The following is a 54,468-nucleotide window of genomic DNA, read 5'->3' on the forward strand; positions in this document are numbered from 1 at the left end:
TATAACATTGGAAATTCCAGTTTTGCCTTTCCATAACGAGGCTTATGGATTGGTAATCCGTATTATTAGCTCAACGCATTAATCAACTGAACTAACAGGTTAATTATGTTATAAAATAATTAATGTCGTTATATATAACATTAAAATTTTTAATGTATATTTAATGCACATGTAAATTTATATAAATAATTTTGTAACAATTATTTTTTATCTAATAATTAATTTGTTTACATATATAAATTTTTATGAAACCTATGATTTTTATTTAAAATTTATATATGTAAAAAAATACATTATTGAATCAAAATTAACTGTAATAAGATCAAAAAATATATTAATAGATTTATGTTAATAATATAACTTTTTACATATATAAATTTTATTAAATCTATGATTTTTATTTACAGAAGGACAAAACTGGAATTTCACATGCTATGCTGGTGTACCAGCAATTTGCATGTGCCCAAAGAAAAACTCGATTGGTTGGCTTAGTCAGCCCGCAAATAGGGCCAGGCTGGGCTCTAAGACAGAAGTGGGCCTTTTTGGCCCGGCTTGCATATACATGCATCATCATACATATGAATTACACATTCTGAAACTTGTGGTTTTTATGAGTGTGAAACCCATCATTGTTTACATTTGCTAGATTTAGTTTAAAATCTGTTTTGTAAATTGAACTTATTTCTATTCAATTCTCGTAAGATTTTCATGATTGTGATAAATAGGGAGTGGAGGATTTTAGGCTGTTACTTTTGTTCACGTCCTTCTAAATTTGATCCCCAACAGTTAAAAAATTGCAGTTTAATCTGTTTAATAAAAAAATTATAAATTCAATTTACCAACTATGAATTGACCGGAAACATTTTCTATAGCCGCAGAAAATGGCAACGAAGTCGGAGCTCGAAGAATTCTTCTCTGCCACAGAGAAAGAAATTCAAAATGCTTCTCAGACAAGATAATACTGATACATTTTCATTTCAAACGTGAAATTAAAACTGAAATTTAAACCGCATTTATTAAATTCAATCTTAAAAGAATAAATACTAAATTCAAACATTTTTAAAAAATGTGTCAAAAATCAAATCATTTTTTTTTTACTTTCATTTTTTAGATTTAGAATCATTATTATTTTATTTTTGGACTAATTTGGCCCGACATATGGTCAAATTAGACCTAAAAAAAGATACAGCTTGCAAGAATATGGACGACTCCGAAGTGTCACAAAGTCTCTTTTATGGGAATTACTTGAATCAAATTTCACTTTGGCCACTTTGATTGAATTTCATCCTACCTTCCCTGCAATAAGGATTAAAATTTGGAAGTGAGATGTATATCTTTTAGAGAGAAAAATAGAGTATATACTTTAACAAGCTCATATTTTTCATCTATGTACATATGATTTATCATGGTTTAAACCATCGATCTCTTCCATTTTTTCAATTTCAACTGTTATAACTCTGTCTTTTTATCATAAAGTGATTTTCTTATTTCACCTCAGCCAAATGTAACCCCCCAAAAAAAAGTAAAGGAAAATTTTCTTTTTTTTGTAGAAATATCAAGTAAAGATGGTTGGGTTCTGTGCTTCCCATTATGTTCCCTATTTGCAAAAGAAGTAGCATGCATCTATTTGAGGCGAAAAGCTGAATGAACAATATTCAACCTCCTTTGCCTTACTATATATGTCTATGCCTCACACTCATACAAGTTTCAGTCTAGACGAGTGTTTCAGACTCAGTTTTTGAAAACTGGATTAGACCAATTGGTTTAACTGGTTGAACTTGAAACCGATTAAGTGTCTGTTTGGTCAGGTGTTGCGAGTGTGATTTTCGGACAGTCAAGAAGCTGTCCATTGTAGCTTACATGTTATTGATCAATTAGGCATGATTTCTCTTCATTCATAAGGTGTGTTCAAATACACTCTTAAGTCATTGATTCAAACAAGTACCAAACCAGTGTGAACCAATTTTTAAAAAAAGAATAATTTCTCTCTTTCTTTATAAATAAATAAATAAAAGCTGGTATATATGAGATGTACAAACCAACTGTTATTATTCAACTATGCATTATGAAATTTTATATTATTTTTAAACATGTAATATATTTTTATGTTAATTATATAATATTAAAATATATATTTAATTATTACTGGCTCAACTTTAATTTCATCTCTAGTTGAGCCACTTGAATCACTCATTTTGGTCTTCAAACCATTGATTTCTGTCCTTTTTTATAATATTGGATGAACTGGTGCTCTCCATATGGGAAATTCCATCGTACATATAATTTTTAAAAAAATCTTCAGACAATATGCATAATAATTAAAACAAAATTTCCCCTCCATACATGTGCAATGTGCCTGAACAAATCTAAACATGCACATGTGAGATTCTCAAGCTGCAGTCCTAACCATTCTTTACATAGAAAAATGAACCTAATTAAACTTTGCATTACTACTACTCAAATGTACCAATTTATTAAGGGTATCCATGGAAAAGGGTAGATACCAATGCTAGTAAGCATATGACCGACAGAGTTTAACCACAGAAGTTCTGTGCTTCTGTTTATGTACACTTATTTGAAATTTTCATTGTGCTAATTATAAAAACCTTGATGACTCACTCATTCAACATGCCCACCTGAATATGACAATTAGACCTGGAATCCTACGTCGACATCAATCAATTGATGCCATCTATCAGGTGGAAAGTGCTAATGGTACTTATTATGCGATATGTTATGAGGGTTTTTTTTATTTAGAAGAAGAAGAAGATTTTATGTGGGGGTTAAGAACTCTAATAATTGTACCATTTGATGATGAGCTTATGTTTGAGGATTTTGTAATTGTCTTTTTGATGTTTTGTATGTAAATTTTGTCAATTTAATAGTGGCGTTGATCATTTATACAGTTGAGAAATTGATATTTGAGCCGAGTCTTAAAGTAAATTAATAACCATAAACCATGTATGCAGATGATAATTTTAAGCTTTTTAGGATTGGTTCAGTTTTCTTTTGATTTCAAATATATTTTGGAAAATACTGGATAGTACGAAACGAATTGCACGAAGCTTATGTAGTAATTATTTTATTTCCATCGACCTTTCCTTCTTTTCTATTCTTTAATTAAACATTCTTATTTATCTCAAATTCACAATAACTAGGAGAGACAAAGAGAATAAATTATTATTAAAAGGTTAAAATGAAAGTCTAATTTTATTCACTAAACATGTAACTGGGCTTCCTCATGGGTCTTCTCCCGTTAAACCTGGATTGTGCGCTAAGTGAGATTATGCACTAAGTGCTTAGCCTGAACTTGGCCGTTAAACAAGAATGCGCTAGCTTTCAAATCCTTCTTTTTTTTCAGATTTTTTTTTCAATTTTCTCTAAAGTGCTTGAAATCTAATTTTCTTCTTTTGATTTCTGCTAATAAAAAATTATAAAGATATTAATTTTTTCGTTATTTCATTAAAATTGATAATAAGGTGAAGAAATTATTATCATTATTAATCAAAATTGACTATCAAATTAACTCAAATTTCAGTTATCAATTATCTATATTAAATATATTGAAGTATGAATTATGCAAATTATCTTGAATAAAATCTCGTTCTAGACTTCTAGTCCTTAAAATTGTAACTACAGAACACTTCTAGTCATTTTTTTGTTTATTCATTATTCATAGTCATTTTTTTGTTTATTCATTATTCATAGTCATTTTTTTTCATTCCTTTAAATTAAACGGGCCTTTAAGTTAAATTAAGTTTAAAAAATTAGTTCATATATAATTTGACTTTAGTTAATAAAAAAATCTAACATTAACCATTAATATTTTGCTGATAAAAAAATGTTTATTCTCCACTCCACTTATTTCTTCCTTTTTGGCGGATATAGTTATTTGAGCATCGACCTTTTTTTCTGTATAATTTTTGTTGCTCACTACTTGGTGTACAATACCATATGTCAAACGGTCTTATTCACATGTCCAGTTAGTGTGTATAAATTAAATTAGTATATATGAGCATGATCTCTTCTATTCTTTTTATTGGTTGGGTCCACTATTTATCTTTGCAAATTATGGTAGGTATCTTTCAAGCTTAAATTCGTGGTAGGTACATATGGCCAAAATCAAGATAGCACTGCTCAAGATGGTGACTGGACTAGGCAATGCATGTGTGGTATAAAATGTTGGGAAAGGACACTCTCAACGACTGATTAGTGATTACTTAATTAACAAAAAAGAAAACACCATACTATGAATATGAAGAACTATGGAGACAAGCAAAGATGTCACTGAATTTATCATTTCACATGATGGCATGTCGTAGATTGGTGCCCACCCCAGTTTGTAACTTGAGATCCCATCATATGCAAAACAATTATTCGAGAAAATTTTGGTTACTAGCTATTAATTATTAGTATTTATCAGATCTCTGATCATATAATTACAAGAGAAACGTACAGCTCTACTATCTTAGAGATAATTAAAACAAATTAAGCTGTGATTTTCTCTGTAGAAACCGTTGGCATGGTTGTTGGTTGTTGGCTGTGGTGGTCCGCAATAGTAATACATATGATTTGGACTATGAAAACACCAAAACTATATATCCCAATAGCAATTTGTAAATTAGAGGGGAGAAAAACAAAAGTAAATAAATGTAATAATAAGTCATCAACTCATAATGTTGCAACCAATAAATTAGTTCTTGATGAGAGAAAGTGAGAAAACATTGCAGGGAGGTTGAGAAAAAAATGAGAAAGTGTTTGACGAAAGAAATTTGAACATAGGATTGATATGTAATTAATCGAACAACAATGACAGGCGACATCTACATCTGTCTTCGTTATTATAATAATAAATAAAAGAACATAAAATATAAATAATTAAAAAAATAGAATACCAATATATTTAGAATCAAATACACTATCGGAAGAGAAATAGAAATATATTTGTCCACCATATGACATACTTCCCCCACCTTATCCACCGTCAATCTGAGTGAATAACAATACTAATCAACCCATGTTAATTATAACAAACTATGTTTGACTAACTAGTATACCAACGGAGGTTGGACCTAGTGGAAAGAAATTAATCTTTCATGACATAATGAATTAAAATTGAAGAGATATTTAAATATAATAGATATGTGGAAAACCAAAGAAATTATGCGGACTAGTCACCTACAGTACTTAGACATGTTAATGAATCCATTTCTTTAACGTAAAGAGAAACATAAAGTTAACCAAATTTTCCAACTCTATTTATTAGTTCCTTAATTTCTTTCTGAGTAATAAAGAAGAAACCGATGGTTGGGATTTGACTGCCTGGGCGGTGGCTGAGTATTTCTTGATGGGAGAACATTATAATCTTCATAAAAACCTCAGAACACTTTAGGATTGATCTCAATTTAAAGCAAAAGCAATTTACCAATAATAGATATTGAAAAATACTGAGTAGAAATTAATATAAACGTAGCAGCAAAAACAACTTATCAATAGATTGGAAAATAGTGAAACAGAACGAATTTTAAAACGTGATTGCAATCTCATGCATGTAACATTATTTATTGCTTACTAATCCACGATGTATAGATACTACTTACTAGCAAGCTTACGAATTGATTAGTGATTCAAACATTTGCTTATGTGCATCTGCTCAAATATTAATATTACAAATAATTTTAATTTGCAAACCTGTTTAGTTACAAGGCACTGAAGCGAATAGAATAATAATAGGATAATACTGCAATAATACATATGAGAGAAACTGAAAAAAGATAGTTGTATCTGAAAAAGAACCTACACTCAAACCTCATAGAAAAGTCCTTCGTAAAAACTTTAAACACGCGTTTTGTTTTTTTTTTTTTGGACGACTGTCATTAGTGTGTGTTTAAATCTGCTTCAAGTTTTCAAATCACGTTAAATTGTTACAGCAGGACAATCGTTAAATTGTTCAAATCACCACTAATTTTAGTCCTTTGAAGATTTTTTTATTTATTTTAGTTTTTACTGTCAAAGTTATAAAGTGATAATGTAATAATTATGTGTAAATTTTTTCATAAACTTTAATTTTAAGTATTCATATGTTCAAAAATAGTTGATCTATTCTAAGATTTAGAACACCTAAATAATAAAGCAACATGCTCATAAACTGTGCATACTTCTTAATTGAGACATCCTTTAGAGTAATCAATCACCTTGATCTTGCAAAACCACTTGATATTTCCTCTTTTACAAATAGATTATTTAACGGAGTAATGAGTCGTCGAAGAAAACATAAACTGAGAATCATATCATTTTTTAATAGACATGTAACTTAATATCCAATCATCATGAATACTAGATCCATTATGGGTTACACACAAAAACACAATTATCTTTTGGATTGACCCAGTAAATATATAACCACATGATGATTTTCAAAGCCCAAAATTAAATCATTTAATCAAATTGGGCTCCAGAGTCCCAGGAAACAATATATTACGTCGTCATTCATTCAGCCCATATTTTAATAAAACAAAATACACTAAATGAATAGAAGAACAAATAAAAACACATATTACAAAAAAAAACATTTAACTACAAAAATTCTTATTAGATTCATTCATAATGTGATAAGTTAATAAACTCTTAACGTTATTATTACGTTAATTAACGTTTCTTGTTTAACTACAAAGATTAAAATAAAAAACAACCTATTTTACATAGTGACTAAAAAATCATTTAGATCTCGTGTAATTTTACTTTTACACGTGCAATTATATTATTTCATTTGTAGAAAAAAAAAGTAAATTAAACTTTTCTTCCCTAATAAATATGAATATTATACTAATCTCCCCTGCAACATCCAAATATACAGTAGTTCATTTAATTTCACCCACCATCCACACCACAGGGTAATGTTGCATGCATGATGCGTCATCTGGGCATATAGGTCGCATCTCTTAACGAATAAATTCTTACTGTACGTATAAATCGGTGCCTGCGCTCAACAATTTAAAAAAAAAACAGTAAAAGGTAACATATTTGAGTACACTATGAAATTTAGTTTGCTTAGAAATTTGTTTATTTCTTTTTTAAAAATGAATCTAAACAGCATTCTGCAAAAATATGATCTTCCTTCTTTATTTTACGTCAATTGTATGCATTAAGTATTTAAGTTAATGAAATATTGATATCCTATCATTCTAATAAATAGTTATTTTGTATTTAAATAGTTTTAAATAATTCGTTGTTTAATTAACCAACCAATATAAAAATAACGAGCCTGCGAGAAGAAAATAATGCATGTCCTGAATTCTGACTCATGAAGCCACTTGCAGACTTACGCCAAACTTGCACGTTCTCTCCTTTCTATTTCTCAGCACTCAGCAAGTGTATGTTTGGGTGAATGTGAAAAAAATGATTTTGAAACGAATTAATTTTACACAATTTATTTTAATTAAAATTAAATTTAAAATGATATGATTTATATTAAAGAGTTTAATTTAATTGATTAAAAGAGATATGTAAATATTTTAAAAGTTATTTTAACTTAAAATTACAACTATGAATCTAGAATCAATTTTATATTATTTTCTAATAAGAAATTGATTTTCAATTTTCAATTAATTCTTTCACGTTAAATTAAATACACAGTAGTTGAGTTTGAAATTTACTGTCACTCCCACATTTGTTAATTAGTTACTAACTAGAGAATATAGTTATTTGTGATTTTTTTCCCTCTAAACTCAGTTTTATGATATGTTTGATAATTTTAAAAAGTATGTTTGTACATTAAATTTTTACTTAAAAATTCATTTTTTTAGAAATTAAATTAGACTTTTTTTTGTAAATTTAGTTTGTAAACTAGAGTTTAATACAAATTAAGTCTACAAAGTTTAATTCAAATATGAACTATAGTTGCTGGAATATAAAAGGAAAACGGTGTGCGGAACGATGATTGAAATACTTGGATAAAATGATTCATTTATACTATTGATTGACAACTGAAATAATAGACACAAACTCAACAAGTGTGACTCATTTAGCAAAGTAGGAGATGACTTAATTTTGATTTCTGTAAAATATGTTTCTAGAAATAAACGATAAATTTTAATTAAGGGTGACTAAGTTTTTGATTGAAAATTAATATAATTAAATAAAAAACAAATCTCGTTAAGATAACTTGAAATTCCATAAAAAAAGTTAATTATCCTAATTATGGTGATAACAACTTAATTTATTTTGATAAATGGTGAGATAAATATTAAAAACTCGTAAATATTCTATTAAATTATTAATATAATTATCTTTTAATTGTTAATTTGATATACGGCTTAAAAATTCATACTAAACTCTATTAAAACTTTTTTTTGGTACAGAATTAAAACACAATATAATTACCTTTTTATTTGTTTTAAGAAAGAAAACGAAAGCTGTAAAAAAAGAAAGAAAATAGTAAAATTAAAAATTAAAAAAGTATTAACTATACATTCCATTTCCCCTTTTTCATTAGGTTATTGAGAGAATTAAAAATATCTTACAATAATAACTATTCTTTTATCTACCTATTATGAGGTAAGTAATCTCTTGTTTACTAAAAAGAAAAAGGCTCTGGAGTCTGGTGCATCATAGAGATGGCCAGATTTTTATTTTTTATTTTTTGTGAACAGATAGATGGAGCCAATGATATATAAATATAGTGATGTGTAAACTAAACAATTAATTATAGTTAATACGCACATGTATACAACAGTATTTGGATACTACTAATATTAAAAAAATCTATTATTACTACCATTATTATTATTATTATTTTTAATTGGTTTATCTTAAAATAAATAAATGTGTTTGTGTCTAGTCTAGTCTGTGTGGGTAGGTGGGTGTCATACATGAAACAACAATAAAACTTACTGTTACTTATATTTATAAATTAATTGAGGAATAATAATGTTGTTTTCTTTCTATCATCTTTTGTTGGCAAATATTCTACGCAAATACAATGAAAAAAAGGAACAATTATACAGTGGAATTTCGATCATGTATTGACAAAATTAAAAACATTAATAAATAAAAAGCAATCATACCTACAGACCAACTAAAAGTTATTTTATATATCCTGCAGTCGGGAAAGTTGACTATTGGATAAATGAATTTTTTCTTAGTAATTTTTGAGACGATAATTGAAGTTAACCTTTTTTTAAACATTAGTTTTTAGTTTTTAATTTTTTTTTATTTTTAAAATATTTATTCAAATTTCTTATCTTTTTTTAAACATATTATTTATCACATTTTATATTTTCAACTATTTCTATAACTAATTTTATACAACACTTATATTTTAATAAATTAACTTTAAAACTTCAAATTATCAATTTTAACTTTCACTTATATCTTCTTAGTTTTTAGTTATCTTTTCAGTTGTTTTTTTTTTAACATAACCAAAGTATAAATACAAAAACATAGGATTGAAATTGAATTATAAAATATTTACTATTTTTTAGCATGAAAATATATATTATAATATTTCCATAATTCATAATTATATTTAAAATCTAAATTAAATTTTGATAATTTTTTATTTAAAATATTTTCACAAATTTAATTTTTATATAAATCTAAGCTATCATTCGCTACAATTATACAAGTAATAAAAGTAATTGAACCACATTTCTGTGTCGAACTACAAAATAAATAAATAGAAAAATTACTTATAACTAATTAATTTTTTATTGAATGTTAGTCACGATAGTTATTATTTAAATACTTGGGAGTTAAGTCAATAAAAGTAATTGAACCACATTTCAGTCTTGCTAGCCAATGCCATTAAAATATTAATTAAGAATTTAAAAGGATAAAATATTTATTATAAAAAATATAATTCTGCACATCCCAACAAAAACATTTTTTTCTTTTATTAATATCATAATAACATTGATTAACCTTTGTCATTATATAATTTCATAATATATTATTTATCTCTTTAATTAATTACTCCCATTAAAAATACTCCATTGGAAAAAATATTAATGCTTCATTAGTTTTTAAAGCAACAATTAATTTATATTTTTTTGTTGTTTTTAAAATGTCACATAAAGTGAAACAAATTAAATAATATATAATTTAAGTCTTAAAAATATGATTGCCTTAAATTTAATAGTTTTATTAATTAATGATGTTATTTGCTTCAAATCTATATTAAGGTCAGTCAGCTTAAACATAAATATGCTTATTCATTTATTTTATTGTGTATAAAAATATGTCAAATAATAACTGAATATTAATTATGTTAAGATTTCTGTAAAACAAAATCTTTTAAGATATAGAGACGGTAGATATGAATGTTGTCTTTTTTATAACACACACACACACACACATATATATATATATATATATATATATATATATTATAGGTTGAAAAATAAGTATTTAAAATAATGTTTTTTTAATAATCAGATATGATATACTTCTCAAAAAAATAAACAGAAAATAATTTGTTTTAAGAAAAAAAAAAGTTTAAATAGACCCACTAAAAAATAAAAAAATTACTGATTTTATTAAAATAAGTACTTTTTTTAAAAAATGAGTTTAAACAAACTCATTCATTATTCCTTATTTCGATTTACTAATTTTTGTATGCTGTAATGATGCTAATGTTAACTATGTTAATTTAATTGTTTTATTTAATTATGATAATTAGGATACTTAATTATTTGATTATAAATTTTTTTATTTGAGATCTAATCGTACTTAAAACTCATGTTTGTCTAAAGAAATTATTTATTTTTATTTAGAAATAACAATTTCCTGACACGCGGGACCAAAATCATATTGATTGTTTTGGATGCAGATAATTATATTCGTAATGGTGAGCTCTTCCGTGACTATCACAAATTAAATTAAAAACTGACCATCGAAGTCCTAACTTGTTAGTTACAGCCACACTCATACCCTACAAGGATTTTTGTCTCATATGTGCCTTCCCAACATTTCTGTCGCATGCATGATGCAATTAAGGCATGGTTTAATACCAGAAAAAAATTAATTAATTAATAAAGGCAGTGTTTCATTTTATGTACTTGCTGCATTAATAATTATAAAAACAAATGCCTTTTTTTCATTTTTTATTATTATTTAACATACCGAAAAATACATATCAACTAAAAAATTAAAAACAAATCAAAACACTTTCAAGTTTCCCTTTATACACACTATTTGTGATTTTGTGTTGCATGTAATTAAGGTATTTATTTAATTTAGATAGATTAATTCATAAACAATAAATATCAGTAATAAAAAAACACAGAAGACTCAACCTGGCGTTTTGCACAGAACCGATAATGAGTGTATATACTATGGATCCAAAACAACGTTCCCGTGTGAGAGAGTCGGCAATCCAGGATGGTCCATACACGTGTCCATTTCATCCACCGTCAGATTGATTAAATCGGCGCTATAAAAGGAAAAGGAAGGAAACCTTGTGCCGCTAAGAGTTGAGGAATGCAGAGAAATGAGAATTGGGCATTGGCTCAGTCCTTCTGAGGCAGGTGGCGCTGCCAAACGCAGAACCTCCGGCAGAAATTGCCACCGCAAACACGTGGAAGACGGGTAGTAGTACTCCATCTCCCATTCTCTCATATTCCCTTTACTAATTAAAGATCATGAACAGCGAGAGACAGTCGACGACGACGACGTTGCTGCACGGCAAGTACGAGCTAGGTCGTGTGCTGGGGCACGGAAGCTTCGCCAAGGTCTACCACGCGCGGAACCTGAAGACGGGGCAGCACGTGGCTATGAAGGTCGTTGGAAAAGAAAAGGTGATCAAGGTCGGAATGATGGAGCAGGTCAAGAGGGAGATCTCGGTCATGAAGATGGTCAAGCACCCCAACATCGTCGAGCTCCACGAAGTCATGGCCAGTAAGTCCAAGATCTACATCTCCATCGAACTCGTCCGCGGCGGAGAGCTCTTCAACAAGGTCTCCAAGGGACGCTTGAAGGAGGACCTGGCCAGACTCTACTTCCAGCAGTTAATCTCTGCCGTCGATTTCTGCCACAGCCGCGGCGTCTACCACCGTGACCTCAAGCCGGAGAATCTCCTCCTGGACGAACACGGCAACCTCAAGGTCTCCGACTTCGGACTCACCGCCTTCTCCGACCACCTTAAAGAGGACGGGCTGTTACACACCACGTGCGGCACGCCTGCGTACGTGTCACCGGAAGTTATTGCAAAGAAAGGCTATGACGGTGCCAAGGCTGATATATGGTCATGCGGAGTAATCCTCTACGTTCTCCTAGCTGGGTTTTTACCCTTTCAGGATGATAATTTGGTTGCCATGTATAAAAAAATCCATAGAGGGGACTTCAAGTGCCCACCGTGGTTCTCTCTCGATGCGAGAAAGCTTGTTACGAAACTGCTTGATCCGAATCCGAATACGAGGATTTGTATTTCTAAAGTGATGGAGTCTTCTTGGTTTAAGAAACAGGTGCCGAGGAAGGTGGAGGAGGTGGTTGAGAAGGTCGATTTGGAGGAGAAGATTGAGAATCAGGAGACGATGAATGCTTTCCACATAATCTCCTTGTCGGAGGGGTTCAATTTGTCGCCGTTGTTCGAGGAGAAGAGGAAGGAGGAGATGAGGTTCGCCACCGCGGGGACGCCGAGCAGCGTCATTTCGCGCCTGGAGGAGGTGGCCAAGGCGGGGAAGTTTGACGTGAAGAGTAGCGAGACGAAAGTGAGGCTTCAGGGACAGGAGCGTGGGAGGAAGGGGAAGCTAGCGATTGCGGCGGATATCTACGCCGTGACGCCGTCGTTTATGGTGGTGGAGGTCAAGAAGGACAATGGGGATACGTTGGAGTATAACCAGTTCTGCAGCAAACAACTTCGTCCTGCGCTTAAGGATATCTTCTGGAATTCTGCACCTGCCAGTGCTTGAATGGTATATTATATATATGATGTCTGATTATTGTTTTACAACACCATTTGTCGACCTTGTTATTTTATTTTGTTTTTGTTTAGGAACTTTGAGTTTTGTTGATAAGATCTGTTTGTGTTTTGTTGTTTAAATTGTTAGTTTGGTACTTGGGGACTGGTTAGTGGGTACTTACTCTCTCTGTCGCCCAGAATTGTTGTTAAGAGATGCACACGTTGTGGATGATTCTGTCATGTTTGTGTTTCAATTATGAGTGTGTAATTTGGAGTACTTGTGGGGCTTACTGCGACTTTGTTCAAAGTTACTTTTTACCTTTTTCTTTTCTTTATTTTATTCCTTCTAGATTATGTCCTCTGTGTTCACGGGTCACGCCTGTACCTAATACAGTAGGAATTCGACTTTTTGTGGCGTTTCGTTTTTGTTGAGAACCCCGTGCATCTGATTGAGGAATTTACCTTTGGGTATTTGGTTGCATCACCATCCCACCCTTTGAACTTTGAAGAATTAGTTGAACATCGATGATAGTTTCGTTTGGTTTGCGCCAAAAAGGTTTCTCAAAAAGGAGCTTATAAACTTTAAAGGATAAATCATCGACTTAATCATTAATAATATATATATATATATATATATATATATTTTTTTTATAGGTAAGAATCAAACAAAAATCGTTTTAATTATTAAAGATATGTTAATGTTATAATTGAAGTCACATTTTTTTAAAAATTTTAGATTAATAGCCATGGGGTTGCGTTAAATTGTGCCTTGTCATGGGTTTGTGACTAGTAACGACCTTTACTTACATCCAGACAAACACAAGTAGATTTTTGCCTCAAACCATCATCATTAAGTATCCAACAATAATATATAAACATCCTTTAATTTTAAATATTTTATTAATATTTTTTTATTTTTCTTTATCTTTTTTAACTATATATATTTGTAAATTTATATTAATTTATTTAAGTAAATTATACTGACATTCTTTATACATTACACCGACTTTCTTAATTGTTCAATAAACATTATATCATGTATTCCTTTAAGGAAGTTTCTTGGTGGTGTTCCAGAACTAGAACTGAGTAAGCGGATACTGAGTTTTAAAACACAACCAATGGAGTTACTCTTTCAGCCTTATAGAGAAATCGAAATGAAGTAGTTTTCTCCTACAGTCATCAAACAACTCAACATATTTATCATATGATAGCTAAAAAGGCGATGCATATTGTTCTGGCTGAAAGAATGTTTAAATGTCTAAATGGTCAATGCAGGGTCCAAAATGATATATGATCGACTTATCAGTTGGTCACCTCCACTAGTGAGCAGATTCAAAGTTGAATTGTGATGGGCCATGAAATGATTGTGTTGTTGTTATCTTCTCCTTCTCGAATAACCTTGGCATCTGCACCATCACAAATGCATAATTATGGGCAATTGCGATTGGTCTCAATATTGAGTGAACATATGGAGGTGAAAATACTTGTCAAAAAACCTGATTAAGAATACTGCATTCCAAACCAGTAGGAATAAAAAAAATACTCAATTAAAACCTACAAAGGTAACTATACTATATTTAGAGATAATTAAGTCTTTGCGAATTGTTTTTATAGTGATATATGAAAAAACCCAATTAAAAAACAAATAGAAATTAATTCAAACACTCAATTGAAAAAAAAAATAGTAAATTCATATATCACTATGAAAGAACTATGTATATAGTTCTTGGTGAAAAAAAAATAGTTAATTTCTATTTATAGTGATATATGAAAAACCCAATTAAAAAACAAATAGTAAAATCTACAAAGGTAACTATACTATATTTAGAGATATATTCATATTGCTTTAAATTAACCTGCGTACCAATAACTGGACAAAGTAAATTCATTTTTAAATATCTTAACAATTAAAATTATTGAAAATAAAATATTAAATAAAACACAATATTTATTATTTGAATTAAAAAACTGTTTAAATTTAAAATATCAATATTCTTCTTAAAATGAATTTATCATTTTTCAAATATTTTATTTCAATAAAACACTTCGTTCTAGTAACCTTTTCCATACACAATGAAATGATTGATCCTTCACACCAAAATGAATTGCTTTCAATTGTTTTATAAACGAAAATAACAGTAGTCTTTTTCACAGCTCTCCTCTCTTGCTTCCTTATTTGAAATGGAAATTTCACTATATACATAGTTCTTTCAATTCAGCCATCATTTCAAAAGATTGAAGACTTCAAACTGTAACTTTCTCTGTTTCAACCGAACAGGTATGATTCCTTGTGTCTTTGAGTGCTCTCTTGTTTTTTTCCCTTTACTATTAAGCATCTTTTTTTCGCAGGTGACGGTCTCCTAAGACCACCAATATCAAGAAAGTTTTGCATCTATATATAGAGTATGGTAAATTGATATTGCTATCACATTTCATAATTAAATATAGCTAGTTCAACCAAAAAAATATATAGCTAGCAATCCTCTAAAGTATGGTTGCACAGTTGTACCCCTTATGTAAAACAACATGGAAGATCGTATATAAAGCAACAGAATAGAGAGGAAAAAATCCATTTAATTAAGAATACGCCCAGAAGTGTATTTTCCCACTTTCTACAAGAGCACTGGATTATCACTACTAGAAGTAGAAGGTGTCGAACGCATCCTTGTTATGCCTTGGTGATTGCAATTCAGAATATTCATAATGGTCAAGGGAATTTGATGTGGATGCATATCTTTTGGAAGGCTAACCAAGTTGCAAACTTAACATGGCTTGACAATGGATTCCCGAATGAGCTTTAACAAGGTTCTCATGTCGGCAGCCGAAGTGGAATTCATATCCTTGTGGGTCCTGGGATCTGAATCTGTTCCTTAATTACCAACTAGGCCAACCTTCATTAGTTATCATCATATGTTAGTGTTACTTTCATTTTGTTGGTTATCATCTGTTACTTTTTCATCTTGCTGAACTGACTTATGAAGTATCTTAATAGAACAAAACTATATCGCGCCTTAATAACCATTCATTGTACGGTTATTAAAACTACTCCAATTTTGGTACAAAAACAAAATACAACACCTAAGTATTATCTATCTTAACAAGGGATTGAAATAACCTATTTCAGTATTTCTTTGGTATGCCCCTTGGCCATCTCTTAATAAGACATGAATTAGGAAAGCGATAGGTGGCTTATGAAGGATAAGGCTATTAACATATTTATTACATTGAAATCAAGTCTGAAATATCGTCGACTAATTTGGCTCAATTTTCAATGGTTTTGACAACGGGGAACGATAATCGTAATGAACCCAATGATGGTATAAATCTGAGGTCTCCATTATCTGAGCAAATCAGAAAATACTGTAATGATCAAGAGGGAAGATAAACACAACCATCACAATTTATTCAGTAATTTGACTCCCAGTTTCCACCACTTGTGTCCAAAGCATGCATATGTGTGTGCTTGTCTGAGTACCTGTGGTAAATTCCCTTTCTATCGAACGTCACATATAGGTGAGCAAGACCCACCCCTTGTCTCGTTAGTCCAATCTATTCTAAGGTTATTTTAGATGGATTTGAATTTTTAAATTAGACCGTATATATTTTTAGAACAAGTTTGAGTTTTGTTTTGAATCTAGTTTGCATCCGTCTTTACATTTTAAATCGACTATATTAACATCTTTGTCATGTATTTCATATCATCCAAATTGATATATCAGAATTTGTTTTAAACAATCTATTGATATATTTACATAGATGATATGAGAAGCAAATTGACAATTTGTTTGATTAGTATTTAGCACAAATAATAATGACAAAGGTTAAAATTGCTTATTAAAACCAAACAAAACATAAATAAATAAATAAATAAAATATATGCTTATAAATTTTAGATGTGATCATGTGATTTTATTTCATAAAAATTTCTATAAAAAAAACGCTGAATAACCTATGCAAGACATTTTTGGTTCTGTAGAATGTTTAGATGGATTCTCTTACAATGTGGTATGTATCTCTGTTTCACAATTTTTATGTTATTCTTTTGACATTAACACTTCTCTAGCGCCAAAAATTGGGTTTCGGGATTTCTTTAGGTCTACCCTGCTGCAAAGTTCCGAATCACCTTTCGAGGACTTATTTAATTCACAATTTTAGAATAGTCTTGTGGTAGAAGGAAGAAAAAAACTCCATAGCATGTTTCATACACCACATGAAACTCTGCTGCTGCATTATTGCATTAAAATTAATTACCATGCGACTGTATCAAGAAAGTTGATCCGATTTTTCTCTTTCTAATTTCAATATTGCGTATGCCTACTTGCATACATATTGTGACAAAAATATACATCAATCATTAATCAGTAAGTCATATAATAGTCAGGGATTGGAACGTGGAGTTACCAAGCACTTTGACACGGTTTAACACTAATTACCCCCGATCTGAGAGTTAATCTCTAAAATAAGTCGTATAGTGGTTTCTAACTTTGTAGTCCTATGCTGGTGCCTTTTTGATGTAAGGGTAGTATTGCTTTTCATTTTCGGGACACGGGCTTTGTATTGTAAGTTGTTGATGAAGTCTGTGCCACTTTTATCATCCTGTCATGTGAACTCTTTTTTAGCAGATGAGGCACAACTTGTGCTTTGTTTGTTTCTTTGTTTTTCTTTAACAAAATTTATTTTGCTTAGCAAAAAAAAATCTCTAAAATAAGTAGTATTAGTCAACATAAATCTGAAAAGCTATTATATAGGACATGTTATAATAATACGAGGATTGTTGTTAATTAAGCATGTGCAATTAGACTAAGCATTTTATTCTTTTGCCTCTAGATAATATATGGAGAAGGTTTGGATTGAAGTTGAAGATTCTCTTGAGGAGAGTAATAATGCTTCACACCCAAAACGAATGATTTCAATCCCTATTGTGAAGTGCATGCTGAGTTTTGGCAATACATAAAAGGGTTATAAGCCACAATACAAGCAACTGAGCAAGTTATAATGATTAATTTTTACTATTTGCCTAGAATCATATTAGACGCATGCATGATTAATTAAATTTCTGTTCCTCCATTTGTCATTGCTTAACTGGATTGATTAGGGTATCTTACCTAACTGTCACGGCTATATATTAATGATAAAATTTTAAAAAGCAAATTAACATTTATCACACAGATCTAGGGCCGTAAAATTAAATTAATTAGTGGTTCCCAATGCGCATGCTTGATATAAAGTTGCCACAGCAAGTTGGTTCATGACATAATTAGAGATGATTTGATGGGTGTTAACACTGGTGAATATTACCTCTGGTTTGTCAAAATGATGAAGTATAACGAAATAGGCTGTATAAAAAAATGGGTAACTACAATAAAAATAAAAAATAAAAAAAACTATTATCACCTTAAGAACAATAAAGGATCCGATTAAACCAATCTTAACGAAATATTTATATATTTTGTTGTAAGAAAAGACCATCCAAGCGATCATTTTGAAAAATAAAAAATATTTTATAATATCTAGGTCTGGTTCAGGTATCATCCGGAGGAGATACGCACATCTTCAAATGAGTAAACTCCCAATACGATCAAGAATGTAGAATGATTTTGACCCCTATTTTTACTCCATAGTCTCACAAGGTCAAATATAACATCAGTACATCACTAGTTCGACCAGTCTTTTTTTTTTCACAAACACTTTCAGTTCCATGTATACAAAACTACAACTCTGATAGCAGTTTCATGACTTGATCATCCTGTCAGTCTGTTATCAAAACGATGTGTATGTCTCCAACCACACCAGCTTGTGGCATGTCTTCTAGGGACGAGGGATGACAAGTTCGTTCATCAATCTTACTTCAACATCTCTAGCTGAGATCTCCCTTATCCAATCATATATTCAAGTTAAGATCATTACTTATAATAACTAAGCAATCAGTCATCATCAGAGACTTCACAAACTTGAGTTGCTACAAAGTATGAACCATGATTTCATATTCTTTATTTTGAGCACAGCCTCTTACTATATTGACATTGAAAATATTGCAAGCCTCCAAACTTGATAGTGTGCTATTATAGGGCTTAATGGCATTGTGTAAGGACTTGAAGGATCCTAGCCAAAACTGCAAACTGTTATATAGTGACATTTGTGCAACTCAGTCCTCATTTTTTAGATGTACGAGAGCTGAGAACTTCACGAAGTATTGACTGTCATAATGCATGTGATCAGTTGAAATAGAAGCGTTTGAGTATGCATCTTCTGTATTCATATTTTCCCCACCACTAGGTATGATGCTTAACATGTAATCAATCTTCCATTAAGTTTCTGCAGCAAAACACTTAAATGTCAAATTTCTTCATTTTGATGGTGTACGTTTGTGTATGAATCAATGTCATTTTTTTTACAAAAGTTAATGCTAATTATATGCTAAAATATGGCCACATGTCCAGTATGCAAACATGTTAGAATACCTGGATTCAGCTATTATTAACACAATTCCCACATAACATTCAAAATAGTTCAACCACAAACTAGAATACCAATAACAGTTTTAAAGTATTATTAATTTGCAACTGTAATTGTGGCAGCAACATTTTTTGATCTGTGTGAAGACCACAACTGTGGTAGCATTTGTCAACGCCATAGATGATACAACTGATAAATTGAAACCACAAACATGCGTGTGCACACACAATGTCTCACCTACAAATAAAGAATGTTATGTATATTCTGAGTGTTTAAGAGATTCTCCAAAGCGAAAATCAATGATGAAGCAATAAAAATCATATGTATGAAAATGTTTGTCAAAAAATTTAAATTCTATTACATATCTAGCATAACACATTGTAGTTTACAGAAACTTAATGGAAAAAATATATCAGCAAACAAGACTACAAAGAATAACAGTACTATTCGATACGACATAACTGCAAAGCATGTCTTGAAATAGGGTATATTTTAACATATTAAGTGCGTGGAATTTGTTCATCAAAAAGAAATTCAAGCTTGATCATGTTTTTTTGTTTGGAAATTAAATTAAAACAAGTAAACTGTAATCCTGATAAAATTGCTTATGTAACCACAAAAGAGTATACATCATTAGGTTCAAATTCATAAAAACAAACCCCTTATATGACTTCTGAGTCAAATAATAATTAAATTACTCAAAATTTGTTGTACAAGGATCAACACAATTTACATTGAAATGTGATAAATAAAAGTTAATGTTTTCACCTCATTCCCAGTCAAATCCAGTTGATATATTTTTAGAATTGTTTTTATCTCGTAGTATTTTGGTTTATTTTATTTCTATTTTATAAATGCGAACTACGTATTCTTTAATTAGTAGCAATTTATACACAATTAAGAAATTGTCTGAAAGGGCTCATTTGAACAAGTTTAGCAAAGAAGCCTTTTACTCTTCCATTTTAGATATAAAAACCAATTGGTAAGTCTTGACCTTTATTTAAAGTTTTTGAAACAAATGATTCCTTTGAATATATAACATCAAAGCCAACTGTGTGGCAATGAGAAATCAACCCTTTCTACATACTTTCTCTCATCTAATTTAAATTTCAAAACAAAATAGTGGTCAGCATGCATAATCTTGACTAAAACCCAAGTCCCAAGTCCCAAGCCCATAAGGTTTTCGACAGGGTAAATTACAAATATATTTTATGCCTATAAGCTTTGACATAATAGCTTAAACTTCTAGATATATATGCCTAGATCATTCACATTTAATTCCTTCCTTTAATGCCTGAAAAACAAAGAAAACCTGAGGGGGTTCAATTATGCATAGGGAATTGAAGGGTTAGAATTGGATCTTATAGTGCCCTTCAATATACATTCGCCTTAAAACAATTACTCAGTTAATTGTGCAAATTCAAATGATTCAAAAATATTTATTCTGTCCTTTTAAAGACTAAAAAAAAATCAACATAGTGAAAAAAATTAAATTATGAAAAATTAATTTTAATTTGACAAGTTAAAAATTGCTCCTACAAATTGGTGGATATAAGAAAAAAAGATAAAACAAACTAATCACAAAAAAAATTTTGGACTAAAATTACACAAACTCTATACTTAGTATTTAGCCCAAAATTCTTGTGATCCTCTTGGGATGTTGAAACACATACAAAACAACATTGTATAGCAGAAAGGGAGGTTTAAATATAGTTTGGCTATTCTGATCAGGGACTTTTTCATTTTCTTTTTCCCTTGTCAAATTCACTTTTCTGTTCTTTTTTCCTTCTCTTTTGTTTTTAGAAATGCATGTATACTTATTTTATCTTCTACAAACTACTTTATTATTTGTTTCTTTTGGTTTGAACACTCCTAAGAACAGAAAAAGAATGACATTCGTGTTTCTTAATTCTCATTTTTTTTGTTTTTTTTTTTTCAACCTTCAGAAAAGAAGGGATATATATAGTCAAAATTGAATGTTCATTGTTATATATTATTTAATTAGACCCACTTATTAATTAGTGTTCTTATTTTCCTTTTTTTTTGTCTGACTTAGTAATGCACACAGAAATCATGACAATCTTCTTTTATGTATATATTCTTATACCTGTCATTTCTGATTTATATAATGTTTGAACTTATAGTGAATAATTTTCACAAGAAATCTAGACTAATGTGATGTTGTAGTGCACACAGACATATCACAACTGCAAGAGTAAACTTTCAAGACTGATAAGATGCCTTATATGATGAATTAAAGGACCCAAATTCAACTAAGATTAAAAAAATACAAATTTAATGCAACTGCTACAAGCCAAGCTTAGGATTCAAAGATATTGATAGAAAATAAGATGCAAAGCTATAATCCAACTAAAATAGGATATAGTTTACAAATAACTGAACCCTAATTCAATACATACATCATAAACTAATGTCAAAATTGTAAAATTGAATCTCCTCAATTTGTATATCATTACAGAAACACTTTATGTTAATAATGATAGTTTAAAACTTACAGTGAGTGGTCTCCTTATTTTTATGACAGGTATTGTAATGCATACAAGCAAAACTTGGTAATTTTGCAAAACAGCATACTCACCACCAAAAATGGTCATGAATCAGCCAAATAAATAGAACCACATTTATTAAGGTAAAATTGGCCATGTTTATTTTATTGATATTTTTCTTATTGTGATTGATCATTTGGGAGTGTGCATGAGTTAAGAATGGAATAGAACATAATTAAATGCATATCCATTCCAATCTACTCATCATTAATAAGATCTCCTTGATCATAGTAAGGTTGGGCAAAGTAAAATGTATGTTTAGATTCTAGGTAATACAAAATGTGTGTTTATGTGTGTATGCACTCATGCGTGTACCAGAGAGAAATCAAATTCAAACAATTGTTAGAAGAAATTATATCCAAGACAGAAGAAGTTAAAGACCTGAAGGTAAAGATTATTGATATACTAGTTTTTATCTTAAGATTGGTTTCTTTATACATATGAAACATATCCCGTTTGTTTTGAGATTCAAATTTTATATGCTTAGAGATAATGGTATATTTCAATAAGTTCAATATATATATACACGCATCAGACAGGCTCTAACAAATAATTATAATAAAATAAAACTATTTGAGCAAGCCAATTGGTAGAATAAAATGGTTGGACAAACTTCGTAATTATGGCACACAATGCAAGCAGTTTGCACAGTATGGCAAGCTAGTTCAGTAAAACTAGTAACCACAGTTCACTACCATCAGTATAAGCTTTTAAGTGACACGTACTGTTTTTTACTTCCCAGATCTCCATATCAATCGCTGGCAGTACATACAGGCATCACAACCTGCTCAGTGGTATCGTCAGCATCATCAGAGGTACCTAAACACTACCACTATTACATTGGCAGGTACTTGTTTCACCTCTCTACACCACCATCCTATGTATGCTACAGTTGGCGTTCCATTTTGTTTCCCTTGCAATTAACCTAAAGAAAAGAGATTAATTATAAGGGTTTCAAATTGAACTTTGATTAATAAATAATTTAATCGTTTTTTGTTTATTTCATCTTTTCCCCAACCTTAGAAGATCATAAAGCATCAACATTTACACCTCCATTATAATTTTGATTTCTGATACAATGAAAGAACAGAATTCCCTCATACTGCCATTGCCTAGTCTTTAGTGGGCTAATAAACAACACAACAAATATAAAGAATTCTAAAAAAGAAACTTGGGACTCGGAACATAATTTACCCATCAAATTCAAAGCAAGCATAAATTTTATTCTGCCTAGCTAACTATCTATAGACTGCTTCATTTCTTGGTTACTGATTTTCAAGTTCATGCATGACAACTAGTTAATAAATCAGCAAAATCACTTTTAAACCAAAAGCCTTCTGTTGCAAGACCGTTCAAAGTGACTACTTATCTAGTATTTCAGGCAAAAAATGAAACCAAAATATAATTAATTCAATTTCAAGTCAGAAATCAGCATGAATTGAAGATATCATCTTAATTAGTTTCCCTCTCAGGTTTGCATTTTTCAGTGTTACAACATGATATTGCAACAAAAACAAAACAATATTCATATTTTTTCATGTAATGAATGGTGATTTTTCTACATATGTTATGCACGTGTGCCATAGATATATTTAGCAGTTAGCACTAAGATGCTACACTTAAAATAAAACTCATACCATACAAAATGGTTAATTACCTGAGTGATTATAGTAGTGCTTCAAGATCTTCAGTGAGCAGTTATTCGTAACATCGACAAAGTTCTGTGCTGATGGAATCTATGTTACAAATTAAGCACTGAAAAAGAAAATGTTCTCTCAACTAAAAATTAAAGGAAATAAAGTTAAAGAAAAAACTCTGAATCGAAAAGCATGTAATAACCTGTATAAGAAAGGTTGTTGCTTGAATTCCCTTTAATCACGGTAGCAAACAAACGCTTATATAGCTGCCCAAAGGGAAAGACCAAATCTTGCCATATCTAGCTGCTTAATCAACTCTCCCAAGATTTTCCTTTACCTCAAATGAAGGCTACAAACATAATGGCATTCAAGGAGACAGATCCAAGATATATATGAAACATCTCATTCTGACCCTTCAAATTCAACACTTTAAAAATAAATAAATTTAAAACCCATGACTTGCCCTTTTATGCTGGATTCTCTTAACCTAATGAGTGCGTGGAGCACAATTTGTGGACCAAAAATGAGGGCGAGAAAAGATCTTACACTGTCGACAAGGAGCAGAAGAAGGAGAGAAAGGCAAAGAGAAAAAAACAAGGGTTTAGTGAAACTTCATCCCAAAAGGAGATTTTCCGTTAAAGTATGAATAGTGAGAATTGAGAAAAGAGCGTAAGAAGGGCGTGCCTCGAAGACCTCCATTTGGATTTCGTGTTCAAAACACCATCAAGGAAAGTACTATAAAAAGTCACGCTTTCAGTATCAGAAATAAATGGAAAAGAAATAGTAGAAAAAAACACGAGTAGATAAGGATCAGGTTATAGGGCACTTGAAACAGCAAAAGATCGATAATGATAAGCAAATACTAGTACATGAATTACTACTATACTAATATAGTATTAATAAATAGATAAGTTTGTGCACGCTTACCGCAACCAACCTGAAGAACCAGCAACCTCTCTCTCTCTATATATATATATTTTTAGTCCTCCCATTAGTATTTGTCAAACAATTAAGCACGCTTAACACAAAAGAAGGATCATGCAATACGAGTCGTTTCAAGGGCTATAATTACATAGATCCATTGACTTGCTCGGAGAATGAGACAAGTTTGTACCATAAAGGGGACTTATTTAAAGTGAGTGTGAAAACTTAAAACACAGAGAATGGAATGAAGTTAAAAGAGAGTTACACTGAGGAGGCGCTTCAAGAGTTGTGAAGTTACGAAGAGATGAGAGGAACACACCAAAAGTAAAAAAGAATGGGAAGCTGACAGATAGAGAAGTGAGCACGCACCCGCAATTGTATGCCCTCATACAAATACCACTAGCATGTGCTCACTCTCTTCTGTCAGCCTCTCTCAATCTGGTGTGAAACCTCTCTAGGATTGATATTCAATGTTTTGTTGCATCAATTTCTTGTGAGCCTTTCTTCATCATCAACTGCAAACAATTAACCATCGATCTCTTTTCTGAATTCTGATGAATGAGAGCCAAATGTCTCAACTCTGAAACCTCATAACCTCCCATTTTTGGCAATGTGATGTCCTCCACCTAGTGATCTTCATCTATATATATGCAGCAAAACCATTCACCCCAACAAGATTAGGGTTGTTTAACTTGCTTCCTTGCTTTCTGTCTCTATCCCTCATTTCCTTTTCTACAACTACCAACAAGCAAGCTTTATTTTATTTAGGAAAAAAAAGATTTTTAAAGATTTTTTCTTTTCTTTTCTACTCAATTATTTTTTTTTAAAAAAAAGAAAGCTTTTTGACTTACTGTGCAGCTCTACAGTGTAATATGCATCTGGGTTTGATTTGATGACTTCCAACCAACACTTAATGCTCTCATAAGATGAGAAAAATGGATCGAAGGTGATAAGTGTTTTCCTTTGGTGCAAATTGGGTGCTTTTTTTTCCCGACTTTGTAAGGTTCCTGTTGTGGAAGAGACAGGAGCTGCAAACAGAACAAAGTAGTACACGGACATAACACGTGATACCCAAATTAAACCAAAACACACTCTACAGTGAAAATAAACGGGCGCACAGAATCTAATATATCGAATGAGAATTTCTTAAATAGATTTTTTAAGTTTTTTTTTAGTTTTTACATTATTATATCATTATAAGACATTTTATATATAATTTTATTTTAATAATAAGAAATTCTAGTAAATTTAAAAAAAAATCATATTTTTATATATATTTTTTAATTTTTACTTAATTATGATATTATTGTGTATTAGATAAAAAAAATTTATTACTAAGAAACAATTTCTTACCAAATATATAAATCTTATTTTTAAGAAATTTTTCCTACCACATAGATTTGTTCCAATATATAGAATACAAATTGTAAAAAAAAATTAAAAAATTATTCACTTAAGAAATCCTTTGAGAAATTCTATTGAAGATGTTCTAAGAACATCTACAATGAAGCACTTCTTCAAAGTTGCTTCGTTATTTTCACTTTTTTCAATACAAGCACCTCTAACCATTAAAGCTCTCCAATGAAGCAACTCTATTTAGGGGCTTCCAAGGTCTCACCAAAAAGCTTACTTCCTTTAAACCTAAATATAAACAATTTTAACTACCAGACATATGGATTAATAATTAATTCAAAAAATCTTCCTAAAATACTCTTCATAGTAATGTTTGTAGAATAGGAATAAATGATTCACGTGAAACAATATTTTATTAAATGAAAGACATAATAGAAATATTATCATTAAATAAGATAAAAATTAATTAATATTTGCTTATATTTAGGTCTAAAATTATTTTTTTTGTTGCTTATATTTAGGTCCGGAGGAAGTACATCATTATATTTTATTATTAACTTATTTATTAATTTATAATTATGTTATTTATTCTTTAATTAAAATTCTTTAGTCTATTATTATTTAAAATATTTTTGGCACAATAAAAAATAAAAATAAAAACAATTAAATTATATTTTATTTAAAATGATAAAAATAACTAACCTCACACAAATAACACAACATCGAGTACACTAATTAAAATAATAACTAATTTGGTTAATTATCGCATCCAAAACGTTTCCAAATATGTTTTACAAGATCTGCTTGAAGTTGATGATGATGTCCCGAATCATTAACTTCATCTCTCCTTCGCAAGTATGGTTGAAGGACCGGATGAGGACCAATATGTATGTCAGTTGTCGATACACCATTAATGGAATGTTTATTAGAGTGGTTAAAATTACCATTATATATGTGTCATTCATCTTTTACAATCATGTTATGCAATAAAATGCATACATATAATATATGCTTGATTGGGTTCATCTCCCAAGCACACGCAAGGTCACATACAATCGCGAGTTGAGATTGAAGCACACCAAACGTGCACTCCACATCCTTTCTTGTTGCTTCTTGATGTTGAGCAAATAATTTTCTTTCATCGCCTTGGGACCTTGTGATGGTGTTCACAAGCGTCATCCATTCTGGATAAATACCATCTACTAGATAGTATCTCATGTTATATTAGATTACATTCATTGTAAGTTGTACCGTAGGGGCTTTTCCCTCCACAACTTCATTAAAAATATAGGAGATTCATTGAGCACGTTGATGTCGTTGTTTGAACCCGCAACCTCAAAATATGTATACCAAATTTATAAGTCTTGTGACACTACGACTTCAAGCACAATCTATAATGTGTGGGATCATGAATTATTTTCTCTTTGTTTCTTATTATTTTCATTCATGTATTTATCTTTTTCTCATTTTCCCCTATTTTTCTTAAATCAAATATCTCAATTATTGTGTTTAGATTCTTTCGAAAAAGAAGAAGCAAATATCTCAATTATTGTGTTTAAACTGGGAAATGAAAATTATTTTAAAAGGTTAAAAGATTTGAAGAGATTAGGTTGACAAATATCACCATATTACTGGTTCGAGTATTTTAGCATATCTTTCTCTTTCTCTATATTTTTCACCTATTTTTACTTATCTAGCTTTTTTTAATTTCTTCTTCATTTTTTTAATTAATTTTTTTTAATTTTCACTTTATTTTTCACTTATTTTCGCTCACTTTTATTTTTCTTTATATGAAACAAAACTTCAAAGAATAATGAGTTTGCATATAGAAGGTAGATGGCGATAGAGTGGGTTGTATGAGTGGTTAAGTGGTCCTTGACTCCTTGGTGATTTTTGAAGATTATCAATTTTCTGTAATAGAAGTTATTAGTAAAATTAAGTTTCTTATGTATAGACAAGCGCACATGTTGCATTTGTTTTAGCATCTTGATATAGGCCTTCTTGTATTAGGGATACTTTTGATTTTCTCTAGCTGCGAGGTATACCCTGTTTATTGTTGTATCATTTTGGGTTTAATATAATTTACATTTTTCCCAAAAAAAAAAAAATTTACACACGGAAAAAAGTAATATTGTTGACTATATATAATATGATGGTCATAATGGAGGAACGACCCAATGTCTCCTTTAGGTGAGTGTGTCACAATCACAATACACTACACATGACCCCTTCTCTCTTTGAAATGTTTATTGTCTTCCTCTAAAATATCTTTTCTTCTCTTGATTAAAAAAAATTGAGAAAGAAGGCATAGGGTAAAGGCTGAAATTTTTTTTATCATTGGATTATCAATACAATAATTTGGTCTCTTCATTATTGTCCTTTTGATTAATCATCAGTCACTATATATGTAATTATATGCTTCAATGCATAGGGTCAAAGTTATCAAGTAAGTTGGCCGGATGCAACAAATTAACACCCCAAAGAAAAACAACAAAAATAATTAACAGCCCAAAGAAAAACAACAAAAATGAACGCGTTCATTTTTTTTTTGCAGTGGTACATATTTCTGCATAGTGGAACTTCAACTTGAGCTGCAGGTGGCAGGATAGGTTTGTTTCTAACCATGAATTGAATTCCTTTTTTGTGCATAGTGGTACATATTTGACCTATGTCCAAATTACAAAGTGGTAGCTACTTTCTAGGATGTAATTTTTTTCCCCACTATTTTCGGGTGGAAGGTGACTACCAAATGCGAAATCAACTATGGTCTATATTAATATAAATGCTTGTTTATGCACAAACATAATTAGCTTTTGCTCACATCCAATCCATAAATGACAAAACATTAAACAGAATCTAAACACCATAAGAGTACAAAATAATACAACAAAAAATATCAATATGCTGCCTTTGATGATAGGTTAGCAACTTAAATAAACTTTGTGTAAATTTCTTTCCTTTCTCTTTTTGTTCTTTCTTTACCTTCGTCACCATAGGAAGGTCAATACGTGTCGTTATCTCTTGTAAACAGACTTTAACTATAAACATGTCATTATTATTTTCCAAAAGAAAAAATAGTAAGTGTTAAATTGTTTGAGATCCCAATATATTACGTATATATAAGGAGGGTATATATTAAGAAGTAAGAACTCTAACAATAACTATATAGAAAATATTCAAAGAGAATAGTATGAATTAACTTTGGTATTACCAAATTTACAACAACTTACATACATCATTCAACTAATTAAGTTAAACTTTCTTGATAAAAGTTAAACTTTCTTGATAAAAATAACTATAAATTTGAATCATTATATCACATTCAAATGGTCAATATAATAAAGTATAAATAAACAAGGTTAAATTATTTTGTTGGTCTCTTATACTTATTTTATGTTGCAATTTGATGGTCCTTTATTTTTCAAAAAGTTACAAAATAATATTTTATTTATTAAAAGTTATAAAATAATTCCTTAAGTAATTTTTTGTGTGTATCTTTACCCTGAAGTATCAAATAATGTCTTTTCTAGCTAGTTTTACTCGAGTGAACTAAATAGAAGCTTTGTCACATTCGATGCTTGGGGATCATGAGGAGAATTCTCCATGATTTGAAAACACACTACAAAGATAAACTTCTAAACTTAGAGAATTTTCAAGGATTTTATGAAAAGTAAAAATTAAATTTATACACCTTGAATTCCCAGCAAAAGAAACTTAGAACACAGATGAAGACAAAACTGATTACATAAACTCTCACAAGAGTCACCTGCAAGAGTTCCACTACTAGTTTTTACAAAAGGCCTATAAATACATAAGACTTCTCTCTGAAGACTATAAAATTATTGAACAGGTGTCTAGTTAACTTAAATTCTAAAAAACAAAGTAATTACATGCACACATCCAAACATGAGATTTAATTAGGTTTGATAAGTATACATACAACATATTACATCATTACATCATTATATGTAGAATAAACCTATAATATAATTTTATAATATCATCTATGCATGTACCATAATGCTCAGGGTGCCAACAACAAGTGACCTAAGTCCAAAGAGTAGATGTTGTGTCTTTACTCCACTCAACTTCAATATGTGTTTGTCCATAGAATATATAAGCCATGCACAACAAGTCTAATCTTTCTAAGTTTTGTTTAAAAAAAAAAAAATTTAGCTTTGAGTTATCTCTTGTAAATCTCTTTAGTATTTATCTCCTTGGTTGCGCAAGAGTAAGTTTAGGCCATACTCATATTCTTGCGATGAAATACGTAAATACTTTGACATTTCTTGATTTTTGTTTAAAAAAATCCTGTTGCCACCATTATGAAAAAAAATTTATAATTCGTTATTTTTGGTAACATGAATATATCCGCATAACTCCTCCGTGTTATCATTGGATTGTAGCAGGTCAAAAACATTAAAACAAGGCAGCATTGGTGATGGTATTTTGCTTATTCATTTGTTTGGGTCTTTAAAATTATAATTTTTTTATTATTTATGTAAGTTGATCCATCAATCCTCATAAAATAAAATAAAATAGATTTTTTATATATAAAAAGTCAACCTATTCCACCCTTATTTTGCAGCTAGTGGGAAACGGAAGAGTCAACCCACTATACTACTTTACATCAGAGCAATTTCTATCTCATTCAAAATATGGAGTATGAATAGACATTGAACAACCTTTTATGTCAGCAATAAAATGCAACTTACATTACTTTTGGCTTTATTATTAGGAGATGTATAAAATTAGTTGGGTGGCTAAAAAAAAGAAGAAAATAAAGAAAAAGTTATTTGATATTATTTTTAATAAAACTAACAATTAATATTTATTTGATAAAAAAAAATTTTTTTGCTTTATTATTTGTTTTTCGTTTACAATCACCGACTAGCATTATCCTGTCCACTAATTCATCTCTGGAAGTCCCCGTTAAGTAAACTTATAGAATTATCCATGGCGTCCTAAAAAAATCCCTCACACCCCATTGACAAATTTGCTTCATTGGTCTATTGTGCACCACTTCACTTTGGCCTTCAATTGGGATCCAAGTCATTTTTGATTGCTGCACCAATATGGCAGACATGCCTTCTATGGAAGGAAACAAACCCTTTCTGAGAAATATGCATGTTGAATATTGCTGGAGGGGACTAGAGAGATATCTGAGTACAATGTACTACAAAATAAAATATATATTATAAGCCAATTATTCACAACAATGTACGGCCACGTCCCATCTCTTACATACACCATAAATAATAATAAGAAAATGTATTCGTTAAAGTTTTTATAATAATTTTTTATATTATAAATAGAGTAAAGAGATACAAATATTTAATATGCGACAGAAAGAGATAAAAAATAATGTGATAAAATAAATTATAAATAAAATTTAATTAGAACATATTGTCATTAGGTTATTTGCCTTTGCAAAGATGTCTCCAACTAAACACAGAGTCTAGTGTCTTCCAATACCTCCCAACTAACTTTGCTCCATTTACAAAAGTTGTGAATCAAGAGGAGAGAGCTAGCTGATATCACTTATGTCAATTAGATATATTATTATTATTATTATTATTATTATAGACTATGATGAGATTATTATTTATCATATGTAATAATGATTTAAAATCCGTGTTATTTTTAATTAATTTACAATATGAAAAAATTATAGTAAAAAAGTGTGAAAATTAAACTCATAAATTAAAAATATGGAAAAATAATACATGCATTAATAATATAAAAGTTATTTATATTATCATTTAATCACAAATAAATATATAAATTTTTTTTACTTTTAAAATATATTTTTTACTGAATTTTTAAAATAAATATCTTAAAAGTTCTGCAAATTTTAATTGATTAACAGTGAAAGTTTATTTTTGTAATAACGTTATATATGGAATTAAACTCATTATTTTTATTCATAAGTAATTATGTTTCCTGTAAAAAAAAAGTAATTATGTTCGTATAGTGTATGGTTTTTCATACTAATTTTTTTATGCCCATATAATGATTATGTATTTATGTTCGTACATTGTCCAGATCACGCACACAATATATTATACTTAACGCTAAAATAAGGTGCTATTGCTGTTTCTTAATTCTTTGCATGTCATAGTGCATTGATATATTGTTTATTATGGAATGGCCGGGCCGGATGGGATGGTTCTTCAATGGTTTTATAGCCACATATTAATCACAGTGGATGGAGAGGGCTGAGTGCAAGTTCTACACAAGAATTGAAGAGACAAAAAAGTTATAAACATGTGTGCTATGAAGTCAACCCCCAGTTTTAAATTTTAAAATATATATATATTATGTAAATAAAACATTAAATAATTTTTTATTATTATAAAATTTGGTAGGATATGATTTATATAAAACAAATTTTCAATCTAACATGAGTTTTGAAAGAAAAAATATCTAATGAAAAATTATCAAATGATATAATAATTGGTATAAGTTTTTCTTTTTAGGAATAGCTGATATAAGTTACACCATGATCATTTGATCCCTTCACATGTATATTTATCAAACGAAGATTTTTGCTGTTGTGAAAAACAAATTATAATTGGGTCACTAAATTATATTCGAATGATGAAGATTAGCAATAAATTTACATGAATTTTTCTAAATAAACATATAGTCAGTAACTTTTTTATCTTGATCATTTATATAATGTGGGGTCTAACAAAATATTCAATGGTATTGGAAATATACAATCTATGTAACTGTAAGTGCCAAATTTGAAAATGGTGCATTAAATGCAAGTTGAATAATCTCCAACTTTCAACTGCATATTTTTATGCATTGGAAAATTGTCATTTTGCCAATTGTAATGGGTGAAATCCCTCGTTATTAAAGGAAGAAAACAAATAGAAAGTGCAATCAATAATTGAGATGCTATCCTCACATTTAGGGAGAAATTGTGAGACAAAAATAGGGAAAGAGTCTTAGAGAGTCTTTTCGAGAGAAAATAGGGAGTAAATTTGTGAGACTTGTATTCATAAATTGAAGGTAGGTTATTGTTGCAGTGGAAGTTTTAAGTGGGTTACGGCCTACGGGTTATGGTATTTTTTATTACTCTAAATGAAAATATTTTCTAAGCTAAAAAGTAAGATTATATATATATATATATATATATATATATATATATATATATATATATATATATATACTAAACTAATATGCAGTTATGATCAACAAACTATACTAAACTAAGCAATTATCCTAAATATTGACCTTAATCAAAATAAAATCCTAAACTAAATAAGCATCCAAAATGTTGACCCTAAACCAAATAATTGACCTAAAGAAAACAAAAAGATACATAAAAAGTAATGTACAATAGAAACGCGTTTTCTTTGTGTACGAGACACGAAAGCATATATTTCCATTGCATCAAAAACACGAAAAAAAAGGGGCAACTTGCTCACCTAAGGCGATGAAGACTACAAATGGGGAGGCTAGCGATGATGACTACTTGCGACAGTGGCAGCATCCTTCCAGGAACAGTGGAGGCACAAACACATTTATGGGAAGGGGCGAGTGAGAATGAGAGTGATGGAGAGTGTGAGGATACGTGGGGTGGGGTGGGGTGAGGGAGGGGAAAGGGTCAGGGGCAGTTTAGAAAATTTGAATTTGTTTTAAAAAGGGTGGAGTGAACTTAGCATAAAGGGTGTGGAAATAAGAAGATCCCATTAATTTTGGGCTAAAAATTGATTCCTCAGAATGATAAAGCCCATCCCAGCCCAGTTTTTGATTTGTCCATGCATGCTGTAATTGCAACAAAGGTTTGCGTTTCTTCTCTATTCTCTATCGCTTCACAAATTCACATGGCTCTGGAAGCTTACGCAGCAGCAAACCCTGACAAAAATCCACACAGATGTCCTCACCAAAGCTAGAGATTCTTGTTACAATGTCTCTCCCTATTCTCTTTCTAATGCAAATATTTTTTTTGTGTGTGGTTTATGCTTTTTCTCTCTTTTTCATATATTGAATTGTTGATTGGTTTTTGAACAAGGCTCGTGATGCTTTCTATGCCTGCCTGGAGAAGGAATCTGACAAGAAGCCCACAGAGATTGCATCTGTGGGCTTGCTATACCCAGTAGAATGCAAAACAGTGCAGGAATGAATATGTCAAACAGTGTCGATCTTCTTGGGTAACATAACATAACCCCTTCTTCAATTTTGATGTTGTGTTGGTAAAAATCAATGCTTTTCTTAGTTGGGTGTGTTAATATTGTTCCAGGTGAAACATTTCGATAGGCAATACTGCCAGAACAAGAGGGTTCAGAGACTTTTGGATGACAAAGGGTCCAGGAGAGGTCCGTTGACGCTCCCACAGCCTTTCACTTTCTAACCCATTGCTTGAATTTTTATCTGTAATTCATGTAGAAAATACTAGTAATAATGGGTCATACTGATTTCCCTGATAGCTTATGCATGATTCTTTGGCTGTTGTACATTCTGTGTGTTGTTATCTACTTTGAGTTCTTACTAGTTACTATTTGATGTTAGGTTGAATTTATTATATCACACAGCAATTAGAATAAATATTTGTCGCTAGGAGTTACATGTTATGGTGCCATGTGCACTTAAGTGGAGAATACTCTCATTAGGTTGAGTTTATTCATGTTGGCAGGGGTGGAAACTATGGATCTTATTGGCCCCTGTTGAAGATGGGAGATCACATCATTGTATTTCTTTGGGTGGATGTGAATGTGGGATAATAGCTCTTATCTAAGTCAGTTGCAAAAATAAGTTCTAGTGTTTTCAATGTTTTCCAGTATTTTCTTTTCAGTTCTTGTGGGATGCTCTAGCTCTTGGTTTTGACTATTCGTAATGTAATTGTACACGCTTTGAGAATTTTATAGTTCCCTCCACTTGGCATTGTTTGTGTTGTAAAAGCTTTTGGCTATTGAGTGTTGAACATTGGGTATCTGTGCATTAGTCAGAACTCAAAGGAAAAGATGAAATGGCGCACATCAGGTTTAGTATTTTTAGCAGCATAGTTCAAAGTCACTTCTTGCTTTAACTAACACACACTTTAAATGGTAAATGGTGCCCCTAAGGATCCTTTTGAGGCTTTTGTACTGTGGTGGTTCATATGAACGCATTAGTTGTGTGTGTGTGTTTATGGTTTTGATCAAAATGTTTGTTAGTATAAAAGGAGGGAGTGTTGAATTTTAAAATAATAATATATGGATTAATTAGTTTTTCAGGATTTATAGTCTTGTATTTTCATCTCACCTTTCTTCATAATTTCTTGTTTATAAAAATGTCATATATGACGAGACTGATGAATTCACATCGTTAAGATGAATGTGTCATACAAGAAATGACAAAATAAGTAATGACTATTTATGAAAAAAGATTAATATAATACGTATTAAGGAAAAAATGATAAAACGATTAAAGTGATTTGTATACATATAAAGAAGACAACAAAAAATGTCAATTAAAAAAATAGATTATATGATTTTTAGTCCTATGAAAAGGATAGAAGTGTGACTAAAAAGGACATTGAAAGATATCATTGAAATTTTCAGTTAAATAATGTTTTTGAAACTTTGATTTTTAATTCGAACGACGTCATGTGATTTATGTATCTAATCTTATAATTTTCTAAGGCTTTGTTGTTATTAGGTTGAAAAAATTATTTGTGATTGAGAATGATATTTTAAAATTATGTTCACAAGAATTGATGCTTTTTAATGGTAAAAATAGATTATCTTGAAGTGTAAATATAGATATGTAATATTTAAGTAGTAAACTAATATAAAATCAAGGTGGGTAAAATTTTAAATTAAAATTAAATGATCATATATACTATAAGAAAAAAAATCAAGAATGAAAGACTAAACAATAATACATAAGTAAACCTTTGCAAATTAACATCAGGCTAATTTGACTAAATATTTTGTGGAAGAAATTTATCAAATAAAAAAAATTGAAACAATCAGTTCCAACTAGTTCTTTGTCACCCATTTACACAGTTTTAGATAGGCTATCCACCGTATATTTTTGCATCAATTTGCATTAGTCTGCCTAATAGGTTAAATGGATGACACATTGGCTGGTTCACTGATTTTCACTAATTCAACATGATTAGAATTTAGAACTAAGTCACTTGGTCAGTACTACTTAACCTTTAAAATGAATATCAATGTTAAATTTAGAGAGCTTGTTGGTTTATATAGAATTTTGGATATGGTCTATTAAATTAAAATCTAGTGAATCCAAAGTGAAGTGAGAAAGAGCTTTGAGAAAAATAAAGTAACTTTTTTTTTATACCTTGTTTTTTATCTTAGTTAAAAAATTAAATTAGGATGAATTTTAATAGAATTGGTGTATTATAAGAGGACTGAAATTTTCCAAACAATACAATTGTTGCGATGCAACTAAATCATCGAGAACGAGCAAAGTGCCTTTTAGTATGTTCGTAAGGCTAAGCCTTGGCTTGGGCTTGATTTAGTCGGTTTTAAAATGGCAACGAGAGGTCCGATAAAATTTCATATAAATGCAACTCAAGTTTCACACAAGACACAGGAAAGAGGTCATGTATACTTGTATTCCGTGACTGATTTAAGGGGGTGCAAAATAATGTATAAACTATCTATAATACTAATAAAAAAAGTAATTTAATGTCTATATATAAAATAATGTTATATTGTTATTCAATCATAAATTATTGTTTAAATTATTTTAAGATGATTATTTGAAAAGTCAATAAACTTATCATAAAGTGTGTAAAAAAAAAATATTATTAATATATAACATTTTTTCTCATAAGAGTTTTACTCATGAAAAAAATACTAATTAATAAATCTAATAATATATGTTATGATTGATTTTTACTAAATTTTTTGAAAGTATCATTTTAATAATATTTATTATCACTAATTACAATCTAATCCAAAGAGATATGTATATTAATTAATAGATATAATAATAATAATAACATTTCTATGACTTTTTTTTATCAGTTGTTATTATCTTGGCTAATTATATTTTGTGTATTATTATAAGTCTCATTTATCTATCTATATATCTAAATATTAAAATTAATTATTATTAACATTATATTATATATATTTGTTATAAATTTGGATGATTTTTAGTTATTATCATATTTAATAAGTTTTTTTTAATTGTGAGACTGAGATTATTGTCTATTTAATTACTATTGTGATTGTGAGAAAAAAAAGTTTTTCAAAACTTGAAACTAATTCATAAATAGATGTGTTTCCTTCTTATATTATTTTATTTGAATAAAAATCCATTTTAGTTTTATGTGTAAAACTAGTAATTAAGTTTATAAAACTCATTGTTTATTAAATATTTATTTGTTAGAAGTTAAATATTTAAGTAATTAATTAAGATAGTGTTGGGTTGATTTACACTTAGTCGTATTTGAGATGAGTTTTTTTAAAATTAGTGTGAGTGAGAGTCACACCCTTCTCCACTTTACTTTAATTTAAATATTTTATCTCTTTTTTTTTCTCAATTTATTGTCACACCTCCTTCATTTTTTTTAAAACCAAACACCCCTAAACTAACAAATAAAAAAAATAAAAATCCAACCCCCTTCAGGCATTTCGTGGATCTGTCCCTCACCTTGTATTAGTTATTTTGGTGGATATGTACCACTAGAGTTTTGATTTAACGTGTTGGTTTCATCTATATAACAATGAAAAATAATGTTCTGATGTAGATTCGAACAAAGATGCAAAGATTATTTTTATTTTTTATAGAAAAGCGAAACAAACACATAGTATTCGAACGATTGTATATGAACTGTTAATATTAAAACTTGTTTAAAATTACATGACTATCTAAAAAACTAGTTAGGTCATCATAAAAAAGTCCCAACATTCTTTGGTTTAAAACTTTGGCATAGTAAACATGGAGGTAGATTGGATGATATCTTATTAGTAGATCTGTTTCTTCTGTTGCTGAACAAACAATACGATAATGTTGAAAGAAAAAAGATAATTTTAATTAAAGAAAAATTTAGCTAGTTCTCTAGAGACTAGAGTGTTGGTCAAGAAATTAAAAACTGGAATTTTTTTATAGAAAGAATAATAAACACGTCATCATTATCATGCAATTCCAGTACTGTTATTGTTAATAAAACAATATTTATTAAATCCTTAACTACTACTACTAGTCTACTACTATCTTTAGTCTTTAATAAGACCATTTATGAAAATTCACCATAATTAACTGCAAAAATTAATAATTTTATTTGATAAAAAAATATATCATTAACTTTGACAATATTATGTTACTGAAATTAACATGTAGTAAAAGGATTTGTGTAACGTGCAACCCACTCTCAAATTATTAAATTACCAGATTATTTATTATAGGTCCGTGTTTCCCACGCTAATCAAAGTTGTTGCCATTATTCTTCTGGACCCGAATGGTTAGTTGTTGCCCACTAAGTCCAGTTTGTTTTTGTTATAGTTATGTATGATGTATCTACCAACTGTTATTGGTGTTGAGTTTTCTTCGTCAAACCCTTCGTGACTAAAAAAACTAAAAAAGCAATCCGGTCATGAACTTTATTGCCAAGAAAATATTATGCAATAACTTTAAAGTTTAATTAATATATTGTTAGTGTTTTTATTATTCAATCTCATGCTGGCATATTATTTACAAAATTTGTTAAATTCATTTTAAAAAATGACTTTAATTTGCTAATTTTTATTATTCGACGCAAGCATGGAATTTTTTATATTGAAAATTCATAAAAAGTGAGCTCATTTGATTTATGCATAAGCTAATAAGAAAACAAAAAAAAAATAAAATAGAAGTCGATAATGCAGATATCTTATTTGAGATGTCAAAGGCCTTCAACATATTGATGTATTTTGATTGCATGCAGATATCTTTTTTAAAATTTGGCATATGTCACTTTCGCTTAGCTGTGTTTAAATTAAATTGATGGGAAAATATAGAATAGAATAAAATGAAGTGTAATAAATATTATTTAAAATGTCATATTAAAAAGGTAATGTTGTTTAATATTTGTTAGTATTTTTTTAATGAAAATTAAAATATTAATATAAATATTACAAGTTTATATTAACAGAATAATTAATACGTATTGCTAACATGCATGCATGTATACTATTTTGTTAGTGTATAGAATTTATATATACTACCAAGACATTAAATATTACAATAATATATTTACTATTGTCTATACACTCATAATGTGTATATTGACAGTTTAATTTCTATAAGATAGATGTTATAGGAAGATATGAATAATTTTTAATAATATTTTTATTAGTTAATATATAACATTCTGTAGTGAAAATAATGTCAAGTTTTATTATTTTTTTAAATGCAATCAAGTAGTATCAGTTAAGTTATTTAAATAAATGAAATATGATAGAATATATTTTATTTCAGTTCGTTTTTCTTCTAATTTAGAAGATATACGAAACCATTTTCTGTTTTATTTTTCACCACAACAATATCCAATTAACTGTTAGCATCTTTATTTCATTACCTTCAGTACGTATTCAAGCATAATTTTGTGTTGCCTCATATCCTAATTGTTGCATTATGCGCTTGTTATTATTATTTTTATTTCAATCAATTTTATTCAGTAAAAAATTATTATTATTTTTATTTTAAAAACACGGGGAACTGGATCAACGTCATACTAAAAATAAATAAATATGTGTTTGATTTCACGTTATACAATCGATTTTAAGTTTATAATTGATTTCAAATCAATTTTACATGTTTGGAATTATATTGATAAGATTTTCAGAATATTTATTCTAAGTTAAAACAATTTTAATTTTAAGTGACTTTTGTGTTGGTTAAAAAATATACTTTAATCTTACCTCTAACTTGATTTTATAATAAAAACATTCAAATATAAAACATATCACTATAAAATTAAAATAAACCATAATTAAATTTTACAAATTTAGAATTAATTTTGTAAACAATCATCCAAACACAAGCTACACTAGATATGAGCTGATTTAAACCAACATTTCTAGCATTACCAACCTACACTTAGCTGATTAATCCTCCAATATAATCAAGTGCAGCTTATGATGGAATTAGGAAGTTATAAGATGAGGCACTAGGTTATGAACACCATTACGTAACTAAGCATGCTCATAAAATATTACAACCCAAATGATAAACAACGCAATTCGAGAACGATATTATTGGCTTGAGTTTTTTATATTTTTCATTGAAGATAAGACGAGAGACTTTTTACTTGATACTTGAGTTAAGTGAGACCTAGCCGTGATACAAACTTCGCTTTATTGAAAAAAAATAAATAAAGGCCATCACTTTTACATACCTCAAAAGCCATTAAATTGAATGACGATAATCAAGTTTAACTTTATAATGTTATATAAATAAAAAAACTATTCAAAGCTTTCGTCACTAATTTAATTAATAAAAAGTACGATAATTCGTTAATAATTGATACAAAACCTAATTCGTGACGTGGCCACGTTTTGATTCACTTTCTTTCCAAAAACCCAAACATCAAAATCCCAAGCCCAAAACACGAAGCAATTAGCTTTCGATTATGTAAAAAATATATAAAATGTACATAAAAAAAAATCCATCTTTCATTACATAACGTTGAAATATAACAAAGTAATCAATTAAAGCTGCCAATCCTTTTGCAAAAAAGAAGTTCGTTTGTTCTGTGATTATTCTCTAATTATTAAATTACAGTAAGACGTTGACTCTAATTAAATTATATAATAACGCCTACAAAATTAGTTACAGGTAAACAGAAAAAAGGAAACAAAAGTCTTATTACTATACAATACTACTACATTTTTAGACGGGAGAAAATAAAAGAAAAGAAAAAATAATTTAAAGATTAAAGATTTTTTATTTTTTAAATATTTTTCCAATTAAATAAGATAAAACATTAGATTGTTTTCTTTCTCTTAACCAAAAGATAAGGCAAATGTTGGACTGTCGAACGGGATAAGCTAAAGAAAAAGTAACATAAATGTAAAAAAAGAAAAAGAAATAACAAAACTCGTTGCGAAAAGAAAAGAAAGGAAAAGACAAAAAAAAAAAAACAGAAATGAGATAGAGGAATGGGAAACTCCGAAATTTGTGATTGGATTGGTTGAAGCATGAAAGTTAGCGTCTGCAAAAGTCAAGGTAAATACGACGTCGTGCAGTGAAGCCACCCGCTTCCTAGACTCCACGTGACTTGCTATGTTCAGGTTCTTCATTGACGGTAACGGCGTGATAATCAGGACTTGGAAACGGAGGCCGCGTCTTTGACGACGGCGTTAGCCAGAGTGAGCGCGGACATTCGGGGAGAGGAGGGCCCATCACCGTTGATGAAGGGGTGACACGTGGCTTTGGAGATTGCGCTGGCGAGCGAAATAGGCATCAGGCATAGACCCTTGCCCTGCAAGTACTGCATGGCGGAACCCATGTCTTCCTCCATCAGCTTCGCCACCTGTTGCTCCGTCATGGCGAGGCTGTCGTTTGAGTTGCTGCGTTTGGCTTGGATGCAGTCACCGCCACCCTGCAATGCAAAACAAACACCATGTCATGTTACAGCGTTAGAAGAGAGAGAGGAATCTCAGAAAGTGGCCACGCGTGCTGCTTTTGGATTGTCGTTTTGTGCTGATTGAGAATTTCGGAATTGATTGATTGATTGATGGATGGATAATAAGCCAAAGACAACAAAAAAGTAGGTGTGACCGTGCCAGAAAACTAGACTAGACTACTCTCTCCGACAATCTTTGATGGGTGCTGCGCCCTTCTATTTCTTCTTATGGAATTCCCAACATATTTTTTTTATTATTATTATCTTCCTCAATTTCTTGTCTCCTCTTTTTTGCTTCGGATGCCCAAATCTTTCTCATAAATGAAGAACGCAAAAAAACTTTAACAATTCCCTGATTCACAGAGAGGAATACTGAGGGGAAAAATAAAATTATTTTTGAAATCTTGCATTTAAAATTTTTCCTCAATGCAAGGTTTTCTTTTTGAAAAATAAAACAGCGATGAGGGGAAAAAAACCCTCGCCATTTTAGCATTTTTATCGTTTTTCTTTTGCTAAAGTTGTTGAAACTATCATATCATGGTATTGAAGTTGAAAAATATAGTGTAATATACCTCAGCAACAAGGGGTGCCACAGCTGCTGCACCGCCCAATCTGCTCATGCTTAAAACCTGTAATCAATTTATGCAGGCAACGAAATTAATTTAAAAAACAGAAGGCAGCCATAGCAACTGGAATTTTATGATCAGAGCTCCATAACTAAATTCCAGTTGTTTAACTATGAATAATGAATTTGTAAAATTAAATGAATTACTTATTGCTTGCGAGAAATATGATATCAAATCACGAAATCGTTCATCGGTTTCAAATAATTATTGTTTAAGATTCTACACATATGTAGTATTATTAAACTAGTAAATGTCATTCTAGTTATGTAGAGATTCCTTAAAAATAATTCTAGTTATGTTTACATATTTTTTTAAAAAACTTTGACCATCTAAATTTTGCTGGATGAACAGTTTCTTCACAGTAACTCACGGAACATCCAGCCAACTTTAATTTGTAAAGTTGTATATTTATTTTTCATTAAAAACATTAATAATCTAATTATTTTATCGTTTTATTTTATCAACTTTCTTGTTTCCTTCAATTGAAATATATCGAGACAAAGAAAAAGAAATATACTACTAATTCATTGAAATAAAAATTAAAAAAAGAAGGAAATAGAAGTATGACAAAAAAATTGAAAAATATTTTTAATAAAAATGCATATTATGATCACATGAAATTATTATGGTACTAGTACTTCTTTTTATTCATATTTTTATCCACAATCTTTTATTTATTAAAAAAATTTGTAGAAACAAAGGGGAATGATCACCTTGACTTGGAGCTGTAGGAACTTCACATAATCGATGATCTCATCCAGCATGGAGGCCTTGTCAGTCTGTCAATCCACGAGCCAACCCAATGAACACATATTTTAACAATGGAAGAAATTGTATTTGTTTGTGTATTTTTAATACTAAAAGAGAGATAGATGTTGAATAAGATGGTTCATATGATAAAAAAAAAATCAGAGAAAGGATTGTACTATAAAGAGATAGTGCATGACTAATATACTCTTTTTTACTAAGGATTGATCCAATACAATTTGTATGGTGCATAGTAGTACTATATTATGTGTTGTGCCTAATCTGTCCCCTCAGTTTTCTTCACAGATAAGAACAATTCTACAAATCAAATCCCACTTGTTTGAAGGACCAAATTAACCTTTAGTGGTTTCCAGCTTCATATTTCAGGTACGCACGGAAAGATATGATGGGAATGATGTAAGAGGGTATTGCCGCTACACTACATACCAAAACTACTGCGTTGGAAAGTGCTTTATTTATTCATAACCGATGATCGAGTTATGAATAATAGTCATAAGTTCAAATTTTAAATTATACAATACTACTAGTAATATTAAGATTACTCTAATATAATGAACCAAAGACAACATAATTGAGTATCCATTGATTGTTTACCTTGTTGGCATTAGGAACTAGTTCTTGTAGGGCCTTCATTCGCTCTGCGATTCTCTCCCTCCGTAACTGCCACACAACAATATTCCAGATCAACTTAATAACAAGAAACGTAAAAAGATAGAAAAAACAAACAAACAAACAAAGCGATTCTGTCCTATTAAGACGTTTCCACTTATTTATCTTCTTATAAGTTAACAAAAATGAAAAGAGAATTGTGTCAGCAACGGACGATCGCATTGTCTCTGAAAAAATGTACGCATAGAAAAGTATGTCGTTACAAGGAATAAGACACTTGAAATTACTGATGGGTCAAACACGTTTTTACGAAGTGAGAAAGAGAAACGTACCCTTTCGGCGATGCTGTGTGGGTCCGTGGCTTGTCCTCTCCTGGCTCTAACCCTCTGCTTCGGCTGACCCGAACCGCCACCGTTAGCCGGAGCCGAAGCTCCAAAACTCTGCCCCTTGAATTTCAATAAATCAAAATCACAAGATTCACAACATAACAATTAGTATTTTTTAAAAAAAAAAAATTAATTAATAGAAAAGAACCTGAACCTGAACCTGAGGCTGAGGGTGTTGTTGAAAATGGTGAGTTTGATTATTGGGTTGAAGAGATCCAGAGAAGCCGTTGTAGAGAGCTTGAACGGAAGCAGGCTCACCGTTCTGCGAAATAAAAAAAGGAAGGGTGAAATTACGTCAATGCCATCAGAAAGTATATTATATATACGAGTATTGTGGTGTGGGGGGGTAAAGCAACCGACGGGAGTGAGAGATTTGAAGGAGGGGGCGTCAACGACGTCGTTTGGCGCGGAGGAGTCAAAGGGCATGTGGAGGAGTTGGGAGTTGGCGGCAGCGGCGGAGGAGGAGAGGAGGAGGTGGTGGTGGAGCATGAGAGCGGAGGCCTTGTCGTTGTCGGTGGTGATCTGGTGGTTGCGAAACTTGGAGGCCAAGTTGGCTTGTTCGACGTCGTAGGGGAAAACGACGTTGTTATCGGGTGTGGTTTCGTGGAGGTTCCATGAAGAAGAAGGGAGGTTGGAAAGCATTTGCTTGAGGAAATCGTCGTTGGAAGTGGTGTCGAAGTGGATCTGCGGCTGATTACTACAGGTAGTATTGTTGTTGAAGAGAGAGTTAGTAGTGTTAGGGCCTTGCATTTCTCTGCTACAAGGTTGCATGAGATGTGATGAGAGCAGAGAGATAGATAATGAACACCAGTGCAAGAGAAGAGTCTCTTTCGTTTTAATATGCTTTTCTATTCTTTGCTGAAAAATACCTCAAGATTAACTTATTACTACTACTTCTTTATGCTTTAACTCTCATTTTTTATTCTATATCTTTTTCATCCGCAAAACCCCAAAAAACGTCCCATCTTCCCCACGAGCTTCTCACACCTGGATTTACTCATGCCAAGTGTGTATCGCTTCGGTTGCGATTACGGATTTCGGACTTGGGACTCAAGTTTTGAAAGAAAGAAAAAATCTGTAATTTTATTTTTTTTGTTAATTTTGAAATTTTTACAATTTTCTTCAAAGATAATATTTTAATGAATAATCAATATAAATTTTATTATATTTAATGGTAAAATAAATAATAATTTTTAAACTAAAAAAACTCCAAAATTAGTTCATATGCTATATCTTTATTAATTTTTCTGTTTAAAATATATTTTTTTATTCTTCAAATATAAGTTTTTTTCTCTAAATATAAAATGATATTTTTAGTCCTGTCATCTTTTAAAAAAAAAATATTTTTGTTTCTTTTGTCCAAACGTTATATATTAAGATAGATACTTTGAAAGAAAAACACACGCGCGTATGATGAGATGTTTGATGATAAAAATACAATAAGATCAAAGTAAATTGTTACATAAAAAACTTGTAATCCCAATGGTCATAAGGTGATGTCAATAAAATTCAAATCGCTTCATAGTGTATAAACTTCTCTCTAATATTACTTAAATTTGCAAATTAATGATCAAATCCTACCATTCTACTTTTGTACCATGATCAGGACCGAAACCCACACATTGAGAAAGTTAAATAGCTATATCATCTTGCTGATAGATCTTAATTAATATCTCTCATCATACAGATGAGAAGAAGAATAACGCCTCATTGATTATATTCTTAGTTCTTTGGGAAATCAAGAGTGTAAAAGATGGTGACTACACTTAAACTTATGTCGCTAAATGCTGGGACAAGGATTGAACGAAACTAAATGGGTACAACTTATTATTCGTAATCTTAAGGGAGACAATAGAAACTCGAAAACATACATAATGTTGATATGTTGTGTATAGAAGAAATCGGGGGATGAAGTTTTGCTTAGACTAGACAAATGAATAAAGCTTTATTAAAGCTAGCTTGGTAACGGCAAAAGATGTAAGTATATGTCCTTGTTCTGTAGCAATCAAATCCCCAAATCCCTTCAGGTGATAGGACTCTCTTTACACCTCAATCTCCACTTATTATGTTATGGAAAACTTTTGATATTTATTGAGTTTTGTTTTTAAGTTTAATCATTCAAAGACTACGTACTTTCTAATTATTAATAGTCATAGCTACAGAGTTAGGGACCTTTTTAATCTGTTCATTAAGCTATACCTGTATATTATGATGTTATCCTAATAAACTACTAGGCCAACCCTTGGAATTTTGCTTCATTTGAAAATTACAATGTTAATAAAGATTAGGATATTCTTAAATTTTCTTTTCTACACGTGTCTTAAATAATCAAGTTTATACTTTCAATTAATCTTTTCTTCAGCACTACAAAACAAGTGTTATACTTTCAATAATTTTAAAAACTGATATTGAATTCGTGTGTTTTAATCACACTTCATTTTTGTTATCTTTAATTATTTATATTTTTTTATCAATAAATATTTTTTGTTAATTATTAATTTTTATTAGTGAAAGAATTCAAACCTATAACATCTCCCTTTCTACTTCCTTCCACATTAAGGATGAGTTTGATTGTATGGAAGAAAAAAGAATAAAAGAGAAATGTGAAGAAATATTTAAATTAAAGCAAAGAGAAATAGGTGTGTGGCTCACACAAAATTTTAAATTTTCTTTTCCTTTTTCTTTATCATCAAACACACACTAAGTCAATTTTATATCTACCTTCAGTTATTTATGTTAGCATGTGTGTGTATTACGTAATTGCAGCTACTTTTCTAATTAAATTAGTATATTTAAAATAATGATTGATTGTTTCATCAAATAATTTAAACGAAAAACCTAGATTTACAAATACTAAATATAGTTTGTTTTAATAATATTCTTAATTAAAATTAATATGCGCCAAAGTTAATTTGTGCTTGTTTATAATTATTCTATATATATGTATTGGGCTCAATCCCGGCCCACAATACCTAGAAAGACCGTTTTCTTATTCATCCAAACTATAATTATTTGATGCATGGTTGTCTTGACTTCGGCAGATAATTATCATGTTTTAGAAAACAGATAAATAAATATATCTGCCAGGATCAGATATTAATTAAGAGATAAAACTAAATCCATTGGTCACAGGGATCACTACCTCCGTTTGGTAGGAGAAAAACAGAGAAGATAAGGAGAGAAATAGAAGAAAAATAGTGTGAATTTTATACGTATCTCGCGTCTCCTATAATCTACTCTAATTTAAAGATCTTGATGCTTACTCCTCAAGCATTCGTATTAAAATATGAAAGTTATTTTTTATTGGTTTAATCAAGCTTTTATCCTTAGAAAAGTTATAAATTATTTTATTTAGACCATTTCCAGCTGTGGTTCTTAAGGCTGGTTCTTAACATAAGAACCGTTTCTTCCAATGTGTTACTATTGGAGTGCTCCATGTTGTCCTCTACATGTAAGAACAATTTCTATGGAAGAACTCAAATTTTAATTTATTAAAAAAACAGAGAGAAAATAACATTTAAGGACATACTAAATATAAGTTAAGTGAGACCCAAAAAAAGTGAGTTAAGAACTTAAAATGAGCTCTGCCAATGAAGATGCCTTAGTCTCTTATTTTTAACCTTTTTAAAAGAGTTTTCTATAAAATATTTTTTTGTCAAATGATTTCTTTACTCGTCTTCTATTTAACCTTTTATTTTATTTTCTATTTACTCTCTAAATGTCATGATTTAACTATTTAATTTTCTAGTTAGAGGATAAAAAGTGATATTTAGAGGGATGCGGTTCCCAGAGCCTAATTAATGTCTTGAACGTAGACGATGGCACTATTTTGTGCTCAGCAGAAATGGGATTCAAGGTATTGTAAAAAAAGGTTAAGAGGACGAAATGGAAACAGAAGCCAATGTTTTTCCCCCTCATTTCATTGATTTGACATTCAATTTAATTGGAACACAATGATATTCCTTAATGATAAGGCACAAAATAAAATTCAGTTTCATATCATCCTAAATACGAGTACAACAAGTAGTCACATATGAAGTAGCTATGCGACATATCAATCAAACTCGTTATTCATCTCTGTGATTCCCAGCTGCAAAAGACAATGCAATGCTGAACTCACACGGTTGTACGTTCACTATGATTTATGGAACATGCTATATAATGATGTTCCCCCATGCATGTGTGTATTACACTACTAGCCCATAGTATAGGAAGGGCTGGGTAAGTTGATCACAGTCGTTTTGACCTTGGTCATCATGTTTATGCTGTTGGTAATCCCTTGAGATCCAATGCCACTGTCCTTTATACCCTGTCAGCAAAGTATTTGTTAATAATAGATTGGTGATATAGAAATAAATGTTTTTTGTTACTTTGATCCTCAGTGCGACCATTGTACATAAAAAAATGGTTTTGGTTCGTTTCCAAGTCTTGGAAATAGCAGAATTTCGTTGGTTTTAGGGTAGGTTCACCTGAAAGGGAAAATGATCTGGCCCACGAGCTGGGGCAGAATTTATCTGAACTGTTCCCGTTTCCATTGCATCACTGATCATTATTGCTTTGTTGACATCCTTTGTGAAGACACATCCCTACACAAGTTCAGTGTGTTGATACAAATTACTTCTATTATAAGAAAGCATTGTATACTTTTTTAAAGGGTAAGTAAATGTGCAAGCTTGAGGGCTATAATTTCATTTTACCTGAAGTCCAAAGTTGCTAGCATTACAATGATGGATTCCTTCTTCAACTGAATTGATCCTAATTACTGGTAAAACCGGTCCAAATGGCTCTTCCCATGCAATTCTCATGTCTGGCCTAACATTGTCCAGTAGCAAAGGCCAAATGAGATTGCCTTCTCTTTTGTACTCCTGACAGAATGTTGCTCCTTTCTCCTTAGCATCCAAGACCAGGCCTTCAATGAAATTGGCGGATGATTCTGACACAACCGGGGTGATATCACAGTCATCCTCTGGTGGTCCAACAGTTAGTTTTGCCACCTTAGCCTTCACTTTCTCAACCAAAGCATCGGCAGCGGACTCCATTACCAGGACAACCTTAACAGCAGTGCATCTCTGACCACTTTTGTTGAAAAAAAAATAAGAATTATAATTCAAGTAAGTATCCATTATGTAAAGAAGCACATGAAGCTGAAATGGAAGTATATTTACGTAGTTTCTAGATCTATATAAATTCTAACCAAGCAACATTCATCTTGTATGGTAAAATTATCTGATGTGAGTTGCAATATCTCACAAACTGTTTATTTCACAGAAAGAGCAAGAATGCATGCAAAATGTGGAGGATGTCTAATTGTCTATCTTAATATTGGTAGGCAGTTCTGTCAAATCAATGCAGAAAAGGAAACCTTGCCTCATAAGTACTAATTCTGATGTGCCATTACCTGTATGAAAAACCTCCCTTTATAATGTTTGCAGCAACCAAATCCAGGTCAGCATCTTCAAGTACAATGCAGGCATCTTTTCCTCCCAACTCCATTTGCAGAGGAATCATGCCTGCCTTCTTTGAAATTGCAATGCCAGTATCACCACCAGTAAAGCTGACCAACAGCATTGTGACAAGTCAGTAGAGGAAAAATTACTAGCACATGGGAAATTGAGGATGTGTGGCAACATCCTATCATATCATTTAGAAGGAACAAATAGTCACCTTATACAGTTCACTCCTGGATGCATTGTAAGGAAGTCACCAATTTCTGAGCCTTTGCCAGTGACACAGTTGATTAGGCCTTTGGGAAAACCAGCCAAGTGAAAGCAGTGAACCATATGAAGAGCAGAAACAGCTCCCTGAAATGCATCATTAAACCAACATTTAGAAAGAGTAATAAAGAAAAGAAGGGAAGAAATTATAGGACATAAAGTTCCTGAAATGGAATAATTGTTGTTGTGGTTTCTTTAATTGCAGCACACATATGCTAGCACTTTTATGACATGAGCTAATTGTTACTATAAGAGTGTGGATCTAACGTGTAGTGCCTTTGATTTTGAAGAGTTCCACAATGAAGGATATAATTACCTGAGTTGGAGGCTTGAGCACAATGGAGTTTCCAGCAATCAGCGCAGGAGCAATTTTGGAAACAGCAAGATTGACGGGATAGTTAAAAGGTGGAATGGCTAAAATCACTCCAAGTGGAATCTGAAAATCAAATGAAACTTTCTTAGATCATATCAAAAACCAAATCTAAAAAACATGTTAACACCTGTCAACTTACCTCATCGTGATCATTTAATATGCTAGTCATTAGAAGTTACTTAGATAATGGAATGTGATGGAGAGATTACACTACTTTATGAACTCGGTTTTGATATTGTGTCTGTTTGTAATTGTGACTTAATAAAATATTGATTTTCCAGATGTAGCTGACTGTCTGTTCTGGAATGACTGAAGAACTTTTCCATAATAAATTTCTGGATTGACTGAATATCTAGAATTATTATGATCTATGGTGTCCACCGTCCAGCAAGAAGGGACTGTTTTATTTGTGTCATAAGAACTAACTACATTGACCTCCCTTGATGTTTGGACTTGTTATACTTACAAATTTATCTCCCTTATTTTAAATTATTCTTAAGCGTTGACACCAGACACCAGCTAATCAAAATTTGCACCAAAAGCAAAACCCTTCATTAAGGAAAATCTTGAACTAGAAGTAGAGAACTTCGTAGGTGAACAAGAATTTAATTCCTCTAGTACATTTTAAAGGATAAAGTGTATTTATCCTTGAAATACTGATTATTTTTGTCCTTTCTCCACCAGTACATGCTATACAAGACTATAGGAAAGCATTCCTTCTATCTTTGACATTACTATTTATTGCTTCCATACCATTTCTTTGAAGCACCCCTTCTTCATAGGTCTTTTTGCTTATAAATTAAAGTCTCGGCCCCATCAACCCCCACCCCCCTTCCCCTAAATGTGAGAATTCTTTTACCCAATTCCAGTCCTGAAATTCACGCTTAACAAAACGTTTTATGTTAAAATGTATATTTTACAACAAAAAAATGTGACAAGCCAGTTATAAATGAATTTTAACTTGTGAAGTTAAGTAATTTTCATAGTAAACAAGTGTTGAAATAAACCTTGGATGTGAGGCAATATTTCGTCCTTTCATTTCCAGGAAAGCTATCCGACACCAAGAACTTTCCCTCTCCCAGAATCCTTACACCTTCTTCAGCAGTATAAGAAACCAGATCCCCAGATCTTACAACCTTCAAGGGAAAAAAAAAGTTAGTTATCTTCATCATTCAAAATAATAGTCCTGGACAATAATTTAGCTTGTTTCACATAACCCGCGACACAATATGTACCTCTGTAACAGCATCTTTGGCTGGCTTTGCTATTTCTTTCACCAGGCACTCTGCAATTGGTGCTTTGTGCTCTTTAAGGATAGCAGCTGCCTTGTGAAGAAGTTCAGCACGTTTCCATAGTGGGGTCTTTGCCCATAACTTTTGGGCAGATTTTGCCAAGTCCATGACCTTGTTAACCTCCTCTTGTGAACAAGCTGCATGCCCACATTTTTAGAGCTTATCGGACACACTTATCTGCTGTTATTGTAAACAAAACAAAAAGGACAACCTTGCATGCTCTAGTTTTTGGTTAAACAAAACAATAACTTAAGCTCTAAAACTCCATGAATTAGTGACCAAATTTAGTGACAAAAATTGCTTTTTCCTCACTAATTCTGAGGTCACAAATTTTAGTAACAATTTTTTTGAAAATTACATATAAATTGTTTTGTCAATAATTTTAACTAATATCGATCTACATGCATAGAAAATCCAGCAAATGCTAACTAGAATTCTCAAGCTTCCGGTAACATGAACTCTAAAAACATAGAAAGGAACTGGAATAAAGGGCTTCAAATTAAAAGGAAATTAATGATGTGCCAAGTGCTAATCAACATTTGACATATTTAACGGTTAATTTACCTTGAACTTTGTATTGAGTCTTTCTGGTAGTGGGGTTGATGATGGCAACACTTTTCCCAGAAGCAGATTTCTTCCATTCTCCATCAGCATAGTACTTGTACACATCTCCATCCAAAATCTCTGCAAAGAGTCCAGTCCCAGCAGCCATGTTAGAAAAGATAGATAGATAAGGTGAAATGCAAAGTCTGAGTTAAAATGAGTTTCTTTTTATAAGGGTGAGAAGAGAATTATTGAAGGTTAGGAGGAGTGTCTGGTGTAGTATGGTTGGTTTAATTTTTCTGGGTGATGGTTTGGTGTTGTGTGACAACATGCGTCGTTTATGTAAGGAGAAGGTAAGCCACGCATCGGTTTTCTGAGATTGCCAAGTGTTCTTTGATTTTTCTTAATGACCTTGTCCTTTCTATCTTCAAACTTGTCATATGATGTAATCGTAATTAGGACATCATCATGTAGTCATGGAAAAAAAGTTAAAATCAAATTTTAGTTATCCTCCTTTTTTCTTGGAGGAAGAGAGAGACGCTCATAAGAAACAGAGGTGTGATGGGTGGGTATGATTATGAGAGTAAGATAAGTGTTACTGCCGCAGAAAGAATCGGACAATAATAATATTCGAAGAAAGCAATCGAATATTATTCTGATTATAAAAAAGAGGTAAAAATGTAAAGTAAGAATGTATTCACGATCAATTTACGAAATACTTTAATTCAATTAATGGTGGAGACACTTTTCTTTTTCATATGTTCTATACATTTACCCCTTTAAATTCCTTCAATCTAATTTAATCTATACAGAAAAATGTTTATATAATGTTTCATATATTCATGGCACATACCATCTTACATCAGAATTTGGATCCTCTTTAGTAGTAATTCTCTGTACATTATTTCTCTAGCAAAAATCGTATAAAATAAAAAAAAATCATTATTAGGATAAGTATTAATGAAAAAGCTACTGGAATATTGAATTATTGATCAACGTTTGTGAAGATTGGTAAATGCTACTGGAGTTTGGTAAATTCACATCAAGATTTGTGAATGCTAGCTATTTGTGCAAGAAAAAGCACGGGTGGTTGATATTTGAGTTTATCTTTTGTTTAGTTTACGTGGTGCTAATTAAACGGCGAGTTATTGGAGCTTCTAGTTAAAATGTCACAATATTCGTTTTATATAAGCAATGGTCAAATAGTCAAAATTAGGACGAACATACGACGAGTAAGAAAGAGAGGAATAGATAAAGGTGTAAAGTTAGTATATAAAAAAAAAGCGGGAACAATCAATGCTGCATATATAATGAAAAAAAATATCATTATTAATTTCTCAAAGACTCAAACAGATGATAAAGGAAGTTGAGGATGTCTGCACGGAAGATCAGTATAGGATTGACTATGATAAAAAAAAAAGATTAAAATGTAATTTTTGTTTTTATTTTTTTAAAATACGTAATTTTAGTTTATTTATTTTTAATTGAAATATTTTATTTTTTATTTTTAAAATTTTTCTTGGTCAATTTCAGATTTATTAATTCTATATTTTTTTAATTTGTTTTTTAATAAGTTAAGTTTGTTAGTAATTAAATAATTTTAAAAAAATATTGGTGATGTGTAAGTTGTCCGTCAACGTTTATAAATTATATATATTAATGTTTAAAATTGGTTATAAGAATTAGAATTATTGATTTTTTTAGAATGTAAAATAAAATATCTCAATTAAAATATGAGAAACTAAAATTGAAAAATTTTTAGGAGTGAGAATGAAATGTCTCAATTAAAAAATAGGAGGACTAAAAACACATATTTGAAAAATAAGGGATACAAATTGTATTTTAGTCAAAAAAATTATTAGGAAATGTATTAGATTAGAATTTTAAAAGATTATTTTAACATAAAAGATTCTTATAAATTTTTAAAAATTATGTAAAATTTTTATGATTTATCATAATTTTTATAAGATTTTTATGATTAATTTAAATTTTAATGAATTTATATAATAAGATTTTAAAGGATCTAACACTATTCAAGATGCTAATGTATAATATACTACGTAGTTGGGGAAGAAAAGTCAAAATAAGGTGCAGCTTACCCACTGTATCATTGCAAATAGGAGTCTTCAAAATCGAATCAAACTTAGCATAAAATTGAAAATTGATTCAAAAAATCACAAATTGCATAAAAATCAAAGGACATTAGTTTGATTTGATTTGATTTTTGTTTTTACAATCAATGCGGTTCAGTTCAATTTTCAGTTTGACACCTAGAAACCGAATTAAATCAAACTAAATCGTACTCATTAGTTTAATTTAATATAGAACTCGTATAAGTGTACTAAATGTAATTTAAGTTTATGTGAAAGGACAAGTCAGCAACACTTACATACAATCGTACACAAAGGCTAAAACGCTTAATAGTTAACACTCAATCTCTCCTCTCTCATGAAACACTGAAATCCTATAACTAAAAGTCTAAAATTGCTCTACCTGTGACCCTCTTTGTGTTTGTGGTTATGCTGTCTCCGACATGGACCTCTTTGTGTTTTTTAAGTATTTTTTTAATATTTACTAGTGAAATTTTCAAACTGTAAAAATTAAACCTAATCAAATTGCAAAAGATTGGTTTAATTTAATTTGGATTTTATAAATAATCTAATTGTTCAAACTAATTTTAAGCCAAAATCACATCAAGCCGCACAATATCCCTACGAAATGTATTTTAAGCCACAATTATTCAAT

The 54,468-nt window shown here is 30.5% G+C and overlaps 3 protein-coding genes, 1 long non-coding RNA gene and 1 pseudogene across 9 annotated transcripts; 2 read left to right on the forward strand and 3 right to left on the reverse strand.

The window, feature by feature from the left end:
* The first annotated feature begins 11,449 nt into the window (after positions 1-11,449).
* LOC114393235 (CBL-interacting serine/threonine-protein kinase 6-like) lies at positions 11,450-13,231 on the forward strand. The gene has a single exon (XM_028354508.1). The coding sequence runs from the start codon at positions 11,640-11,642 to the stop codon at positions 12,906-12,908; it is 1,269 nt and encodes a 422-aa protein (XP_028210309.1). The 5' UTR covers positions 11,450-11,639; the 3' UTR covers positions 12,909-13,231.
* A 5,084-nt stretch (positions 13,232-18,315) lies between these two features.
* Positions 18,316-25,535, reverse strand: LOC114393915. Of its 2 annotated transcripts, XR_003662626.1 has the most exons (6): positions 25,334-25,530; positions 24,748-25,220; positions 23,761-23,907; positions 23,579-23,676; positions 22,647-22,846; positions 18,316-19,213 (listed from the first exon to the last, which is right to left on the reverse strand). It is a non-coding gene; the product is annotated as an uncharacterized LOC114393915 (long non-coding RNA). The 2 variants fall into 2 exon arrangements; XR_003662625.1 differs by having other exon boundaries at positions 23,761-25,220; positions 25,334-25,535.
* A 7,925-nt stretch (positions 25,536-33,460) lies between these two features.
* On the forward strand, positions 33,461-34,842 carry LOC114391857 (annotated as a pseudogene).
* Positions 34,843-40,733: 5,891 nt separating this feature from the next.
* LOC114391818 (transcription factor bHLH69-like) lies at positions 40,734-44,668 on the reverse strand. Of its 5 annotated transcripts, none has more exons than XM_028352799.1 (7): positions 44,162-44,668; positions 43,962-44,063; positions 43,748-43,855; positions 43,401-43,466; positions 42,752-42,817; positions 41,985-42,041; positions 40,734-41,388 (listed from the first exon to the last, which is right to left on the reverse strand). In XM_028352799.1, the coding sequence occupies exons 1-7, from the start codon at positions 44,570-44,572 to the stop codon at positions 41,107-41,109; spliced, it is 1,092 nt and encodes a 363-aa protein (XP_028208600.1). In that variant the 5' UTR covers positions 44,573-44,668; the 3' UTR covers positions 40,734-41,106. The 5 variants fall into 5 exon arrangements, with proteins under 5 accessions (XP_028208600.1, XP_028208598.1, XP_028208599.1 ...); XM_028352797.1 differs by having other exon boundaries at positions 43,748-43,861; XM_028352798.1 differs by having other exon boundaries at positions 43,956-44,063.
* A 3,019-nt stretch (positions 44,669-47,687) lies between these two features.
* LOC114393589 (NADP-dependent glyceraldehyde-3-phosphate dehydrogenase) lies at positions 47,688-52,105 on the reverse strand. The gene is made up of 9 exons (XM_028354942.1): positions 51,745-52,105; positions 51,124-51,317; positions 50,896-51,024; positions 49,832-49,951; positions 49,466-49,602; positions 49,200-49,355; positions 48,499-48,877; positions 48,271-48,387; positions 47,688-48,110 (listed from the first exon to the last, which is right to left on the reverse strand). Exons 1-9 carry the CDS (start codon positions 51,890-51,892, stop codon positions 47,997-47,999), a joined length of 1,494 nt encoding a protein of 497 aa, XP_028210743.1. The 5' UTR covers positions 51,893-52,105; the 3' UTR covers positions 47,688-47,996.
* Between the last annotated feature and the right edge of the window lie 2,363 nt (positions 52,106-54,468).

This window comes from Glycine soja, chromosome 17 (genome assembly GCF_004193775.1).
Source record: "Glycine soja cultivar W05 chromosome 17, ASM419377v2, whole genome shotgun sequence".
Lineage (NCBI taxonomy): Eukaryota > Viridiplantae > Streptophyta > Magnoliopsida > Fabales > Fabaceae > Glycine > Glycine soja.

Excerpts from the sequence above, each read along its gene's own strand:
- LOC114393589 (XM_028354942.1), bottom strand. The coding sequence starts at position 51,892 with ATGGCTGCTGGGACTGGACTCTTTGCAGAGATTTTGGATGGAGATGTG. Across the intron at positions 51,025-51,123 it reads CCAAAGATGCTGTTACAGAG|GTTGTAAGATCTGGGGATCT; the intron begins GTACATATTGTG and ends TTTCCCTTGAAG. Across the intron at positions 48,878-49,199 it reads AAGGGAGGTTTTTCATACAG|TGGTCAGAGATGCACTGCTG; the intron begins GTAATGGCACAT and ends TTTCAACAAAAG.
- LOC114391818 (XM_028352795.1), bottom strand. The coding sequence starts at position 44,572 with ATGCAACCTTGTAGCAGAGAAATGCAAGGCCCTAACACTACTAACTCT. Across the intron at positions 44,064-44,161 it reads CCTTCAAATCTCTCACTCCC|AACGGTGAGCCTGCTTCCGT; the intron begins GTCGGTTGCTTT and ends TTTATTTCGCAG. Across the intron at positions 42,042-42,751 it reads TCCTACAGCTCCAAGTCAAG|GTTTTAAGCATGAGCAGATT; the intron begins GTGATCATTCCC and ends AATTGATTACAG.
- LOC114393235 (XM_028354508.1), top strand. The coding sequence starts at position 11,640 with ATGAACAGCGAGAGACAGTCGACGACGACGACGTTGCTGCACGGCAAG.